Source organism: Lampetra planeri, chromosome 1 (assembly GCF_965212315.1).
Source record: "Lampetra planeri chromosome 1, kcLamPlan1.2.h2, whole genome shotgun sequence".
NCBI lineage: Eukaryota > Metazoa > Chordata > Hyperoartia > Petromyzontiformes > Petromyzontidae > Lampetra > Lampetra planeri.
In genome coordinates, this window is record NC_136107.1 from 17,850,593 (window position 1) to 17,903,350 (window position 52,758).

The 52,758-nt window shown below is 51.0% G+C and overlaps 1 protein-coding gene across 1 annotated transcript; it reads left to right on the top strand.

Annotated features, from left to right (window-relative positions):
- The first annotated feature begins 13,490 nt into the window (after nucleotides 1-13,490).
- Nucleotides 13,491-49,280, top strand: LOC144719332 (vitamin D3 receptor-like). The gene is made up of 8 exons (XM_078595190.1): nucleotides 13,491-14,104; nucleotides 24,642-24,772; nucleotides 29,535-29,719; nucleotides 36,731-36,833; nucleotides 37,346-37,526; nucleotides 38,724-38,875; nucleotides 39,612-39,728; nucleotides 43,632-49,280. The coding sequence occupies exons 1-8, from the start codon at nucleotides 13,926-13,928 to the stop codon at nucleotides 43,889-43,891; spliced, it is 1,308 nt and encodes a 435-aa protein (XP_078451316.1). The 5' UTR covers nucleotides 13,491-13,925; the 3' UTR covers nucleotides 43,892-49,280.
- The last annotated feature ends 3,478 nt before the right edge of the window (nucleotides 49,281-52,758 follow it).

Here is a 52,758-nt window from a genome sequence, read left to right on the forward strand (position 1 = left end):
CAAGCTCGGAATTGATGTTTTTGGTCTTCTTTTATTTAAGGACAAGTTTTTGAGAATTTAGTTGCATTCGGAGTAAGCCAAAATCTTGTTTCAACTTGGCACAGAGGGTCATCTTAGGACCTGCTAAACACCATCGCAGCAATGTTATCAGCGAAAAGCTTTAGGTCGGAGCGGATCGGGCTTTGGTTGGTCAGTGCGATTAGGGCCGTGTCGCCAGGATTGGCACGTCGCCATTGGTTTGCGAGGGCGGGGTGTGGGTTATGGAGGGGTTATCCATGGACGCTTCAAATCGGGCAGCAGCGGGCGATCGTAGTTAACATTCCGCTTCTCTTTTCGATTTAAAGCTTTCGTGACTGCAGGGATTCATCTTCTTGGTTCTTTCGGTAAAGTCACGTAGAAGGGAAATAATAAAATAATAAAAATAAAACAAAATAAAATAATTCTCACGACGACCAGGTCTGTCGGGGAGACAGCGTCAGACAGCGTCAGACGCTGTCTCCCCGACAGACCTGGTCTTCACCTGAGGACGGCTGCTTGCGTTGTGGCCGAAACGTCGTGAGAATTATTTTATAATGTTTTATTTGTATTATTTTATTATTTCCCTTCTACGTGACTGAGGTTCACGTGACTTTACGTGACTTTACCGAAAGAACCAAGAAGATGATCCCGCTTCTCGTTCTGCGTTAATCGGTGGGGTTGGGTAGGGACGGGGTGGGAGGGATTGTGGGGGTTAGGGTACTCATTCGGCACTCATCTTAAAATGACTGCCCATTATGTCATTTTGGCTCGATGCGGTCATCAACTCACTTCACCCTCATCATTCACCGCTTTATGTACAGCGTTAAGTAATGATCAACATCATCGTCGTCATCATAATAAGCTATTTCCCCATACACTGCTGGATGAAGGCAACCCCAATCCTACGCCAATTTCTCGCGGTCTCGCGGTGGTGCAACAATCCACGCGTTGCATCGAGAGACGCTGCGCGTGTGGACGCTCCAAATTTGCGTGACGTTGCAAATATTCGTGATGCGCTTTGCGGCAAATAATCGCCTCGTCGGTCGCGGGCAGCTCTGGCAGGCGATCACGTCGCGTTTAGCGCGTGAATAATATGCTCCTGATGCGGCTTACGTCACGTGGCCGCGAGTTACGTAAGGCGGCAAAGCCGGCTGCGTAGCGGTGGTTGTCGTGATGATTTCATTTGATGCGCAAAAGAAGAAGGGCCGTTGCCTCTGACGTAGCCTATTATATTATTAAGTTAAGTAATTTACCTTGTTAAGGCACTGTCCAATGGTATTGCTGAATGTTTGTTTATTAATGTAGCGGTGGTGGTAGTGATGGTGTGTTTAGTTTGTTGTCCTACCCCCGCACCTCCGATTAGCGCAGTCGGCTCCGCACGATGCGAATGAAGTTCAACATGCATACACACATAGTGGTTTTTGTGGCGGTGGTTTTTGTGGTGGTGATTTTGGTTTTCGTGGTGGTTGTGGGTGTCGTTGTGGTGGCGGTGGTTTTGGTACTGGTATTAATGGTGGTTTAGGTGGGAGGGATGATCTTCGTGTTGGCGGTTATGGTGATGGTGGTGGCTGTGTTGAAGGTTACGATGATTGTTCTTGGTGGTGGTGGTTATTTTAGTCGTGGAGGTTGTGGTGACGGTGGTGATGGTGGTGGCTGTGTTGGAGGTGATATTGGTTGGTGGTGGTGGTGGTGGTTGGGGCTATGTTAGTGGTGGCGGTGGTGGTTTTAGTGATGGTGGTGGCTGTGGTGGAGGTGATTATGGTTAGTGTTGGTGGCGCACACCTCTAACACAGCGCTATTTGGAGGCGAGGGTTGGTGGGTCACGTTGGTGTTTTCCCCGGGTATTCGAGATTCCCAAAATACAGATGCAATGAAAAATGTCAGAAATATACGACTATAGCCGGAATAGATATAGAGAAAAGCATCCTCGTCAAACCCTGACTTGCCAGTGCCTTCCACATGGCTCTCCAGCAGCAAACACACTTGCGGGGAGTAAAGGAAATTTCCTGGTGACGATGAAGCGATGAGGTGGCATGTGAGCGAGTGAGCCGGGGAGCGAGACAAAGGCTCATCTGGACGTGGCCCTGAGACATCGATGACAACGGATGATGTTGGTAATGGATGGTGATCTATGATGGTGGTGATAACTGACCAAGCGAATTTTACTTTAATTAGACGGTATGTGAATTCTCAATTACATAAATGTGACTCATTGCTGCTCGACATCAGCCACGAACGTGATACATTAACAGTCTACTTCACAGTGCTTCCAAGAATACTTAACCCATTTCAAAGTAGAATACTGTAATGCCGTCGTGCGTCCTGGAGCAATTTCACTCCGTAGCTCGTTTTCAGTCGACACACCGAGTACACGGTTAAAGCCGTGCCACTTTATGAATGAACATCACCGAGTCTTACAATGCTGGTATCAACAATAATATGTGTACAGCACTTAGGTAATTCACTGCTCAGGATGAAGGCGTCCCTACGCCGGTTGCCGGTCGGTCATGGACGTTATAGGACCATACTTCACCACGCTGGTCAGTGCTGGTTGGTGAAGAGGGGGGAGCCTGGGACCGTTCGAGATATCTCTCGCCACTTGATGTTAGCCGTGGTTATAAATCGAACGCAGTGCTCTAACCACTGTGCCACCGTTTCCAACGATATGTACGTTGAACTTGATTTTCGCAGCGTACGTAGCCAGCCGTGCTAATCGGAAAGCCTCACTGAGTATGACGCCTATTTGTCAGGAGGGACCCAGAATTGGATGTTTGGCCAATTACATTTACACGCGTTTAGACGTGCGAGTTTGGGCAGGGCTTGTTGCTCGACTGTATTTCTTCTAGGCTGATGAATGAGTGACTGGGCTAGTGAAGGGAATGGCAGCCGACGGAAAGAAGAGCACGCGCCCGAGAGGACGACTGCAGCGGAGAAGGGAGATGTGGCGACGCGATCAGTGGACGTGCCGGCGGCAGCGAGATGACTGCGGCATCGCAGAGCGGACGTGGAGGCGTCGTGCGGGAGGGGTCCCACTGTTGGCAACCTTGGCCGGGAATCGAACTCGAGGGTGTCCGGGTTCACAGTACAGCGCGCATCACGAATGTCCAATGCGAACTCTGATAAATGACAATTTGGTGGTGCTTTTTGCATTTCGTTTTTTGTTGTTGCTTGGTCTTTCCCCCCGTACCTCCGACTCGTACGGTTGGCTCCGTACGGTGCAAAAGAAGTTTAACACGTACGACTGCCGATGAGTGGATTCTTCGAATCGATTAAATGATTCAAGAGCATTCTTCCGACGGCTTTTGCTAAGGGAGAAAGGACGGGGAGGGGGGGGGCTGGAGGGTTTTATTTTCCTGACCCGAGTTGAATGTCCACTTGTTTTGTTTTTAAACGTATCGTTCATAATCCAACAAAACGTCGCTCGATAGTGTCTGTCACACGCTTACTCCGAGAGCAATGCAGACGCGCATCCTGACGCTTTATTAGGAATAACACGTGGAGCTATTCCCTTTAAAATAATCTAGCTTGTAAACTCACATCCTTAGAACCGCTTTTTGTCTTTAGTTTGTTGCCTTTCACCCGCACCACCGATTAGCACGGTGGGTGCGTAGGGTGCGAAAGCAGTTCAACGGGCAGACAGACGTGAGCGCACTGGCTGGGCAATCCAGAGGTCGCTCGTGCGATCTCGAGGCAAGTTAAACAATAGCCATGTTTCTAAAACTACCCCCCCTCCCCACAAATTGACTTAAAACGTTCGTGATTGCAGGAATTCATATTCTTGGTTCTTTCGGTAAAGTGGGTTATTTTTAATTTTATTTTATTCTTATTTTTTAAAAGTCTATCTACGTGACTTTACCGAAAGAACCAAGAATATGTATCCCCCCACAAAGCCCCCGCCCAGCAGTATAAATTGGTACCCGCTAGCTAATCGATCCGCAGGGTGCGTGTGCTGGAGTAAAGCGTGGGTACTAGGAAACAGAATGATTGTATTTAGACTGGAGGAATCCAATGAGCTATACAGCTTTTTTGCGCAGATGTCCAGTAGTGGGCGGGTCAAACCGTTAGAACAAACAATACAATTACACGATACGATGCAACGTATGGGAAAGGCACTCCCACGTCTTCCAAAACTTCTGGCCAGCGCGGATGAGTAGGCCAAAAACACCATCTTAGAGAGATTGTCTAGAGCTCTCGCTACGGGCGGAGGCCCTTCCGCAGGCAGTGGGGTGAGAGAGCACGTACAGGGCTCCATCTTTATCTTTTCACCTTGAGCAATGATATAGATCAACACCTATATATACACAGCCTTGTGTAAAGATGATGAAGATATGAGAAGCGATAGCTTCATTGTCGCTATCATAATGGGCATCAGCATCGTCATCAGCGTCGTCGTCGTGCCCAACGTCAGCAGTTGCATTGCGAGAGTTTTACCTGCGGGCGAAATGCTTCTCAACAACCGTGCCACGGGAGAGCAGCAATGGGAGGTGGCGTGCTAGGAGCGACGTGAAAACACCCCACCCTCCTCCCTTGACCAGCAACTGCAGCCGGGCCGCAAGCCAGTAAACAGCCACGCGCGGTCGGAGAGTAACGCACACAGTCACAACCAACACACACACGCACGGGGAGAGATCGAGACACGCACAGACCAAGAGGGACTTCACAGATGCAAGGAGATAGGAACACAGAGAGGCATAGAGAGTCACACACACACTAGGGGGCGGCACACACAGAGGGAAGGGACACGCGCGCGCACACACGGGAGAGAGACACACGCAAACAAGGAGACACAGAGGAAGAGACACACTCACACATAAGGAGAGAGAGAGATTGACACGCGTACCCATTCGGGCTGGGTGGGAGCTGGGGGATACACCAATAGAGAAAGTAAACGAGAGAGAGAGGAAAGAGAACGCGCTAGAGAGAAAAGGGGGGAGCTCCCGTCCGCGTGCGCAACTCAACAGCCGCCTCCCTCCCACGTCAACTCCAGATTCGGCGATCAGCGTGGACTCGTCGCAGTAGAAACACACGCGACGGACGGCGGGATTCGCCGTTCCCAAGCCGGAGTTGCGGATGGGAAGCCTCCGTAACGTCAGCGCGACCACGAGCAGATTATTCGAGGAAACCTAACAGGGGCACGAGTTTAAGTCGGGGGTTCCTCGGTGGGGGAGGGGGGGTAGAGGCGAGGATGAGGGAGGGGGGCGATCCTCGGGCAGCAGAGACCGCATCTCTCTCGCCGCCACAGCGGACGGCCCCACTGCTTTGCTGCCCGCCGCGTGGGTCGTGACAAACGGGGAGGCGGTCGCAGCGTCTCAAGGGGAACGAGGGCAGGGACAGCGCCGCGGGAGGTTTGTGGCACAGTGCGTGGGTGCTGCTCGCGGTAGGTCACGCCGCTGTTGGCACGACCGCTTAAACATTCCGCTCGTCGCTGCAGTGTGCGCGCTGGTGCGCATGTTACGTAACGCGCGCCTCGGTTTGCCCTGCTCATGCTGTTGTTGATGCTCGCTGCTGCTGCGGCTCCATGGCCTCTATGCACGTGTCGGTGGCGGGTCGCGCTCGGACTTGCCGATGCCCTCTGAGGTCTTAAACTCTTAAAGGATGCCACAACTTGCTCGCCGTCGTAGAAATGTAGAATTCCCACCGCTGGCGGCGGACGGAGATGAGATGCGTCGCCAGGACGAGGCAGTGAGACGCCTTGACAGAGAGTCACGGTTTCATTCGCTGCTTGTTGAACGCGTCGCCGACGTTTTTGTTGTTTCAGAGATTCGTTTTATAAGCAAAAGGCTGGTGTTGTGATGCTTTCGTGAGAGTTTCATAGTCTGGTTACAATGTCTCTCCACTCGGGCTGTTTTGACACTCCCTATTTCGACACCGTCGATACAGTAATCCTCTCGTATAAAGTGGCGGTAAATCGCGTGGCTTTCTTTTCTATTTGCATCTTGGTAAGTAGACCACTGATGCGGCGTGGAGCGGTGGCGCCGTGGTTAGCGCACCGCGCTCTGAAGCCGGCTAATTCGAGTTCAATTCCTGACCACGGTCATGGTCCTCAAAACCCCTCCCGCCCCCCACCCTCTCTTCACCAACATGCATTTGGCCAGCATGATAAAGTATGGTCAAAACCACCCACCTCCCATCAGCGACACGGTGTGGGGAGCGCTTCAATCAACCAGCAGTGGTTTTAGACTTTTAGACGTTTTTAGACTTTTTCTAGAATTAATATTCAACAACAACAAAATGTCGTGATGACTGCATTGGCAGTGATGTACAGCTCAGATAACAACCTGAACATATTCCTCCAGAGCACTTCCCTAAACGTTAACAGTTTAATTAGACAACGTTTCGGTCAATGTCCATTCGCGGTGAAGAGTTAGAAGGGCCATTTTCCGAATCGTCGCCGTATACAAAATCATATTCAGACATTATTATTCGTGAATTGTGATTTATATAATTTACAAAATCTGACTCTGGATACGTATGTGATGGGAAGAGTCCCTACTTTCTTGTGTGCTCGCCCCACCGCGGACGGACGCTGAGCTTGCGAGCGCCGTCGCTATGTTTACGCACGCGCATCTTTGTCAACGTGCGGTGACATGGCCCAGTCACTTGCGCCCTGGGGACTTACCCGTGGGGGATGATTTTAAACCGTTAACGAACGCTGCATCTGCTAATTTCACGGCGGACGTTGAAGACCCCGTGGCGTCACTCGCAAGAGCGGGTCAACGCATCGGCTTCGTGCGCCAAATTTTTGCCACGAAAATTTTGCCAAATCTGAATATCACCCGCAATAGCATCCATCGCCCCCTACTGCGAACACTTGGAAGAGAGTCACGTGGCTTTCCATGGGTAAACAAACATCATCATCATCATAAATACCTGTAATCACATTATCCGCTACATCAGTGATATTCGTACACAATCAGTCCTGTGCCAATCTACTGCTGGATGACGGCCTCCCCACACCGTGTGGGTCGTTTGGTTTGTTTTCGTGACTGCAGGGACCCATACTCTTGGGTTCTTTCGGTAAAGTCACGTGGGTATAAAATAAAATAAATTAAATCACGACGTTTCGGGCGCAACACAAGCGTCCGTCATCAGGTGGGACAACCACAGCAATAAACAATTGCTGAAGTGGGTAACAGGGCTGCTTGTAACAAGAGGAGAGGATAGCCTCTTGTTACAAGCAGCTTGTGTTGCGCTAGAAACGGCGTGATTTAATTGATTTTCTACCTACGTGACTTTACCGAAAGAACCAAAGAGTATAGAACTCCACCGTCAAGGCCAGTGCAGCTTGACGAACTGCAGGGGGAGGGGTTTAAGGACGGATCCAGTGGCCTGGCTCAGGTCACAACGCACGATCCACACTCTCCCTTAGCGAGCATCAAGCACGGCTTGGTACCAGTGGCGTAGCGACTAGTTCATCAGCTCAGGGGGCGAAGGCAATCGGTCAGGTGGAAACCCAAATGTTAGAAAGGTGAACAATAACACACAAGGGTACACAACTCCCAGGGGCTAGGGGTCCTACACCGAGTCCTGGTCCCTGACCGGCTAGCTCCGGTCTCTCTCGTGTCGGATTGGGGACTCTGCCGACTCCACCGACCGGAGAGAGAGCACCTCTATCGGCTACCACCGGCTTCTCCCCAGACACACGACTCGATCCCTCTCTACCCCTGGTTCCCTCTTCACCCTTATTACTCTACCCGTTTCCACAGTGACCCCGCTTTCGTCACGGGGTCTCCCTTAAGTACCCTAGGAGACGTGACGTCATCACACTGAACGGGACACCTGACGTCACGTCGCCATTTTACTTCTCTACATTTGTGCAAATTTTTGCTCTTTTACACTGTGTGTTGAAAACATATCTCATGGCGGTTTGCCCAGGGGGCTCCAACTCGTAGCTTTGGCCACCAGGGGAGTCCAATGCATCCCCCGTCCTCACGCTAGTTGCTCAGGCCTCATGAGGTGGTGATGCGACATAGTCAGCCACTTTCAAGTGAACTCGTTAACTTTTGACGTCGAGTTGACCTGGGGGGCGGGGGGGGGGGATTGTTCAATTCAGATGCTGACAGTAAATCATTCTGAACGTGCACCATCTCGTCAGATCGACAGCTAAGCAGGCCTTAACCTGTTCATCCACTGCGTGTAAACACCAGGTTTTATAGGTTTTTTTGGCTGAAAGATGTCTGTAGAGGAGGCTGGTAGGGCGTCAACGGATCTCGAACTAAATTTATCTGCGCGGAGTGTGGAGCGTTATCCCTTCTTCGGATTCTTGTGTGTGTGTGTGTGTCAGGAGCGCTCCAGCTGCCTTCCGCAAAGCAAACACACACGGTGAGTGACGTTGGTCAAACATCCAAATGCAGAGATCGTGCTTAACAGGATTCGGTCAGTTCTGCCGTGCAGCTAAAACAGTGGGGTGCGGGGGGGGGGTCCATAGCAGCTCCGCCCACCTTCTAGATCTCTCGAGCTCTTTCCCGAAGGCTCCTGAGAGCTCCTTTATACCACGTGATCGCCCAGCGGCCCCCGTCCACCGGTGGCCCCCCTCCAATATCATTCGGTCACGTGTCGGCAGGTCACCCAGCGTATCATGCCCCAACGTAACCCTAGCTGGGTGACACTTTCTCTCGCTCCCTTACCGGGAGCCCGCACTGCACACTGTACGTGGTGCTTCTGCGCTAACCAGCGCTCAGCCAAGCCCCGCTTGGGCTGGTACTACGCCCAGTAACCAGGCGGCACATAATGACAACATATTATCTGCCGTGGCCTCGCAAGCCCGGCACCACACAATGATATTCTTAGGTTTTTTCGGTAAAGTCACGTAGGTAAAACATCAAAATTAATGAAAATAAAATAAAAACAAAAATCACGACGTTTCGGAGGCAACACAAGTCTCCGTCATCAGGTGGGACCGTCACAGCCGAATTAGCTGCATCAAGTGAGGCAATGATTCAAGAAGTAATCCCTTATAAGCAAGTTGAAGGGGGGAGGAGAGGGGGGGGGGCTCATCAGAATGTGGTAGCCAATGAATGAAACGCATCGGGAGGGAGGGGGGCGGGGCTCAAAGACAGCACGGAGCGCTAAGCACAACGCATCGGGAGGGGGAGGGGGGGGGGGAGCGGGGCCAAAACAATGGACGACGGCTTGGACGCGGCTGCCTCTGCACACGCCAACACAATGGACAGAGAGGGGGGAGGGGAGGTCTGATACACATGATAGACTAAAGAACGAAAATGCCCATGTTTATACCAATGCTGGCTGAACAATGAAGAGAGCACTGCCAAAAAATAACTGGGGATGTTAACACTCGGTAAAGTAAAGTAAAATAGTGCCTGTCAGATAAGATGGTCCAAAAAAGTGTAATTAAGTCTTTTTTGCGTGGTTGATAACATCTTCCCAATGATTACTAAGTTTGTACCCATCATCACGGTTGAAATTATGTCTGTGTTTGTATATTTGTATGGCTTCGTGTACAAACCTTTGATGGTAGCCGGGAGGTTTGCAGAGAACCTTGGTCTCGGAAAAGACAATTTCATGAGAGCCCACCGAGTTGTAGCAATGATCGGCAACGGCAGAAGAATCAGTTCTGCCGTGTTTCAGATCTGACTTGTGTTCGCGGACACGATCAGAAACATGACGTTTCGTTTCTCCAATGTAGCAATCACCACAAATGCAACTCAATTTGTAGATTCCAGGATACTGTAAGTCAGGAACGACATCCTTCACAGATGGAATCAGATCACGGATTTTATGCACTGTACTGAATCGGACTTGGATCTTATGTTTGTTTAGAATTTTGGAGATCTTTTTGGTCACGCCTGCTATGTATGGTAACGTGATGGTTTTGGTCGGAGTTTCAAGTGGCTGTTTCTGTGTGGTGGGAGAGACAGCTTGGCGGATAGTACGGTCAGAGTATCCGTTCATCCTGAGGGCCCGATGTACATGTCTTAATTCACCGGTCAGGTGGTGTTTGTCAGAAATGCCATGGGCTCTGTGGTATAGCGTTTTGATGAGAGAATTCTTTTGAGATGGGTGGTGGTGGGAATCCGGTTTCAAGTAGATTCCTACTTGAAACCGTACATCGGGCCCTCAGGATGAACGGATACTCTGACCGTACTATCCGCCAAGCTGTCTCTCCCACCACACCGAAACAGCCACTTGAAACTCCGACCAAAACCATCACGTTACCATACATAGCAGGCGTGACCAAAAAGATCTCCAAAATTCTAAACAAACATAAGATCCAAGTCCGATTCAGTACAGTGCATAAAATCCGTGATCTGATTCCATCTGTGAAGGATGTCGTTCCTGACTTATAGTATCCTGGAGTCTACAAATTGAGTTGCATTTGTGGTGATTGCTACATTGGAGAAACGAAACGTCATGTTTCTGATCGTGTCCGCGAACACAAGTCAGATCTGAAACACGGCAGAACTGATTCTTCTGCCGTTGCCGATCATTGCTACAACTCGGTGGGCTCTCATGAAATTGTCTTTTCCGAGACCAAGGTTCTCTGCAAACCTCCCGGCTACCATCAAAGGTTTGTACACGTAGCCATACAAATATACAAACACAGACATAATTTCAACCGTGATGATGGGTACAAACTTAGTAATCATTGGAAAGATGTTATCAACCACGCAAAAAAGACTTAATTACACTTTTTTGGACCATCTTATCTGACAGGCACTATTTTACTTTACTTTACCGAGTGTTAACATCCCCAGTTATTTTTTGGCAGTGCTCTCTTCATTGTTCAGCCAGCATTGGTATAAACATGGGCATTTTCGTTCTTTTGTCTATCATGTGTATCAGACCTCCCCTCCCCCCTCTCTGTCCATTGTGTTGGCGTGTGCAGCGGCAGCCGCGTCCAAGCCGTCGTCCATTGTTTTGGCCCCGCTCCCCCTCCCCCTCCCGATGCGTTGTGCTTAGCGCTCCGTGCTGTCTTTGAGCCCCGCCCCCCTCCCTCCCGATGCGTTCCATTCATTGGCTACCACATTCTGATGAGCTCCCCCCCCTCTCCTCCCCCCTTCAACTTGCTTATAAGGGATTACTTCTTGAATCATTGCCTCACTTGATGCAGCTAATTCGGCTGTGACGGTCCCACCTGATGACGGAGACTTGTGTTGCCTCCAAAACGTCGTGATTTTTGTTTTTATTTTTTATTTTTCATTTTTATTTTATTTTATTTTCATTAATTTTGTTGTTTTACCTACGTGACTTTACCGAAAAACCTAAGAATATGATTCCTTGCAGTCACGAAAGCTTCAAATCTAGAACCACACAATGACATTCACAGTCCCTACATCACCACCCCCCCCCCTCCGTGGCATCCAGCCGTCCCAGCTGCCAACTCCCCCGCAAGCAAGCAACCGACGTACATATATACAGAACAACAAGTGTGCTCCAACAATAACAGAACGCAATAAATTACCCAAACCCAACTGTACAATATATACACGGAAAGAAAAAATACACAACAGGAAACATTTTAAACCCAACAATCGCGTCGTACAAGATCCCCACAATCAACATCTCCCACCACCTACGTGTAATAACACCCGTGAGCTCGATGGCAAGCAGGATCAGCCAAATACTCGCCACGACTCATGCGAGCGCGACAATCCATGACGGTGTGGGAGTGTGCAATGCACAGGAATCATGCAAATCGAGTCATTGAGCGAGTCCATGACGCCGGGCCTCCAGGCGGGTTGGGCTCGTCCGCCCTGGAAGGCCCGGGGGGAACAAGAAATCGATCCGATGAAGCCGGCTCCTCACGAAGAGCAGTAGGCCGGGCCATCGGGTCCTTCACGTCCAGAGTACGAGTTGCCGACATGAGCGGCCGTGTGCGAGGCATCAATCGCGCAGCACCTGGGGGCGGAACAGAAACACTCTCCTGAGGAGCCGTGTCAGAAGACGCACGCCGCAGCTCGCCAGGCACACCCGACACTCTGCCCCTGCGATATGGAGATGAAACAAACTCTATTCCACTTACCAAACCGAATCTGGACACATTGCGGCCGCACGACCCGAACCACATCAACCGGCCCTCTCCATGATTGCAGCAATTTGGGAGATGTGCCCACCGGCACCTGCGGACAATGCAACCAGGCCCTGTCCCCCGGCGACCAATCGCACAAGGAAACACGGGCTTCCTTGAGCCGCTCGTTGGCCAACTGTCTGGCCCAGGAGTTAACACTGGCAACTTTCCGCACCTCGGAAAGTTTGGCAAGAGTGAAATGAACCGAATCAGAAATTTTGAACACTTGCGCAGCGGGCGTGGCTTGTAACTGCACATCGATAGGAGGATCATACTCCCTCCCATACATCAAAAAGAAGGGAGAGTAGCCGGTGGACGTGTGAGGGGTCATCCTATAAGCAGCGAGAACCGCAGGAATATGCAAGTCCCAATTGACCTGTGACTCGCTGACCAAGTGACTCAACATGGAGGTCAGAGTCTGGTGTAGGCATTCGACCATGCCATCTGTTTGCGGGTGGTACGGTGACGTGCGTACCTTTTTCATTCCCAGCAAATCGTAAACCTCACGCAGCAGCTTGGACAATTTTTTTTTACCTTGATCTATCAAGAGGCGCTCGGGGGCACCCTTATCCAGAACATAGCCATTGAGGAACGCCTCGGAAATAGTCACAGCTGATTGATTCGGGAGCGGCCAGGCCATAGGCCAGCGTAATAAATACTCAACGCCCATGAGCAAGTACCTAGGAAACGTCCCGGGAATATCGAGGGCAACAATTTCGTTAATACGCGACACCTGGATGGATTGCAGCGGAGGGCAACAGGATCTCGGTGGCGGCTTCCGCCGGGCACATTGCACGCAGCCCTTAAGCAGATCCTCGACGACGGAGGCCATGGCCGGCCAATAAAAATCCAATTTAAGAGCGGCCAGTGTCTTTTTCACTTCGGGATGCAACAATCGTTAATGCACAACCCATACAACCTGAGCACAGGCGAAGTTGGCGAGGTCATGGCGCTTGTTAGCCAGGTAAGGCACCCCATATACGAAGCTGCTGTTGTAGAAGGGTACCCCCAGTTTCCTGAAGATGTCCCCCAAAAGGCGGACCATTGGCTTTAGCTGCTGGCAGTGTAAGTACTGGTCAGGCAGATCCTCCCTGGCACCGCAGGAAATGCAAAAGTCTGTTACCCCTGGCGAGATTCGGCTGAGCCACATGGCCGATGGCAACGTGCAGAGTGCCAACCTCCACTGGAGGTCACCGCAGCGTTTGGCTACGGGAGACTTATACATGTGTTTCCATTGAAGGGCGGTCGCAATGAGGGGAGAGAAATGGTCTCTCCATTTGGTGTCCGGTAGGTCGGCTATGTCCCGGGAATGCAGCGCCTTTAAGCAGCACGTGTTCATTAGTGGCAAGTACTGTGTGTAATGAGTGCGACCTTGTGTTTTCGTTGGGGGGGGGGGGGTGAGGAGCGGGGCGAGGGGGGATGGGGAGTTGGATGGCGTGGAAGGAACTGCGGCTGGCACAATGGTTGGCAACCAAAATAACAAGAAGAGACATTTTTTTAGGAATTCCGTAAAAATCCCTCAATATTTAAAGAGCCGCAATGCTTGTGGTGAATGCGAGACGACGGCGGTGGCGGTCCTCAATAAACAACGTCACGGGGCAAGTCCTTAAAGAGCCGCGTGCGACCCCGGAGTCGCAGGTTGCCCGACCCCCCTTGGGCTCGCGGATCGACAAAGAGGGGTGCACGCGTTTCTTTCCCGAGACTCCAAAAAAAAAACCACCACACAAACACACGGCGCGCCTCCTGGCTTCTTCGTGCGTCGTTTCATTTCACCGCCACCACCACCACCAGTAACTTAGAACGATGTCGCCTTTTGTAGCACGCGCGCACCTCTCCCCGACAGGCGCCGCCAGCTGCTCCGCCGGGGGGAGGGGGAGGCATGACGGACGCACGCATGGACATCCCCGTCAACAACAGCAGCAGCAGCGCGTTCTGCGTCGACGCGAACATGGAGGACCTGAGCAGCGAGGGCGTGCGCGTGTGCGGCGTGTGCGGCGACCACGCCACGGGCTACCACTTCAACGCGATGACCTGCGAGGGCTGCAAGGGCTTCTTCAGGTGAGGACGCACGACGCACGAAAGCAGCAGCAGCAGCCACACTCGTCTGTGCTCAGGCCGTCTGACTGCGGCGAGTCGGTATGTATGTGTGTACCGTATGTTGAACTTCTTTCACACCGTACGTAGACAACCGTGCTAATTGGAGGTGCGGGGGTGGGGAAGGACAACAAACGTAACAGAACAAAAAGCAGTTCTTAACAAAGCAGTTTTCAGTCTAGATTTAAAAGTGCATAGCTCCAAGTGGCTTTCTGATTTCGGAAGGAAGAACGTTCCAGACGGCCGCTGAAGTGCATCTAAAAGCACGAGACGTGTTTTTGTTCGATTGGTTAACCAAAAGCCGCCGCTGCGATGATGGTCTATACTCCTTGTGGTTCATTTGCAACAAGCACTTTGTGTGTAATGATTGCGACCATAAAATGTATTTGTTCGGAAAATAGAAGCCAAAGCAGCTCAGCGAGCACTGGACAGATATGGTCGGATCTTGCAGTACCAGCCACGACACGTACCAAGGTTTTTCATACATGCTGCAGTTTGCTAATGTTTTTGGCAGACGTCCCGTAGAGCAGAGAATTGAAATAAGTTCAACTGAACCGTGTTCTGACCAAGTAGAGCTGCGGTCAGAGTGCTCGGCAAAATGAGTTCAAATCCTTTTGGGGGGACGGCGGGTAAGAATCTACTTCACACTTTATATTGATGGTGTCGATAAACAAAACAGTGTAACCTATAACTTTGAGGCGAGTCAGCAATGCTTGCCATAGGAACGTGGAATTTGGGCCACTGTCCCTGGATCTGCTCCTGCACGTGATTGCTGACGAGCTGTCTCGCTCGTTGGAGGGGGGTGGGACCATTGCAAGGGGGAGGCTTCGTCGGGTACTGTGGGCTGGAAGAGACTGATCCTTTGTTGCTACGTAACACTTCCACCCCAATGCTTCCTTAGGTTTCCATTTGATAAAAGAACAAAGTAGGTCAGTAACAAAATACACGTGCTCATAAAGTAAGGCCATTACGTCTAATTTCTGAGTATCTTCCATTTTTTTTCCCACACAGCCTCCATAATCAAAGAAACCTTCAGCACCACTCAAATCCCACAGCCAAGTGTGCCATTTCACTCCGGTCTGTCGGCTTCCGTTGTTCACCCCGTCACAGCATCGGCAGCGACAGTTGGCAGCGCCCAAAAGCAATGTAAAATGTTCCATGCAAACGAGTGTAAATGTTTCTTCGGTTGTGTTAAGGATCCCATCCTCAGCGGTTGTACGCACGTTGTACGCACGCACGGTCAGATTAAGTTTGGTGTTGGTGGGGGGTCATTGTTTATTCAATTGCTTCCCTTCACAGTTTTACCACCGGCCCACGGTGCCCTTTGCCAACTATTCCATTGTTCTTCACCTTGGTTATTTAACTTCCACCTTTGGAATCATGTGATACACGAATTGTCGGTAAAAAAACCCAAAGCCACATCGGACGAAACTATGACTCAGTCCGACGAATCGTAACATTCGCTGTGAAGTCCTACGCGGTAAGTTGGACCAAACTAGTTCCACATCGCCACATAGCTGGCAGCAATACGCATCGTGATGCTTTAATGACCAAATCACCTACGTGATTTAGCATGCACAAACGTCCCCAGTAAACGTGCAACGTTGGGGAAACGTTGGGCCAATCGGTTCCAACCATGTGCCAACGTTGACATATGTACTGAGTGCCGGATAGTATTGTTCTGGAAAGCCAATTGGCTGTTGAACTAAATAACCTATTAACGTGTGGAGACACGGAACAGAATTCAGATCATACATGCTTACAGGATTTATCATAGATCATAGGGCTACAGTATTGCATTTTAATAGTTGTAAAGACATTTCAAGTTGCAATGTTTTATTCAGAACCCCTCCCAGGCAGTAGGGTTAGTCTAAAAACCCTGTGTTAATTGGACCCTAAACTATATTATCTTATCATACATGTATATAGTGCCTTGACCAAGGCGCTGTACAGTAAACTAACTATGGTACAAGATTGTCGGCGAGATGAGTGGACGGGATTTGTGTAAAATTAGGTGGTGGGGTGGCGATGCGTGGAATCAACGAAGATGGAAATGAGATGGGTGGATTGATGATGGGTGACCAAGGGGAGTTGGGCACTGGGAAGGAGTGGGGAGGACAACAAGTGGAGAAGGGTTGGCAAGAGAGAATAAGTGGGCCCATTAGAGAAAAGTGGAAGGGAGTGAAAGAGGGTAATTGTTTGACGTGCAAGGGCAGTTGATTCCAGGGAAGAGGGACTAGGAGAGAGAATGAGCGAAAACGAGACTGTGCGCACAGAGAATGAGGAACAAACAGTGAGGGAAAAACATATTTGATCCCCTGGTGATTTTGTACGTTTGCCCACTAACAAAGAAATGATCAGTCTATAATTTTAATGGTAGGTTTATTTGAACAGTGAGAGACAGAATTACAACAACAAAAATCCGGAAAAACGCATGTCCAAAATGTTATAAATTGATTTGCATTTTAATGAGGGAAATAAGTATTTGACCCCTCTGCAAAACATGACTTAGAACTTGGTGGCAAAACCCTTGTTGGCAATCACAGAGGTCAGACGTTTCTTGTAGTTGGCCACCAGGTTTGCACACATCTCAGAAGGGATTTTGTCCCACTCCTATTTGCAGATCTTCTCCAAATCATTAAGGTTTCGAGGCTGACGTTTGGCAACTCGAACCTTCATCTCCCTCCACAGATTTTCTATGGGATTAAGGTCTGGAGACTGGCAAGGCCACTCCAGGACCTTAATGTGCTTCTTCTTGAGCCACTCCTTTGTTGCCTTGGCCGTGTGTTTTGGGTCATTGTCATGCTGGAATACCCATCCACGACCCATTTTCAATGCCCTGGCTGAGGGAAGGAGGTTCTCACCCAAGATTTGATGGTACATGGCCCTGTCCATCGTCCCTTTTATGCGGTGAAGTTGTCCTGTCCCCTTAGCAGAAAAAACATCCCCAAAACATAATGTTTCCACCTCCATGTTTGACGGTGGGGATGGTGTTCTTGGGGTCATAGGCAGCATTCCTCCTCCAAACACGGCGAGTTGAGTTGATGCCAAAGAGCTCCATTTTGGTCTCATCTGACCACAACACTTTCACCCAGTTGTCCTCTGAATCATTCAGATGTTCATTGGCAAACTTCAGACGGACATGTATATGTGCTTTATTGAGCAGGGGGACCTTGTGGGCGCTGCAAGATTTCAGTCCTTCACGGCGTAGTGTGTTACCAACTGTTTTCTTGGTGACTATGGTCCCAGCTGTCTTGAGATAATTGACAAAATCCTCCCGTGTAGTTCTGGGCTGATTCCTCACCGTTCTCATGATCATTACAACTCCACGAGGTGAGATCTTGCATGGAGCCCCAGGCCGAGAGAGATTGACAGTTCTTTTGTGTTTCTTCAATTTGCGAATAATCGCACCAACTGTTGTCACCTTCTCACCAAGCTGCTTGGCGATGGTCTTGTAGCCCATTCCAGCCTTGTGTAGGTCTACAATCTTGTCCTAACATCTTTGGAGAGCTCTTTGGTCTTGGCCATGGTTGGAGCGTTTGGAATCTGATTGATTGATTGCTTCTGTGAACAGGTGTCTTTTATACAGGTAACAAGCTGAGATTAGGAGCACTCCCTTTAAGAGTGTGCTCCTAATCTCAGCTCGTTACCTGTATAAAAGAAACCTGGGAGCCAGAAATTTTTCTGATTGAGAGGGGGTCAAATACTTATTTCCCTCATTAAAATGCAAATCAATTTATAAAATGTTTGACTTGCGTTTTTCTGGATTATGTTGTTGTTATTCTGTCTCTCACTGTTCAAATAAACCTACCATTAAAATTATAGACTGATCATTTCTTTGTCAGTGGGCAAACGTACAAAATCAGCAGGGGATCAAATACTTTTTTCCCTCACTGTAGATGGCAAAGATCTAGAACCCAGAGAGCAGGCAGGAACGTAAAGTGAGATGAGAGCAGAGAAAATTAAAGGAGGGGCTAGGCAGTTGAGAGATTTATCAACTAAGGTAAGGAATTTAAAGAGGCAACGATAATAAACAGGAAGCCATTGTAGCTAAATGAGGAGGGGCAATGTGTGAGAATGGAAGGGGAGATTAAAAATTATACGGGCAGAGGCGTTTAAAATTTGTTGGAGTGGTTTGAACGCGTAGGATGGTAAACCGATCGTTAGAAAATTGCAATAGTCGAGTCGAGTGAAGATGAGGGAGTGAATAAGTAGTTTGGTGGCAGTGATTGTGATGACACGGCGGATTTTACGAGTGTTGTAGAGATGAAAACGGCAGGAATGAGTAGTGGCGTTTATATGGTTAATTAGGGAGATTTATGTGTCGAAAGCTACACCGAGGTTCCGGACAGACTCTACCGGAGTAAGAGAAAATATGGGAAAAGGGGATAGTGGGACAGGGAGGAAGAGAACATGAAACTGGGAAGAAGAGGATTTCTTTTTTTGAAGGGTTGATGGAGAGAAAGTGGTGGGTCATCCCAAGCCTGGATGTCGATCAGACCAGAGTAAATGTGCAGAGCAACGTCCACAGTGAAGGAGGAGAAAGCGAGACACATGTGGGTGTCATCAGCAAAGAAATGATGGGGGAGATTGAACGATGGGAGAAGGGGATCAAGTGGAGGTAAACTCTTTGGTTCTTTCGGTTAAAGTCACGTAGGTATAAAATAAAATAAATCACGACGTTTCGGGCGCAACACAAGCGTCCGTCATCAGGTGGGAAAGTATGGTCTGCTGCTGAGGCAGACTGTTTTAAAAGGTTTGAAATGGGAGTAGCTCAAGGGTCATAAAGAAGTGGCCGGGGCTAGTGATGTTAATGTGAGAAATTAGCGTGTCGAGGAGGCCGCTCTTCTTCTCCTTCTTTTCTACAGTTACATGCTAATTTCGGTTTCGGTTCAACCCTCTGAATCGACGACGCGCGCGAACACCACGCGCGCCGCCATCAATTCTCATCGGTGGCGCCAGAGTGGCGAAAACAGCGCTGGGTGCATCACTCCTGTTGGCGCGCCGACGCGGAACCGTGACCGGGACGAGGCTCGGCGGTTCCACGGGAACGTCCGAGGGGGGGGGGCGATGGCGATGACTCACGGCACCGAGACGGGATGCCTCGCACCACGCTTACACGGACAACCCGACTTTACCGAAAAAAAACTAAGAATATCACCCCCAAAATATAATTCGTGCGTTTTCCCCTCCGAGAGCACCCTCCCCATCTCTTTGGTGCTGATGTTAGCTTTTAATGGATATATACGTGTAAATAGAACACAAACCTTGTCAACACATTAGTCAATGACAACAAGCGACGTTTTGGACGTTGGCCCTTCCTCGCAGGAGGACGTGTGTGAGGTGCGACCTTTGGCCGACGCGTCTCCTGTTGTGCATATTTATCTCTTCTATGGGCAGTGTTGTTGTTGACGGATGTATTGAGTTTTGTTGTTGTTGTTGTTTTGTTCATTGTACTCGTGCGACATCGCCAATGCGGCAGCAGCAGCACAGATTGAAGGAGTGAGTGCGCGAGTGAGCCAGCGAGCGATTTCTTACGACGTCTATTAGTCAACGATGTTTAAAACATTTTACTTTGGGTCAGACAGACGGAGAGTGCGCCCAGCCCGGCGACGAGGTCTGGCACGGCGAGAGGAGGGCTGGCCGCGTCTTCCTTTTCACGAATGTTTGATGAACGTCGTGAAGTTTCTGCCGTGTTAAAAGAGCGTCGGCTAGTTGTTCAATTCGTATCGACAGTATTTGTCTTTTTTTTGCGTTTCCATTACTCGTGGTTTGCCGGACTTGGGCCAGCACGAAACATCTCGAGTCGATTATCTGATCGTTGCAGCCATTATAGGAACTGCATTTAAAGGTCATGAAGCTGTTCAAAGGCTTATAGGGATATAGGGCACAAAAACATGTGATTGTTATGGCTCGGTGTACCTTGTACATGGGTGGTAGGTAATGTCTTACGTCGATAATATAACACTATGTAACACGATTTTTGATCCTGGGTAGTAAGTGTTATTTTCTTATTGCTTATGCCTCAAAAGTATAGAAAATGGCTATAATTCCCCACAAACTTTGCTTTTGTGACCAGGACTTTACGTGAAGGAATGACACAAATGCACACCACGTTTTCTCATTGAAAATAGGATCATTTCAAAATATCACTGTCCTGGTCACAAAAGCAAAGTTTGTGGGGAATAATAGCCATTTTCTGTACTTTCGAGACATAAGCAATTGGAAAATAAAAAAAGTTTTGTTACACAGTGTATAATTCATCCGAACTACAAAGCCAGCCTAACAGCGTTGTGGAAAAAAAATTAGGGTTAAAAACCCAGAAATCTCACCGTCCACTTTCCACTCCGCACATATATGAATAAGTGAATTAACAATCCACAAAAAATAGAAATTGCCCTCTCCGCTACTAACTTGAGATCGTCTGTGCAGCGGCTGTGATTGACGAACGAGTGAATCGCTCACGACGTGTTGCTTGTGATAATTAATTAGCGGCCATCACGGGCATTGGCAAATGTGTAGGGCTACCAGTTACTCTCTCCATCGCTCGCAATAGTGGATTAAGTGATAACTTACTTATTCATCCAAGGTGGACGTTGCGTAATTCATATTTCAGTGGTGAATAAAATATCTCGGTGACACGAAAGTTTTTTTTTTCCAACGTGAAAACAGTCCGCGTCGACCTTTTGGATTATTAGCATAGCGGCAGAGCAGACGCGTTTTCAAGTTGCCAACAGGTTGTTGTTGTTGTTTTGGCTGTTCTGTACAGCTTCATTGTCAATCCATTTCTTGGTGAAGCCATCTCCTGGGCAAGGTCAGTCATGGGGGTTGTTTGACCATACTTCACCACGCTGGTTTCTTTGAGGCGGGGGGGGGATGAGAAGAAGGGCGTTGGTGGGGTGGGCGGCCCAGGTCCGTTTTGGACGACAAACTCAGCTCACCCGGATTCATAGTGCAGCACGACTACCACCGCTCCAGCCCCATGATGAATGTTCATTCAGTATGAAAAGAACCCATTCTTGTCTCACAGTGATGGCTGCTGCTGTTGTTTTTGTTGTGGTCATCATCAGCATGCAACTTCCCACTGCTGAGGAGAGGCCACCAGAGGCGTAGTTAGGATATTTTGCGCCCGGAGACGAACTATAAAATTGGCAAATACAACAAAATACGTTTCAATTTGCTGAACGACCGCTCACAGCTTGCAATTGAAACTGCTATTGTTAATACAATTTGCAGTGAAATTCACAAATTCGGAAATATGTCGTCTCCATAAAACACAATAAAACCAAGAAGATGCAAAGGAGTTTCTGGTAGAACTTCATTCCGGTTACTGAGCAGCATTTTGCAATCTACAATTTCTGTGAAAATTTCGTGGCCATTTATGTCGGTGTCATAGAAATTTCCAAAATCTGTGCAATTTCGACGAATTGCATCGACATCTGTGTCGGATAGAAGAGTTTTGACGTCCAGCAGAAATCCAAATTTTGTGTTCAGGTCTTTTAGTCGTAAAAACCGTGTTGACATCTCCTGTTGAAGTCGATAAAATACGCTCTTCATAACGCGCACAATTTCTTCTTCTGCTGAAAGTCCTGCATCTCTTGCCAGTTCTCCTGGCATCTTTCGACGTCGCCTAATTCTTCTGTCCACATCGATCCCCCAGGCTGTGCATCTTGTTTTGGCGTTTTCTACAGCAACTTGGCTCAAATCATCACGAAGCTTGACAAATTCAAGCTCCAAAGATTCAAGATCAGTTGCTGCTTCCTTGAAATTCATAGTAGGATCCTGTAAGCGCTTCTGAACACGATCAATTTTTCCAAGAATGACATTCCAGAAATGTAAAATTTAATACGCATGCCTATAACTATTCTGCATCACTTCTGGTTTCAGGCGTCATAGTTAGGTCCTCCGATAATTTGTCTAGCAGCCCTACTAGTTCATCCAGTCCTTCATAGATAGCTTTAACAGCTTCTGATCGTGCACTCCAGCGTGTTTCAGGCCATCGTAGTTTCTGCCACCAAAAAACAGGCCAGTGACTAAGGCTGAAAGACTGCGCCTGTCTGTTGTTTGGGACGTTCTTCCATGTAAGTTCTTAATAGGCGCGCGTACCAAAATGTAATTACATGACATGTAGGCTGTGTGTGGCGGGATATATAAACTTTTAGGTTGAGGTGTAGATTTGTGCAGTAGTTTCAGGCTGCCGCGCCCGCCGTAATAAGTTATAATTTAACGTTGTAAGCCTCATTTTGGCGCCCCTTTACCTTGGCGCCCGGGGACAAATGTACCCCCCTGCCCCCCCTAGCTACGCCTCTGGAGGCCACCCCCATCTTTCCCCCTTCTTTCCTTTATTGCTACTGGCAATCTACACAGCAATTATTGCCCACACCTCCCTCCCCCCTACTGGCAGATCGTTGCCCCAGGTCAAGACTTGCAAATGTGACTCATCCTGCACTCTGTTTAAGCGAAATAAACTTGAAACGTGGAAGGAGTCAACGTCATGTCCGTGACGTCGTCTCGCTCTCATCTCTCACCGTCATCATCTGCTTCTTTTGCCTTCTCGCGGTCTTCACCCCAGAGTTCACTTTGACTCGCATCTCTCCTCATTCCTCCTCCATTCTCACTTCATGTCCTTTACTATAAGGACAGCATCAGAGATCCCCGTTCATTTCCGTACTTCTTCATAACATCACACTATCTCTTTGACATACCGCTTACACGCAGTCCTACTTTCCCCACAATTCTCGCAGTTTTCGAGTCACATCGTACTGCACAGCCCAGCCCCTACCTTGAAGGCCGTGGTGGAAGACGTGTCTACGTGGGTATAATTGCACTCACGGTGTCGTCTACCCACTCTGGGGCTCAAATGAGCGCATTTCGTACGAGCAAATTGGTCGAGAAAAACGTTTGGATGGACTGCGAAAATATAATCAATTGCATTTCGTCGCTGTGATATATGAACTACACTTAATACAGGTAGGAACAACGTTCCACACTGCCCACCAGGGATTTTTGTCTGTCTGTCGTGCATAAATATATAAATAATATAAACAGCTCTTTGATTGGTGGAGACCTACTGCCGGGTACGGAGAGGGGAGGGGCCTAAGGGAAGGGGGGTCAGGGGAGGGGCCTAAGGATATGGGGGGGGGGTGGTCAGGGGAGGGGCCTAAGGGAGGGGGGGGGTCAGCGGAGGGGCCTGAGGATATGGGGGGTTGGTCAGGGGAGGAGCCTAAGGATATGGGGGGGTGGTCAGGGGAGGGGCCTAAGGGAGGGGGGTCAGCGGAGGGGCCTGAGGGAAGGGGGTAAGGGGAGGTGCCTAAGCAAGGGAGAGGGGCCGATAGTTAAGGGGGCTGGCTACCTGGCTGGATTCCTGGCTACCTCAAGTCAAGTTTTCTTTTATAGAGGTAGGAACAACAGGTTCCACACTGCCCACCAGGGATTATTTGTCTGTCTGTCGTGCATATTTATCTGTCGTGCACGAATACGCTGTCCAACCAAGTTCCTACCTGCCCACTCCGAAGGAACGTGTTTTAACATGAATGTAGCATCGTGAAACTGTGAGTTGGGAGGTGGTGATGGTGGTGGATCTTGAATGGTGGTCGCTTATCAAAGAGCTGTCCAGGCTGGAAACCCTTCTTACCTTGCGAGACCTCACGTACACGAGGGGGTGCATCACAGGCGGTGCCGGAGTGCTCACATGCCGCAGTGGCGCAGCTCTCTGGTGTGCAGGCGGTGCAACTGCACCGGGCCTCACAGCCGGGAGGGGGCCAAAACACCGGACGACGAAGAGGTGGGGGGGGGGGGGGGGGACGGGATATTGGACAAAGGGGCACCACTTCATTCCTTGCACCACGGCCGACGCCAAGCCAAGCTATGCCACCGTTCCGCTCCCAGGACTAGCACTGGGTTGTAGTTGACCTTTTCCCACGCAATAATGTCTTACTCAATATTTTTTTCGGGTCACTGGCACAACCGGAAGCCGCAGCCATAGCGACGGCAAGGGTATAATTGATCTATGTATGTTGAACTTCTATCACACCGTACATAGACCACCGTGTTAATTGCAAAATGGATGTGGCCATTGACCCGAAAAGACCCGGCTAAGGTTTAGCCACTTGTCTTCTCCTGCAAACACCCGACCCACCCCATTCAATATGGGGCAGCGATGATCGGTCGACTACATCGATGAATCAAATTCGAATTGTGACCGGCTACTTTCATTGTGGTCAATCACTTGGGCCCCTTTAAAATGGGATGTTGCTTCCACATCCTGCCTTCTGAAGGCTGGCAACCCTCTTCAAGCCACACCCAGCACGACACCACTAAAGATGACATGAGCCCCCCACCCATCATCGCCCGTACAGTAGCACACTGGGATTTTTTCTTTCCCCCAAACTATTTTGTGTGAATCGAATAATTGGGTAATCAAGCTGATATTTGATAAACCAGTTAAGTTACGAGATGTCCCGACGCTGAATGACTCCCTGCCGTCGTTGTGTGCGGGTAGGAGGAGCATGAAGCGTGATGCGACCTACACCTGCACGCTGGGTGGCCACTGCAACATCACCAAGGACAACCGGCGTCACTGCCAAGCATGCCGGCTCAAACGCTGCACGGAGATCGGCATGATGAAGGAGCGTGCGTACCGCCACCCGAATCCACCGAATAATCCACCGACTAATCTACCGACTAATCTACCCACCCGCTCAACCACCCGCTCAACCACCCATCCACACAACCACATACTCATCCACACACCCACCCATCCGCCCACCAGCCAGAACACCCACCGACCCACTCACCGCAACAACTGTAGTGGTCACTTCAGAGACACACTCGTCGTAGGAGGCATACACATCTATTCAACACGTTCCACAGTACAGGTGATAACTACATACGGGTCAGGACAGCCGGCACACTGCCCGACCCAACACTGACGAGGAGGAGGAAGACTTCATAGACGACGGGCTCCATTCCCAAACCGTAGCAGCCCTGACCCAGCATCAGGGCCTCCCTTTTATCCTCCTCAGCGTGGCCTGGCTCCGCCCTCGGCCACGCCCCCTTCTGGAACCTACCAGAAGGTTCTGGGCTCCGCCCCACGTGTTCCATCTGTCACCTTTACCCTACATCCGTTTCCCCGGCCTATCACGTGCCCAACTGGCAGACCAGCTGCTGTGTCCTCAGATCCCCCTTCTCTGCCAGCAACCGGTGCTACGCGCTCCAGTGGCACACTTCACTTGCCCTGCTGGTACACCGGGTTATTACACCCACGATCCCGCTCTCTACTAGTAACCAGCGCTACGTGACGTAGTGACCCATTCTATGTCACTACAAAACCATCCATGTATCCCCACATCCACCTACCCACCCAACCACAACACTCATACAACCACAACACCCATACAACCACAACACCCATACAACCACAACACCCTCCCACTGACCCACTCAAAAACAAAGAGCAAAGATCCCCCGTATAGCCTGTAACAGACTGTTGGGGCAAGTGCCGGCCCGGCACACGAGGGGGTGGGTGGCGAGCACCACACCTGGCCGCCTTTGTCTCCCCAGTGGTGATGTTTACAAACTGCAGCAGGTACTCATTTGAGGCTGAGTCGACCTAGGAGAGGCCCAGGACCGGCTCAGATAATCGTCACTGGGTATTGGCCATGAGCGGGAATCGAACTCGGGTCGCCAGATTCATAGTGCAGCACGCTAACCGCTACACTACCGCACTCCACACACCCACCCATATGCTCGCAAGAACGGTGGTGATCACCCCACCAAACACTCTCCAGGCTCAACTTTGCTTAGCTTCTTGAGATCTGATGAGATTGGGGACACTTCCATGTGATTTGGTTGTAGACACAATGAAGACGTCTGCCACTAAAGGTCCTTTCTCAAAGACGCCAGTGATCATGGCCTTCCTTCCTTTTAGCTGTGTCCCTGAAAATGACTCGATAACTTTGCATAACATACTCCTTCCAGTGGCTTCCAATTGTTAAAATTGCTTGTGTACTTAATTTGCCGTCTTGTACCAACCAAAACTAATGATTTGGAAATCGTCGAAAATTATGGTAGGGGTGAAAAAAACGTTTGGGTTATGTGTGAGCATCGAATTACGACACCAGCAGTGAGTAGATGAAGTTGGGGAGGGAATATACAATGGACAGAGTGAGAGAGAGAGGGAGCGCACGCGAGCATCAAAACCACCACACAACAGGATTTGAGCTGCAGACAAATATGCGACTGTTACGGAATAACAAATTATCCAAAATGTAGAGACAACTGGCGGCCGTAAGGGCTATTTATGGGTGGGAGAACAGCACACAGACTACAGAAGAGAGTATGTGTAGTGAGTTCAGGGAGACGATGACGGAGTTGAGGCACACTCTTTTATTTAACTCAGGGACAGACACAATAGTTGAAGGGGTAACGGCCCCTTCACCCGTACTAGCTGGGAAACCACCCCTAGTACTAAGTCCCCTGTCCTGTTCCCAGTCCTCCTCTAATAGGCTACGGGAGGATGTCTGATCTGGCCCTGGTAAGCACAGATCCCGGCACCCAGCTAAGCCGGCCTTGCTCTTACAAGAGCAGAGGTCCGGAAGCTCTTGGGCCGTGCCACTGGCTTACCCAGCTCGGCCCTGACAAGGGCAGCGAGACAGGGGAGTCCCAGGGCCTAATCTTCCGGTCTTCAGACTTCACTGGTCAGCTTCTTGTTCAACTGGCCCCGAGCTCTCTGGCTCCCCGCCTTTTATAGGGATCCCCTCGGAGGGGCGGGGTTATGGGGGATCACAGAGCCCCCATGGCCCCCCAGTGGTTAACGGATGCAGACGTCGGTGCAGACACCCGTGTGTGTGGGTGCAGACACCCCTGTGTTTCCTGTCCACCTTTTCTCCCGTAATAACCCCTACATATGCATACGATCGACCACAAGGGGGGGGGGGAACTAGGCCAAGGGTCAAAGAGGGGATCTATCGGGACGCTCCCAAAACCCGCAGGAGTGTTCGAGAAGAGAGGCGTGGCCAGGGGCGGGGCATGGCCACACTGGGGGGATAAACAGCAGCGAGTAACGGGGTTTTGGGCGCCGTGGGGTTCGGGGTCCTGGTGGTCGGCGCTGTCGTCTCTTCGTCGCCATCGCCGCTATGTAGTCAACCTGCTATATAGTCAGTCAGCGCTAAATAACCTGTGACTGTGTCCTTAAGTCGTAGCTGTATGCCGACGATAAATAATAAACAAGCCCTCTACAGGTGTGTCTCTAAAGTCGTTACATTACAAAAGCATGGGACGATGATAATAATAACCGTGACCACGACAACAATCGCGGTGGTGTGAATGGTTGCGCAACTGGAGTTGCACTCCCCAGCTTCAAAGCCACCCCTTCCGCACGTCACCATCAACATTATCCGCGATCTATTCACCGCAGCATGATGGCCTCTCCAAGCCGTCCAGTTGCGCAACCGGTAACCTCTCATGATCTTTTAGCTCAGCTGGTGATATTCTGGATTCGAATTAACTATACCCATCTCGTCTTTGACGACGCTATTAGTTGTGTTTAAGATGCGCGCATTTCCTTCGTGAATGGAAAATGAAAGACAACAACAGGTTGGTGTGATTGTGGCCAGGCAACCCAAACTGTGGACCATATAGAAACCCACTGTCGTTTGCGGCCTTTGACTGAGGAGAAGTCTATATATGCATGTTGAACTTCTTTCGCACCGTGCGTAGCCAACCATGCTAATCAGAGGTGCAGGAAAAAGACAACGAACTCAACACAAACATAGCAAAACTCAACATATTTCTGCCATCATCACGTAAAAGATTAGTTTCGAACTTCTCAGGGTCTTGGGATGCAACAATCGATTTGGCACCTACTGGCACATGGTCCGATACCAATGCTCCATCACCTAGGTCAAGGGTCGCCAACCAAAATAACAAGAAGAGACATTTTTTGTTCGAATTCAGTGAAAGAAAACTCAATAATTCAACAGCCGCAGTGCACGTGGAGAATGCGGGATGGTGTTCCTAAATAAATAACTGTCACGAAGCAGCAGTCCTTAAAGAGCCGCACGAGGCTCTGGAGCTGCGGGTTGCCGACCCACTGGCCTAGGTGAAGGTCCCCTTGGATGCGTTCCACTCCTTGCCTGCTACTTGCTTTCATTTTCAAGTGCAGAATTCCCAAGAGCGCCCCAACCCGCTCTGCATGCGAGCCGACGCCATCGCTCCGTCTCTACGATGGACGTCCTCTCGGGCACGTTCTCCCTCCCTTTTGGCTGCCACTCATGCCCGCTAGTCTCGACTGCTGACTGTCATTGTTTTTGAGTGATGTGCCACTTCCTTGTTTCTTTTTTGTAACAGACAACGTCGCGACCAAAACTTGCATACAGTATGTTCTCTAATCCATGGGTTTAAATCTTTCTCTCTCTGTATATTTCCAAGCTTGTACCAACTAACCCTCATTGATCACCAGGCTTTTCCAACTGACTCGTCGATTGAGTTTCAGCCTCACGATACACGCGACAAATTGTACGTGCGGGAAATTGGTGATTTGGGATCTGTCCGCATTGCTTACAAGCCATATGCTGACTGCGTTTAGGGTAAAGGAGCGAACACAACTCTACAAATGAGAAACAATACAAACGAGACTGCATAAAACGAGACGTAAAAAAAAAATAGAACATCCACCCCGATTTATGGTTTCAACCAGTCGCTGGGAGGGTGAATCATTGCATGCTGATAATCAAACAGCTTAGTAATCGATGATCCAGGTGGTGCACCTGCACACGGGCTCCTGGGTCAGATAGGCGGGGGACCTGTTACGAGGGAACCAGAGGGACCGACCTCTGCTCCCTACCCGAGCCACGCTGGGGCCTTGTTGATCGATGCAGCAGTGTCGATTAAGCTGACCGTGTCGACCGAGCCAGGCGTGCCGATCGAGCCAGCTGTGTCGATCGAGCCTGCCTGCCATGGCTCAGGAGGCGCTATGTCTTTGGTTTTCCGCTGACATCACACTCAGTGATTAAAATGTTTATCCCCTGGCCTTGCTGGGCCCCAAGCCAGATTTAGATGTTTTGTGAAGCCAGAGTTTCACCCTTTTTGTTCTTGCTCAGTGGTGGAAAACCACCCGTGCCGTGATGCCCTGGAGTGGAGGTATCCGGCAACTCAAACTGATATCCTGTTATCCATCCTCGCCTCCCGTACAGAGCTAACTCTACCCTTAAAGAGGACCCAGCGTGATCGTGGTCTTCTAAAGTCTCTCTCAACAAAAGCTTTTTCCGCGATGGTGGCAGACGAGAGGAAACCAGCGCTGCCGTTCATGTAGACGTGCGACCATCGCTCTTGACGTTCCTCCGTGCCCAACTCCCCCCCCCTCCCACCCGTCCCCCACCATGTGTGTCGGCAGTGATAATGACGGAGGAGGAGATGCAACGCAAGAAGGAGATGATGCTCAAGCGCAAAATGGAGTGTGACGGCAGCGAGAGGGTGCGGCTGCAGCTCAGCGACGAGCAGGACCGGCTCATCACGAACCTCATCGAGGGTCACCACAAGACTTACGACGACACCTACTCCGACTTCTCGGAGTTCCGAGTGAGAGGGGATCTTCTTCTTCTACTTCTTCTTTCATACGGCTCGTGTAGATGCAGAGCAACAGCTATGATTTCACATTCAGGTGGTCAAGCCAGACAACCGCATTAGGAGCAGCGGAGAGCATCGCTGTGTTGTCTCCTTCGTGCTTGTGGATCGGGCATTTCGTCGTTATACATTTGTAATAAAGGACTCTTGCACTGGGTCTGTCTCCGTTGTCCTTTATTGGTTCGTACAACTTGCCCGCACGGCGTCTCGCTCAGAGTCTCCTCCGTCTCCCGCTCGGCAGCCCCACTGCTGCCGTCGCTCCTGCAGCCCTGTTGCTGGCTCACTATGCAGCCCCGCTGCTGGCACGTTACACAGCCTCTCTGCTTCCCGACCTGCAGCCCCATGGCTGCTCACTATGCAGCCCCGCTGCTGGCTCTCTGTCGCCTCCGTGCCCGGACACCGCTGGCCGATGGTGCCGAGTCCCAACCCTGTGGCGATCACGCCACTTTCCTTCTCCTGCCCCGCGTGGCCTCCTTCTGTCTCTACTCTCACACTCTCCTCTAGCCCTTCCGGTTCCTGTCCTTAAAAGCTCTCTCTCTCCCCACGTGACCCTAACTCCTCCCACCTGTTACGTCACATCCCGCGAGCCCGTTTACGCTCGCATTACACCACCCTCCCCCGTAGAGAAAATTCCAGCCGTCCTCGGCTGAAACAGAACAAGTAATGCGAGCGACCACCAACCATCAGCCGTGACCGGACAACGGAGAATACAACGATAATAACAATAACAACAACAACAAGAACAACAATCAACGAAAAGAAAGAGATTTAGAACGTGTGCGGGTCGCCGGCCCGTCCCGGACGAGCGGCGGCCCCCCTGCAGACCAAGAACGCGATGGGGTTTTAGGAGCGACAGGATCAAAACCGCCTGTCACTATTGGAGGCCCGCCAACGCCAAGGTCCCGTTCCCCCGAAGGACCCGAGTCCGGGGTGTCCCGCAACCGTGTCTGTGGTGGGTTTGGAGGGGCGGCGGGGTCAGGTGTCCCCGCAGCCGTGGTAGGCCCACCCAGAGCAGAGTCCGCTGCCTCCGGCAGTGTCACGGCCGGTTCGTCTGTAGAAGGCACGACAGGCGCTCTTGCAGGGTCAACAGGCACAGGCAAGGGTGCGTCGGCAGCAACAGACACCGGCAAGGCAACATCAGGAGATGACGCATCCGTCCGTGGATCCATGTATGGTTTCAACCGAGACGTATGGACGTACCAGCGCCGAGATCCGAACCGAACGCGCGCGGACTGCGGGTTAGGAACCTCAATGAGCCTAACAGGCCCCTGCCATGGTTTATGCAATTTAGGGGAGGTTCCTGCTCGCACCTGCAGGCAATGCAGCCAAGCCATGTCCCCCATCTTCCAGGGGCACTTCCCCTTCGAGCGTCGAGCGCAACATTCGTTTCGGGCCTGGGTTTTGGCAGTAGCCAATCGGGCCCCCTCCCGTGCCTCAGCGACGCGGCGAACAGCGTCCTGAATGTAGTCGGGGAGAGGCTTAGTAGGGCCTCTCACTCCCGTTCCCAAATGCACATCCATTGGCGGCACGTTTTCGCGACCGTACATGAGAAAAAACGGAGAATATCCTGTGGACGCGTGAGGCGTCATCCGGTATGCCGAGAGTACCCCAGGGATGTGCAAATCCCAGTCAGCTTGCTTCTCATTAACCGTGTGACATAGCATGGCTGACAGCGTCCGATTTAGTCGTTCCACCATGCCATCCGTCTGCGGGTGGTAGGGAGATGTCTGGATCTTTTTAGTCCCCAGAGCAGCGCACACCTCACCCAACAATTTAGAAGAAAAATTCTGGCCCTGATCCGTGAGCAGCCTCTCCGGCGCCCCTTTGTCCATGACATATCCAAATAGAAAGGCGTCCGTAATGGACGCCGCTGACTGGTCGGGCAGGGGCCAGGCCATCAGCCAGCGAGAGAGATACTCCACCCCAACTAGCAAGTATTTATTACCCCTAGCGGATGGCGGGAAGGGTCCCAAAATATCCAAAGCCACCAACTCGTTAACTCGAGACACCTGTATAGACTGTACCGGCGGCACATATGGGTGTTTAGGCGGCTTCCGCCGGGCACACTTGGGACACGCGCGAACGTGTCCGACGACATCCGTCGTCATGCCGTGCCAGAAGTAGTCTCGCTGCAACGTCAACAAGGTTTTCTGCACCCCCAGGTGTAATAGCGTGTCGCAATGCAGAGTCCTAATCAATTCGTACCGTAACGACGACGGTACAATAAGACGCCAGCGATCATGTAACTTCTCCCTCCACATCAGCAGTCCGTCGCGGAGAGCGGCCCCCGGCGACCCTCCGGAAACCAGTCCCCCCCCTCCCTTTGCAGCCCGACTCCGCAGAGTCTCCAACGAGTCGTCAAGGATTTGTTCACGAATCCACACTGCTCGTGGAAGGTTCAGAACCCCATCGGCCGGTCCCGGGCACACTGGAGCCTCAGGCACCTCGACCGCTAACGCAATAGGCCTAGGGGGCTGCTGAGTCGGCATACACCTATGCGTACCTGACGCGCAAGCGCAAGGGGATCTTTGCGGTAACCTGGAGAGCGCGTCCGCATTCGCATGGCGCGACCCCTTCCGATGCTGAATTTGGAAGGAAAACTCCTGCAGAGTGTCCAACCATCGTGCCAGTTGGCCAGATGGTTGGTCTACCCTCAGAGCATATTGTAAAGTCGCATGATCCGTGCGCACAATAAACAAACGGCCGTAGAGATACGGCCGAAATTGGCGGAGAAAATAGACAATGGGCAAAAGTTTGCGGTGAGTAACGCAGTAGCGGGTTTCTGCGGGGGACAAGACGTGGCTACCGTACGCTACCACGCGTTCCACACCGCCTTTGGACTGCGACAGAACGGCCCCAATGCCCGTGTCACTTGCGTCCGTGTCCAGAATGAAAGGGTGATCGAAATCGGGATAGTCCAATGTTGGCGCCGTCGCCAAACGATCGCGCAGCCCCTTAAACGCCGCCTCCTCTGGCGGTCCCCAACTGAATTTCCGTCCTTTACCCGTAAGGAGGTGCAGAGGCCTAGCAATCGTTGCAAAATTGGGAACGAACCTACGGTAATATGAGGCAAGCCCCAAGAAGCGACGCACATCCCCCACCGTGGCCGGGGATGGCCAGTTGCGGACGCACGCCGTCTTCTCCGGATCCGTGGCAACCCTGTCGGCACTGACTATGTGTCCCAAATAGCGCACGGATCGTTGCAATAGGTGACATTTCTTAGGTTTAAATTTTAGATTGGCGGCGCGCATCCTGGCGAACACCGGCTCCAGTCTCTGTAGATGTTCGTCAAATGTGCGGCTAAAGACGATGATGTCGTCTAAATTTATCAGACATGTCTCCCACTGCAACCCCGTTAATACCAGCTCCATCAACCTCTGAAATGTGGCGGGGGCAGCATTCAACCCCATCGGAAGACACTTAAATTGAAATAGGCCCTGCGGCGTACAGAAAGCAGTCTTTTCCCTCAAGGACTCATCGAGGGGAAGCTGCCAGAATCCCGAAGAGAGATCCAGCGTTGAAAAGAACTTCGCCCCCGACAAGGCATCGAGGGAATCATCCATACGCGGCAGGGGGTACGCATCCGCCACGGACACTTTGTTTAATTTGCGAAAATCGATGCAAAATCGCAATTTGCCGTCTTTCTTTTTGACCAAGACTACAGGTGCGCCCCATGGGCTGTTAGACGGAGATATTATGTCCGCAGCCAGCATGTCATCCACTGCTCCACGAACATGGTCTCGCTCCGCCGGGCTCATCCGATGCGAGTTCAACCGAATCGGAGCAGCGTCCCCCGTGTCAATATTATGGGAAAGCAGGGAGGTGCGTCCCAAGTCAAAATCATCCGAGGTAAACACATCGGAATAACTTAACAATAGCGCGCGAAGCGCGGATCGCTGTTCCCCGGTCAGGGATGAATTCTCCCCACACAATTTGGCAACCCAGCGATCATCTTGGCCCGTAGGGCCCGAAACTCCGCCAACCACGTCCCAGTGGACCAGATCGTCATGGGCCGTGAACGCTGTCGTGGCATGGGCCACGACCGTTCCGGCCGGCACGCAAACATTCTCCGTACTCCCATTCAGCACCTGCAAAAACAGCTGCTGGTCCGGCCGGATAATAGTTTGCACCCCGACCAGCACCGACCCGCCCGTTATGGTTGCGGACGGTGATAACAAAACCCCAGGAGCTCCTTCCCGACCAGGCACCGGTTTCCGATATCGCAAAGGGATAAGCATCTGTGAACCAGGTGGAATGTCAACAGATACCTCAGACAGCGCCTGCACCTGGCAGACCGGAGCGGGTCGCTCCCACGGCGACGGCAAAAATGAAATTTTCCGACCCCCCGGTAGTTCAATGCAATTTTTATTAACTCTTATTAGAATGGGCATTTTGGCCAGAAAATCAGTCCCCAACAAACACAGAACCGCAAGGGACCTCAAAATCAACACAGTTCCTGAGGCCGACACCCCCCCGATGGATATATTGGCGTCCACCTGGCCCACAATGCCCATACTTCCCCCATTTGCTGCTACACAGGAATCGTAAACCGGGCGCACTGCGTCCGGCGGGATGCCCAACAGATGGAAAATGACATCCGAGATAATCGTTGCGGACGCACCGGAGTCTACTAAAATACGCACGTCAACCCTTTGTATAGAACCCGGCACAATGGACGAACCAGTAGCGGCCGCAACAACCCTCCGTGCCAATTTGCGCCACTGCGTTACCGAGCGACATAGGCCAGTCGGCGGCCTCCTGTTGTTAACGACATCCGGATCGCGCGGCAATGGTGATGAATGAGGTGCCAAGCCTTGCTGGGTGTCTGGTGCGCACCGACTTGCCTGTCCTGGAGGGTCCTTCCGCGGCACGTCTGTGGTCGAGGCCTTCTGCTGGGGCGGCCCCGGGATACGGGCCCAACAATCCCTGGCAAAGTGGCCTTTGCGACCGCAGCGAAAACACTCGACGTCGTTACGACGCACAGCACTCCCTCCGTCCCGACGCTCCCGCGTCGGCGGTGCAGACCGCAGCCCCAGCCCTCCCCGGGCAGGCCACTGCGCAGAGGCGGCCATCAAATCCTGCGGGCCCCCCCCCCCCGTCAGGAACGTAGACCGCCTTCTTGGGATCCCAACCCACGGCACCCCCTTCCACGATGGGCCCCCCCGTCCACGCTGTCACCTGCTTCCATCGGCGCAGATTAAACTGGGCATCCAAACACTTCGCAGCAGCCCGTGACGTCAACTTCTCATGGCCGCACACCAGCATAGGGATCCCCAAATCTCTCGACAGCTCCAGCATTTTTCCCAAAATAAGGGGTTCCAATAGGTCAGGCTCCGTCTCAGGGTATGCGGTATGCGGCCATGGCCAATTCCACCGGCGACTCTTCGGGTGCCCGCTGGCGCTGAACGAATCGTCGGTGAGCATCATCTGGAGGCTCGTATGCATCCGCCATCTCATCAAAAACCCCTCTCAGTGTCTTCTTCTTCTCGGCCTTGATGGAACAGAAAAATCTGACCGACTCATCGTCGAGAAGAGTTGGCAGGACTTCCAGGGCCTCTGCGTCAGTCCATCTGGCGGAGCGTACCGCCGCCAAAAATCGGCAGGCGAACGCACTCCAGTCGCCGCCAATTGAGAATTCTTTAACTGTCGTCAAGTGACGGCTGCGGGTCCTCGCTCCGCTGTCCTCTGCAGACGGCGCGTCGCGTGGCATGTTCAAGATGGAGTCGCACCACAACGTGTCAAAGATGGCGGCTTCCCGCCGCGGAGGGCGCAAGATGGCGGCTTCCCACGGTTCTTCTCCCGCCACGCCCAAGATGGCGTCCTCGTGCCGCGTGGTGGAGGGCGCTGGCGGCGCAGGCAAGGCCCTGGTCTGTTGTTCACCCCCGGGCCTCCCCGAACCCGTCGCCGGCGTGACGAGGTCGCACAGTTGCGCGAAGACGGTCTTTAAAGTCTCCAGTTAGGCCGCCATCTGTCGCCATCGCTGGTCAGCGTCCCCCAGTGCGGGCGGATCCACCGAAGCGGCGACCTCCTGCACCCCCGGGCCGTCACTCGTTCCCGCGTCGATTTCTCCCTCCATCGTTGGCAGCGCCACTGCCTGAGGAAGGTCGTCGTCGTCGGAAGATGTAGCAGACGATGGTGCGGGGATATTATTTCTTCTGAGCTGTTTTGACATGCTGTTTCACTTCTGACACTAGTGTAATAAAGGACTCTTGCACTGGGTCTGTCTCCGTTGTCCTTTATTGGTTCGTACAACTTGCCCGCACGGCGTCTCGCTCAGAGTCTCCTCCGTCTCCCGCTCGGCAGCCCCACTGCTGCTGTCGCTCCTGCAGCCCCGCTGCTGGCTCGTTACACAGCCTCTCTGCTTCCCGACCTGCAGCCCCATGGCTGCTCACTATGCAGCCCCGCTGCTGGCTCTCTGTCGCCTCCGTGCCCGGACACCGCTGGCCGATGGTGCCGAGTCCCAACCCTGTGGCGATCACGCCACTTTCCTTCTCCTGCCCCGCGTGGCCTCCTTCTGTCTCTACTCTCACACTCTCCTCTAGCCCTTCCGGTTCCTGTCCTTAAAAGCTCTCTCTCTCCCCACGTGACCCTAACTCCTCCCACCTGTTACGTCACATCCCGTGAGCCCGTTTACGCTCACATTACACATTGTACAGTCTGTTCTTGATGACCACAGCTGCACACTGGAGAGTTTTTAATTTGACATTTGTGCATCAGGTATCCGCATGGACTGTAATGGATTGTGCAATGGATGCAGTTTAAGGTGGACCATGAGCTTTGTGGAAGTTCAAACCCAGCGGTCTGCTGCTGCGGCTCGGCCACGGCAAACGGGCCAGTAGGGGAAAACCACCTGCGATTGTGAGGGTCACCCTGCACTGGCTCAGCTCGGGTGCGGCAGTGGAAAAGGGGCTGTACCGTTCCTCCCGATACAATGCACCGCGTGTCCCCCCTCCCCTCCCCGTGCAGCCGCCGGTTCACAAGAGTGACAAAAGCTCAGAGGAGGGGTTCTGCTCGTCACCAATGGGCTTACATCTCGAGAAAAGCAACTCCACCTGCTCGTCCCCGACCTGTAAGTGGAGCATGCGTACCGCCAACCCCACCCCGGTAAGCCGCTCGTCATGCTTGAGTACGCGTCGCGCCGACCGACCCACCGACCGACTGACCGAGGTCACGCGGCCCTTCTCGTCAGTCCAGCAAATCGGTCAATTGCTGATAGAGCAGGGGTCAGTGGGTGGGGTTAGTGGATGGGGTCAGTGGGTGGGGTCAGTGGGTGGGGTCAGTGGGTGGGGTCATTGGGTTGGGTCATTGGGTAGGGTCATTGGGTCGGGTCAGTGCGTGAGGTCAGTGGGTGGGGTTTGTGGGTAGAGTCAGTGCGTGAGGTCAGTGGGTGGGGTTTGTGGGTGGAGTCAGTGCGTGAGGTCAGTGGGTGGGGTTTGTGGGTGGAGTCAGTGGGTGGGGTCAGTGGGTGGGGTCAGTGGGTGGGGTTAGTTGGTGGGGGTCACTGGATGGGGTAACTCGTGTGACACGTGCCGTGCTGTTCGTGCATGCTTGCGTGCGTGGGGGCATCTCTGTGGATCCCAGCTTCCCTGAGCGTGGGCATGAGCTTGGGGAACAGCTTCAGCATCCTGCCCATGTGCACGGACGACGGGAGCGACGAGGTCACGGCCAATCCGCCCTTGACCATGTTGCCGCACCTCGCCGACCTCGTCAGCTACAGCATCCAGAAGATCATCGGCTTCGCCAAGATCCTCCCCGAGTTCAAGTACGCAGCCTGTCAGCTCTCGCGCGGTGGCGGCGATGGCGGCGTAGCAACTTAACTTGCGGGCATCGGGATATACAAGGAGCGAGGAAGCGGGGGGGAGGGTGTTGTCCTTGTTGTCCTAGTTTGCTGTCCTTCCCCCTTAATTTGTTGTCCTTCTCCAGCACCTCCGATTAGGACGGTTGGCTACGTACTGTGTGAAAGAAGATCAACGTACATATATACAGATGATGGGGAAAAAACATCGCTGACGAAAAGAAGTTAGTGCCAGCGAAACAAAAGTCAAGTACAACAAGTTTGTCGAACATTCATCCGTCGGGAGGGCACATGTAGAAAATACATCTCACGTATGAACACCGAGGGCGGGGATCACTGGAGATAGTGGATAACGATCAAATTGATGACATAAAGAGGTGGACAGGAGAGTGTTGGAGGAGTGTCGATTGAAAACGCTGAACTCGAGAACGAAGAGCAACGTACCAACGTGGCTGTAGAAGAACACTTTTTTCAACCTGTGCATGTCACCTGCTGCGACTCGCAGATTTAGAAACATGGACGTGAACAAAGACAAAAATTTAACAGGTTGAATCGCGTGCAAAAAGAAGCGTGGATTGGAGAGGTGCGTGCAATGTGAAATACACCGCTGAGACAGGAATAGTAACACGTCAATTGGAGAATGATGCCCGAGTTAGAGGCGTCGTTTGGAAAAGTTGAGCGGGGCTTGAGTCGGACGCGGCGCTGGACGTTACGGTGGCCGAGAGTCGAGGCCAACCGCGGAGGGGTAGCCAAAGAGGGGAACGCGTCCGATGGCGTAGCGGAATCAGCGTGTGAGCGCACAGGAGCCCAACGGATTGTTGCATCGCAATACGTACGTATGTATGCTGAACTTGTTTCACCGTACTATACGTAGCCAACCGTTCTAAGCAGAGGTGTGGGGGGGGAAGGACAACAAGCTAGTTTTCTATTTAGATGTAAAAGTGCATAGCTCCAATGGCTTCCTAATATGGAAGGTTGAACGTTCCAGACGGCCACAGGAGCGCATCTGAAAACACGCGATGCAGTGACCGTCTTTACCTTCAGACATGGCAGGGGTTTAGAGAGGCCTTCATTTGGGAATGGATTGATGATCATCATCGCTGCTGCTGCCGACGCCGGTGATCGTTATCGCTGCGTGCCGTGTTTGCTGTTTGTGCACCGCAGGGAACTCCACACCGAAGACCAGATCGCGCTGCTCAAGTCGAGTGTGATCGAGATCATCATCTTGCGCTCCAACCAGTCATTCTGCTTGGAGGACAACTCCTGGACGTGCGGCAGCAACGAGTTCAAGTACTGCATCACGGACGTCACCCAGGGTGAGTACAATCTCCCTTGTACGCATTTATGGGCACGCTGGTTTCCTCCCACCATGCAAACATTGTGCACACATACGGCCTGCTTCTCATTCCACTGCTGGGAGAGGGCCCACGTACACCGTGCGGGTCGTGGGGGCGATTTGACCGTACTTTACGCTGGTGAGTGCCAGTTGGTGGAAGGCAGAGCACAGACGTGGAGGTTTTGGAAACGGGTGGTGGACTTTCTTTTGCCTGCACTGTCCTCTACGGTGCACCACGTAGCACCCGTAGATGTAAACAGACGCATTGAACACCTCTCTTCTCTCTTCCGTTCGGCTGCGTTATGATTGGACCGCCATTCGACGGCGTCCAGGGTCGTCGGATGGATTCCAATTTTGCCTCCTGCAAAGGCGTGGAGGAGGAAAACTGTAGAGAAGAGTAAAGTGGGCCCTTGGCAGGATGCGTCGCTAGCTAACCGCTCCAGACTAATGAGACGGAGCGGCGGCCGGGGAATCCAAACGCATCAGAGAGGACGTCCACCAAAGGAGATGGAGCGACGAAATCAGCTATGCGGGATTGTTCGTGACGGCTTGGAGAGGCCTTCATCTGGCGATGACAATGTTGGTGGTGACGACGACGATGATGATGATGATATTTCGCACCGTATGTAGCCAAACATACTAATTGGAGGTGCGGGGGAAGGACACCAAATTTAACACAAATATCAAATATAGATATGCGTTCCTGCTTCCCACAGCAGGCCACTCCATGGAGCTCATGGAGCCCCTGGTGAAGTTCCAGGTTGGCCTCAAGAAGCTGAATCTCCATGAAGCGGAGCATGTGCTGCTCATGGCCATCTGCATCTTCTCTCCAGGTGGGCGCCATGGAGGCGAGATGTTGAGGTCGCGGGTTCGATCCCGACCCTGATACCTGTATATTTGGAATTTGCATGTCTCTCTCACCGTGGTCGCGTGGATTTTTCTCCAGGTCCTCCGTTTTTTTTGCTCCATATTTAGAAACATGCGTTTAGAGTATTTGGCTGCTATAAATGTATAAATGATAAGCCACTTAATTGAGCTATTATTTGCGGCCAGGTTGCTTCTAGAAAATAGCTATATAACTCAGTGGTAAAATAAAACAATTATTAAAAACTTAGGGTTGGCCTGCCTCTTCACTGCTGGAATACACGGGAGATAAGATGAGCTCTGGGGGGAACAGACAGGGCCCAACTAGAGGGTCCAATTTCTTGGTCATTGCTAGCGGATAAGGGCCTCCACAGAGAGCTCCTCTGCACGGAATGTTTGGCCTACTCTTTCACGCTGGTGAAATGTCTTGGAGGAGGTGGGAGTACCCACACTTTAATTCACCGCACGTGACCTGCCGATTGACTAAACTCTGGTGTACCCATTCATACTGCATCTGAGTCATGTTACATTTTGTCACAGCACCTTGCCTACATTGACCAATGCGACACTAATTCTGGAAGAGTGCTAAGCATCAATGACCTAATGCATTCGACAATCTTCTGTGGAAATGGATCAGTCGGGGCTCACGAGGTCAGACAGCTGAGCTGGCATAGCCGAGATCCTGGGTACAAAATTCGGCCAGGAGCCAGTGATTAAAACGGGTCTTCTGCACGGCCACACAAACATTCCTGGAGGTGACTATTGGGCCAGAGACCTGGGCCCAAATGCCACGTGGGTGGGAGGGGGGCTTTGTTCATTGGCGACCAAAAAACCGAGGCCCGCTGTGGGGCCCTCTATTTTGTGTCCACCCTGGTTTGCATTTCCCCCTTTTTGCTGCCACATCTTGGACGGCCCTGTACTCAGGCATAGCGAGCTGATATACCCATCATGTATATTTCATCGCACACTTTACTCAGAAACAGTCAGTCCTGAGAATTCATATGTTAGTGTTTGACCGACAAAACAATGACCAATTCTTGCAGGGCTCGAAAATGTATGCCCCCTACTGTGGAGACAAAGAGGTCGAGAAAACCGACCTCAGAAGTTGTTCTGCAACCTTCTGGGGTCGATCACCGACACAGGGTAACGTCACTTGCCCAGTGTGAGCATTCCTATAACGGAGGGTCCTGCCCTCTCAAAAAGTGGCACCAATAGCAGCATTCACAATTCAGACCGTCGCTGCGCACAACAGCACGCCCCCCGTGTGGCAAACAAAACCGCGTCGACTTTCAACTGAAAAACACCGCATGCAAATACCATGCGTGCAGGAGTGGGCAAGCTTTCAAATTAAAACAATCTCTGAACGGCATCCTCAACATTTCCGGAACGACCTGCCTCTGATCCTATGTTTGACGCAGCTGTTGTGTTGGATTTTTACTAAAACCTCGATAATTGACCCTGAATGTGTTTCCTGTTGCTGTTGGATGCACTTATCGCAGTGGCTAGGGGGGGGGGGGGGTATGCTGTCAAACAAAGGTCACCGTGAAGGCACAGCCCCCAAATCATATTCATCACGTGAGTTATCTTCTTTTATTTTCAGCAAGCCCCTTTCATTACGGTCACCCGCGCAGAAGTTCACTTTGACTAAACAAAACTGTGGTGTGCATCCAAATGGGACGGTTACCAATCAACGTGTAGTGAGTCCAACTGAGTCGCAGACGTTGTTCCTTTTAGAGGCAACACTTTTATTTGTAACACCGTAACACAAAGGGGTAACTGTCCCTTTACCAGATACAGCCTAGGTTGGTGACCACCCATCTAACTACATTATACAGAGGAGTTACTGCTACGAAGGGTCGGACCCTTGCTCGGGTCTCCGACCACGTGGTCCCCCGTAGGACGAGGCACTTCCAGCTTGAGACGTGGAGCTTCCAGCTTGTAGAACGAAGAGAGACCCCGGTCCCTCTCAGGGACCCGCCTTATATCCCTCTCCGGTCGGGGCCACTCCGCCCTCGGGCCTGCCTGCCTTCCTGAACATTCTCGTTCCCTCTCGATCCTTCTCAAGAGCTCTCTCCGGACACGTGATCACCCCCTAGTCCCCCCACCTGGGGGCCTCTCTGTGGACACTCCGGATCACGTGTCTACGGGGTCAACCAGAGTGCCATGGCCCGGGGCAACCCTGCCCCTGGGCAGACACTCACCCCCTCCCCCTCGGGGAAGACCCCACCACACGCTGTGCGTGGTGACCGCACGATCCCAGTGCTCGCCAAGCCCTGCTAGGGCTGGTATTACACACAGCCACCCACACGGTGCTGTCCACGATGTAGAAAATCGAACGGTACGACCCTTCCGGGCCGGCACCTTTCAGTGACATTCCCGATGTCACTACAAATGCATGGACATCGTCTGGACAGTGTTAAAGTGGAGAGGGCACGGCTGTGGCCTCGATAAGCGGTGCACCGCAGATGGGCACTGGCATTTCGCTCGAAACCAAACATGGGCGTTTTGCGTGCACTGAAAGCAACGTGAACTGTCAGCGCCAGAAACGAACTGCGATGTGTTTGGTCGCGAGTGAAACTGGAAAACACTGCATGCAAGTGGTTGCACGTTATTTTGAAATGGTTCGGTACCGATTAACCATTTGATAAAAAAAAGGTTCAACTGAGTTCGAATTTGCAACATTCGTGAAACAAAGACCTCCTGCGTAGCCGACATTGCCAGCTACACGGGAGGTCTTTGTGTTGATAATTGTCAGCGAAAATACGTTTATGGATTATAGCTATATTAGTCCACTAGGCGAAGATAATAATTTATTTTATTCCATTTGTTTACCCACGAATGCCTCACCGACTCATATTTATAAAGATCCTGCCAAGTTTTTTTTTGTAGTAGGGGGGTGGTGACGTCGCTACGTCTAATCCCAATTGAGTTATGTGCAGGTCATGTTATCAGAATATGGGGGAGAACACTCCACGCAGAAAGGCACCCGAGTCGGGACTCGAACCCACGACCTTCTTGCCATTGCAACTGCACCACTTTGGACATCTGTGAAATAAACAATGTGGGACACCTGTGAAAAAGAGCTCCATAGCTCATTGGATTCCTCCAGTCTAAATAAATATTCTGATTCTGACTTTTCCGACCAACGTGAGCCATCAATTCTGAAGTTGAACTTCTTTCGCACCGTACGTAGCCAACCGTGCTGATCGGAGTGGATCGCATCACAAGCACAGGGTTCGGAGGTCACGTATTGACTGTGCAACTGGAGTGGGATCTGGCAGAGTGTGTGGTGGCATCAAACGCATTGGGGGGGGGGGTGTTGGGGGGGTGTGGGGGAGGTGACATGGGAGCGGTTGGCACTCCAAATCCTCCAACGGTAATCTGTATATTTGTATGCATGTATGTTGAACTGCTTTCGCACCGTACGTAGCCGACCGTGCGAATCGGATGTTTGGGGGGTAGGGACGACAAACCAAACACAAAAAAGCAGCTCTGAAGAAATTAGTTTTCAATCTCAAAGGGTATATACAAGTGGTTCTTAACCTTTTTGGAGGTACTGAACCCCACCAGTTTCATATGCGCATTCACCGAACCCTTCTTAATTGGAAAAATAAAATATTTTTTCAAATTCAAAACATAGGTATATGTTTTACTGGTGCACAATCATGAGTCAGGTGTGTGTCTTAACCTCCGCCGAACCCCTGAGACTGACTCACCGAACCCCTGGGGTTCGATCGAACCCAGGTTAAGAACCACTGGTATATACCATGCGGGTAGTGCAACTTTTCACAAGACCTTCGTACAAATCACCCTGTGACCGCTGACCTTTCTCTCTGCTCCTGCCTCCATCACCCCCCCAACCGCCAACCCAGACCGTCCAGGCGTGACGAATCGTGACCGCGTGGAGGCTTGCCAGGAGCGGCTGTCGGAGACGCTGCGCACCTACATCTCGTGCCACCACCCGCTGCCGGGCGGCCACCTCCTCTACCCCAAGATGGTGCAGAAGCTGGCCGACCTGCGCAACCTGAACGAGGAGCACTCCAAGCAGTTCCTGGAGATCTCTCGCAAGGAGGGCGCCGTTGACAACCTCACGCCCCTTCTCATCGAGGTGTTCGGCTCCCCGCTACCCTGAGCCGGGGTCCCATTGCGCTGGCCTTCTTCTCGCTGCTCTTCCCAGAATGCTCTTCTTCACAATATCCTTGTTGCACTTCGTGCCGCCCTGCTTACGTTCTCACTTCTTCTCTCATTCCTTCATGCTGCCCCTTGTTCATGTGCTGCCCAGCCACCCCGCGTGGTCTACTCTCACGTGCGCGCATGCGCCCGACGCATGTAACGACGCATCGATCCCATACGACTCTCACGCTCGCAACACGAGCGTCGAGTTATGTGCGTGATAATCCGTGATGTTGGACGTGTAGAGGGCTGCACCGTGCAGCCATTCGTCAAATTGTGTCCCCATGACCTCCTTGCAACCACTACAGGGGAGTTGGGGAAGAATTTTTACATGCCTATCACTGTAGCTACTTCGGCTGTGCATCTCAGGATGTTCAACAAGTGATTAAGGTTCGTTATCATCATCGTCATAATCAGTCACGATTCATCCACTGCTGGATGACAGCCTCCCCAAACCGTTGTTATTCCTCACAGTCACAGCCTCGTGGTGTAAAACAAAACAAAAAAAACCCACCCTGTTCTTGCACATGAGCTCATTCCATCGCTACGTCTTCTGCAGGCGAGGGTGCTGTTGAGCATGTTGACAAGAAAGGACGTGATTATCCATGTCTGGCAACATTGCTCCCACGTGGTTTATTGCGTCTCGTCAACCGAGTGGTCCCACCACGAAAGCGTTGTCTGCAGAGCGTTACGATCTTTAAAACAAGTTCTATTTTTTAATGCATTCCAACTAAGGTTAGAGGTATTCACGCATCAGCTCTGTTCGTCTGCCTGTATGTAACGGAGGGATTCGTGATAATTCTCGTAAGGATGATCCAATATGCACATCCTTTTGAGAATTAAGTTGCGTTACTATTAAGCCAAAGAAAAACCGCTCACGACGATCAAACCATTGCCTAATACTTCACGACGTTATTTCGTGTCACCTAATGTCATCGTGAGGTCATTATTGCTAATGTTATATCTCCGAGCAAAAACCGCACCTGGGAACCGTTAACGGAATCCACGCGGTCGCACGAGTTTCCTCCCCCCGATGACCTTCAACGGAGCTTCGAACTCGTGCGGAACACAGCCCGTGCAGAACACACAGGGCCAGCGTAGCGTAGCTGCACGGTCAGAGCCGTTTTTTGTGGTTATCTGTGGTTGTGTGTTCCTGTGAGGAGGAGTCTCGGCACCGGTGTTGTTAGGGTTGGGCACAGCTCACAAGGGGCTGTGGTGCGACCCTGGTCTTGGCTCAGCTCGGTTCCTCTCGCCTGGTCATTTTTGCAGAAATGTTTGCGATTCGTTTCATAGGCAGCGTAATTATTTGAAGCATCGCTTTGTTTTTGTTTACATAGCTCAGCTAAGCACACGTGCAATGCGCTGAAAATACGTCAGTAAGGTATGTATTTGTAATCTGCCACTCTTAAGACCGTTTTAGAGCGTGTTTTGTTGTACAACGTGCAGTGCCGTGGGTGCATGGGCGACAGACAATCTCTATGTTTGTACGTACGTTGAACTTGTTTCATACCGTATCAACCATGCGAATCGTATACTCGCATCAGCGGTCTACTTAACAGCCGAGATGGCCTCACGTCACAGCAAACAGAGATCATCACTGTTTTTAGTCAGATCGATTCAAGAACTTTAATTTATTTTTGTCCAGTGTAGCGGCGAATGCTCACACCTCTTGAGTGGCTGGGGGGGACGGTGCGAGTGCATTATACGCGAACTTAAAAACATATATTCCTGTGTAAGTGATTCGTTGGGTGTATCGTGAGCTTAACGATCGATATTGATCGATGAACAGATTTGCCTCATCCAGCAGTCATCGTCAATCAGAACTGGTTCCCATGACTACTGTATTGATATTCCAATCTGCCCTAAATGTATTAAAAAAACTCTATGGATCGTTATTATGAATAAGTATTACATGAGGTTATAGACCAAGTGTTTACGCGACTAATAATAACCAAATGTGATTCTGACCGCAATGAATACGTTTGAATTTTCAGAACCACCTGTTTCTCGTAAAGGGCGCCACAGTGGCGAGATGTTAACTGCTTCGCCTGGTATACAGGAGATCGTGAGTTCGATGCCGACCCTGACGCCTGTATATTTGCAGTTTGCATGTTCTTTCTTTTTCCGTGATCGCGTGGATTTTTCTCCGGGTCCTCCGGGTTTTCCCTCCACATTTAGAATCAACATCACGCGTTGAGATTATTTTGCTGCTATAGATTTCCACGTGATAAGCCACTTCGTTGAGCTATCATTTGTGGCCAGGTCACTTCTGAAAACAGAGCTATATAGATGGGTGGGCCTTTCCTGGTAAAATAAAAACTTTAGTTTTAGAATGGACCTCAATGCCAGTGCCAGGGTTGGTTTTGCACTCGCTTTACTGACCACCATTCACCAGCCTGTGACCCACGAGGTCAGAGTTTCAACAAAGCTCCCCGGTCCTCCTCGTTTGAGGGTGTCAAAGCCGAGTCGCCACGTGGGTCATGACTCTGCCATTGGTGAAACGCGGCTTGTGTGGTGTGGGGAGGGCCGATTCGAATTCGCGATAAGAGATTCTGTGTGCATGAACACGTGTGTTCCCATGCGGAGGGGAGCGGCGAGTTCAGTGGCTAGCGGCGCACTGCGCTACGAGAACCCGGCGACCCGAGTTCATTACTTGCTCACGGCCAACATCGGTGATGAATATGTCAAGCTGTCCTAGGCCTCCTGTACGTCGACTCAGCCTTCAATGAGTACATCACCTTTGGGGAGACAAAGACGGCCATGTGTAGCGCGGACTACTCACCCCCTTGTGCATATCCTTCCGGCCTTCATAGGTGCTCACTAACAGCACTTGCCCCAAGAGCCCTATTAAGGCTATACGAAAGATATTTGTCTTTATCCCAAATGACGCAGAGGGACATGATTCAATTAAAGTTGCAGATACCATTGTGCGTGTGTACGTGCTGCGTGCCTCCACCTGATGACATGTGTCTCCATCATCGGGCGTGTGCAGTGCGTGTAACAACTTAATTTGCATTTGATCGGAGAAGATTGGTAAATACGGAAAGGCGGAGTGCTGGGTCCAGAGGACGTGCGTTCACACAGTGCCTCAAAGTGCTTTGGAGTTGGACCGAGCGTTGTTCGGTCATGGTGTCCAACGTTTCGCTCCACGTGCTGGGAGCCCTTCCATTTGCCAGTGCATGGAAACGAAACGCCCGAACAACAGACGCGGGCACGGCCCAAAAACTCCAATTGGAGCTTTAACGGAGCAAAGCCGCGACAAGCCTGCGGGATGAATGAATCGTTGTTTGCGGTGGTGGTGGTTGTGGTGGTGCTGGTGGTTGCGGTGGTGGTTGTGGTGGTGCTGGTGGTAGTGGTGGGGAGCGGTAGTGTGATGGTTAGCGCACTGCGCTACGAATCCGGCGACCCAAGTTCGATTCCCGCTCACGGCCAACACCAGTGACGACTGTCTGAACCAGTCCTGGGCCTCCCCGAGGTCGACGCACCTGGTGCAGTGTGTAAACATCGCCACTGGGGAGACAAAGGCGGCTGGACGTGGTGTTGGCCACCCACCCCCTCGTGTGCCCTGCCGGCTTTCATAGGTGCTCGCTAACAGCACTTGCCCCAACAGTCTGTTCAGGCTATACGGGTCATCTTTGTCTTTGTTTGGTGTGTGCGAAGCCCCGTGGTGCTTACCGGTACCAATGGGGCATTCGAAGCGCCCAAAAAATCGTGACTCGATTTAAGCGTTCACGAATTTTCGGCGTCGCGATTCAATCCGAGAATTAATTGATTGTTAATTAGCCGTCGTCGTCGCCGCCGCCGGCCGTGGTGAACGAACGTAGCTCAGAATCGGATATATTAGAATGTGTATTTAAACCTGTGACGAGGTGCAGCATGGTTGACGCACGCGCTGTGAAACATTTTTACACATTAATTGTTTTCACAGCACGTGCGTCATTGGCCCTTAACAACGCTTCAGGTGACCGAAAAATCCGACCGTGACAAAGGCACGGCATTCTAAGTGACGCACAAGACTAATATTACCTGCTTCAAATAAAAATTATATTAAAAAAATCCGCGGCGCCAGAGAAATCGGTGCGTGAATGACTAATGAGCACTGCCAGGCAACATAACAACGTACAGTACAGCCTTGTTTGTCAATCCACTGCTGGTTGAGGGCCTCCCTAACGTCAGTGTAGGTCGTGAGGGATTTTTATGACCATACTTCACCACACCGGTCGATGTCAGTTGATGAGTTGGGCGCCCAGAACCGGTTAAGATATCACTCGCAGACTTATGTTAGTCATGGCAAGGCATCAAACCAAAGTTGGCTAGGTTCAAAGTTCACTGCACGAACCACTGGGGAGCTGCTCTCCCCCCTTCCCCCCGTCCAGTGCTCGCCGAGCTGCATTGGCTTCTGGTTGCCGAACAAGTACATTGTGCGGTTGCACTCGTTACAGACGAAGTGCTTGCCACGAATGACCCACAATACCTTGCCGATCTCGTCAAGGAGCATAAACCATCATCACGCGAACTCTGGTCATCATCCTCGCAGCAAGCGGCGGCTTTCGGCGAACCATCGAACAAAGGCGGTGGTCACAGCGCGGTGCTTTCAGATGCGCTTCTGCGGCCATCTGAAACACTCTTATTTCCGATATTAAGAAGCCACTGGAGCTATGCACTTGTAAATATACTGTCATTTGAAAACGAATTTCTTTATAACGCACCTCCGATTAGCATGGTTGGCTATGTACGATGCGGCAAAAGAAGTTCAACATGCATCGTCCATTATACAGTTTACCTGCTCAGGATTGTGGTTCAAGAAACATGGAAATGAACCCGACACGATGTAGCAGCAGCTGTAAAATGTGCAAAGAAGCATGGAGGTGCATGCTTGGAATTACACTGGGAAACAGAAATTAGAAAACACACTTAGAACAGAAACATGTCCGGGTAGGCAATACAAAAGGCGACCGGGTCGGAAATCGAACCCAGCCAAGCGCCTCTCGCCATGACCACTGCACCACTTTGCCATCCAATGTGAACTATTGACTCTGAAGTGTATGTATGTTGAACGTCTTTCGCACCATACGTAGCCCACCGTGCTAATAGGAGGTGCAGGGAAATTGGAGGTGCGGGAACAAACAATCCACCCAGTGCCCGCACGCGGTGCAATTACGCCGCTCCATCTCCATGGATGCCCTCTTGCGTGCGTCCCATTCCTTGGCTTCCACTCGGTCTCATTGAAACTTTCAATCTCGAATTTAGAAAACGACTCCAAACTTACTTATAGTCTGCCTTCATTTGCCATCTAAAGTAGACGCACTCTGCTGTTCCCCACTCATATTGCCTCTTGGCAGATGCCTCCAATTGTTGAGCGTACTTGTCGGATGTGACTTTTGTTTTGTTCGGGTTCATTCCGTCTGGTCGAAGTTCTTCTCAATTTAGCTGATGCATTCTCGAGTGCAGCGACAAAGACCAATGCTGCTCAGTGAGATTGGTTTTTATTTTCTGTTTTTTCTTTTCAGTTTATTTTTCAGTTTAATTTATTTGGTATAGCCCTGTGAGCCATTCGGCTCTTAAAACAGGTGCAATCACAACAAACAAAATACAAAAACATGAACAAGAAAACATCTTAAAGTGACTATGCGCAAACAGAAAAATCCAGGAAAAAACTGCAAAAAATCTTCCAGAAAAAAGCACCATACACCAACGCTCTGTGCAAAAATCCCAATGGGATGCAAGTCATAATTTCTGAAGCGAAGGAGAAAAGTCTTGTGAGAATTGAGCTCTATCGAGTAATCACGGGGGTAATTTACCACACCTCCGATGAGTACGGTTGGCTAGGTATCGTGCAAAAGAAGCTCAACATACAAACCAACATTCGTGGGTGGAGTGTTGGCGCACTGTGCTTGCCGCCCGGCGACCTTGACTTCAGATTCCCGACAATGGCAAGCATTGTTGCCGAGTGATATCCGAACCGGTTCCTGGGTTCACCCCTTTCAGTGACCCTCACTGGCAAGCGTGGCAAGGTAATGGTCAACTGGTGGCATGGCCTCGTGGCAGCGCACTAACCGCTTGTTGCAGAGCCCCAGCGGTTCCGAGTCGGCGGCCTTACCCCGGATGTTGCTGCGGGTGTATTAGCCATAACGATGCACCTCTTATGCTTCACAGTGAACGTTCAACATCCGTTGTGTGCTGGCATCATGGTCCAAATTTGGAGAGAGAAAAAAAATCACCCGCGAATTGCCCAATTTGAAATACATACAGGAGCAGCAAACCCTAATCTTATTTTTTCATACTTTGATACTGGGAAAAAAAGGTCCCATTTAGGAGCAGCAACATTGCCCCCCCCCCCCCTATTGCGTAAAACTTCGCAGGACCCTCCTGAAAAATATTAATGAGACTTGGACTTTCCTGGGTAAACTAGGGCAGCAGCAACAACAATAATAATTCCAATAAGCGACGTGGCGTGGGAGAGCTTCCATTCAGCAGTGGATTGACCTAAAGTGTCCTCACGAACAATAAGCGAGCTCGCGGGTTTACACGTTTCCACAAAGGGTAATCGACACCGCATTGCCGTCTTCATGTTTTGAATTAAAGCGTCACAGTGCTCTTTCCCCACATTCCACACGCACGTTTAAACAGCATGCAAGTTAACTCCGCGTCCTCGAATCGGACCCCCATCGGGTCATGCCGTTGTCACCACGAGATCTCAACTCTGCCAGGCTCGTGTTTGCCACGAGCGTGATGTTTGCACAGTGAAGCCATGGCTATAGGCGTTTTTAGAAAGGTATTTATGGATCGTGAGCCTATATTTCTGCCAGACTGGCAAGTGGTGTATATATATGCACCCTCTGTTATTTATTACACGTGTTTTTGCAGCGTTGGCGGACGCACGTGAAGGCGATACGTCAGGGTGATGGTTTTGGTCGCGAAGTTCAAGCAAACTTCGATGGCCTAGGATGCAAGTGTATATTTATACTTTGTATATATCGATTGAAGCTAAGCGCTATAGCAATGTCAGCTTTTGAATAATGCACTCCGCGGTTTTAAATACTGAGATGTTTGCCCACGGATGTCACGTGAATTCAGCATAACCTTGTGGAATTTAAACACGGACATATTTGAACAGAGTGGAAAGAACCGGATTAAAAAAAATACAACACTCATGCCTGGTATCACTAATATAATGAGCCAAGAATGTCTGTGTGTAACGTCACTCCACGTCGAGCAGTCCCCCTCATTAATAATCATGAACAGGAGGGGTCCTCCACATGGACCCCCCCCCCCCCGTCATTAATAATCATGAACTGGTGACGTCACTCCGCATGAAGAAGGTGGAGCGGAAACAAAAAATTGTTTCGGCAAAATTGCTTTCATTTTGACCTTTCTTTATGGAAAGTAAAGCGAATAATGGCGGAGGGAGGACGGGGGGGGGGCACATGCATGGGGAGGGGGGGGGGCATTGCAGTAACATCCATAGCCGTATCGTAATTCTACTCCAACGTGCATGCCGGCCGCCTCCACCTTCCAACACTGACTTGCTTGGTGAAGAACGGTCAAACCACTCGCCCACGACCCGCGGTGGGTGCACTGACACTTGGAGTGTTACATTTTAAATTTTAAACAAAAAGCAGTGATTGCATGCAGCACCATTGTATTCAGATGTGAACCTTTTTATTGCACTATTTTTTTATATTAAACTTGATTATTTGACGTAGTTAGAAATAAAATGAAACAAATAACGACGTTTCGATCGCAACACAAGCAATCGTCATCAGGTGGGACAACCACAGCAAGAAAAAACTGCTGAAGTAGGCGAGAGATCTGCCGTGGCACGAGGTTATATAGGCAGAAAGTGGACCCCGCAGCAGCACCCGGGTCACTCGAGTATGGTGGGCCACCGCAGGTCGCCTCCTGTTCTTCCCTCAACTACATCGATCCAACGCAGTCTCCGTCGACGGTCTCTTGCTTCTCAACGCGCGGCTTCCGGTGTGCATCACCACGCGTGTTTGGTAAAGTCAGGATACATTCCATTGGAACCTCATTTGCCAGTAAAAATATGATAATTGTTTTTTACCCTTTTATCTTGCAACAAAACTGACACATTTTATAAGTGCGCCTTTTGGCGTCATCTGGTCCAACACCATGTGAGACTAGGCTCTAAGGAAAGCTGTCTCGGGTGTGGACCAATCAACTTCAAGGACAGTGCATACATTATCAGAGTTATGTTTTTTGGTTGCATTATGACTGCAGGTATTGTGGTCAATGCAAACATGACTCCTTGTAAAAAAACGTGTCAGTTTTGTTGCCAGATAAAAGGGTGAAAAACCAATTATCAGGATACATTCTTGAGACGGGTCCAAACACACGACTGTAGTCTGGTGTGCACTGCGATCTTTCGTAACAGTGTTTATCCTCGTCCTAGTCATTTTGTAATTTTCATTTGTTGTTTTTCGAAGCCCCCATTACTCCCATGATTCACTTCTGCTGGTCACATGTCAGCAGGCGGTTCGTTTTCCTTCATCTGCCGTCCTCGAACTACAACATTCTGATCCGTATAAAATTGTCGGTACAATCATTGCTGTTTCATATATACCTCGATTTTCGTGTTCATAGCAATGTCAAATTCACGTTCAATTATCACAGCGAATCCTTTTAATTTCGTCATCGCCATATCCATTTGTTCGACAGCAACCCTCCGAGTTGCTTTGGCAGAACAACGTCGCTGCCAATGGGGCGATGGCTGGGACACACGCTCCAAGACGAAGCCACTAGCCACTGGGAGCCATGTACTTTTACATCTAGATTTAGAAAACTAATTTATTTATAACTGCCTTG

Excerpts from the sequence above, each read along its gene's own strand:
- LOC144719332 (XM_078595190.1), top strand. The coding sequence starts at position 13,926 with ATGACGGACGCACGCATGGACATCCCCGTCAACAACAGCAGCAGCAGC. Across the intron at positions 36,834-37,345 it reads CACCTGCTCGTCCCCGACCT|CTTCCCTGAGCGTGGGCATG; the intron begins GTAAGTGGAGCA and ends TGTGGATCCCAG. Across the intron at positions 39,729-43,631 it reads CATCTGCATCTTCTCTCCAG|ACCGTCCAGGCGTGACGAAT; the intron begins GTGGGCGCCATG and ends CCGCCAACCCAG.